Below are 72,089 nucleotides of genomic sequence, written 5' to 3' on the forward strand. Positions count from 1 at the left end.
GAGTCGGTTTAGTGCGAAACCACCCAAGAAATGTAACCTCTAAGCTATCTAGTTTCAAACCTAAAAACCCTTCATTTCCTTTACCCCCAAATGGATATTCTTTAAATTAATGCACCATTAGGATTACCCAGATTTACCCAGGAATTTCCCAGTTTTATGAACGTCTTATTTCTAAAACATTTTTGGATTCGCCCATCGAACCTAAGTCAAGACCTATTCTCTAAGAACATTTAGAAGTAGCCTAACAGTAACTATAATGAATGTTGCGAATGAACGTGGTGAAGAACAAAAATTCCATTGAAAAATAGGAAAAAAAAACTCTTCAAACCAAAGAATGAGATACTTACAATGTGTTCTTCGACGGTAAGATGTAGACTAGGCGACGAGAAGCTCCTAGAAGGCTTCTGAGTGACTAGGTAAGATGAACAGTCTTTGGGATTTCTGGGAAAGAAGAAAGGCTTGGAAGAGTAGAAAAGGAAAAAATTTAGATGAAAGGTGGTGAAGTTTGAACTCTGGCCATCCTATTTATACGTAAATTGTGTAAATTAATATGGGCCATCCAATTGGATTAGTTCAAGATCCAAGGGCCAAGGTTAAATAGACCAAACGGTGACAAAAAGGTGACAAGAAAGTTATTGCAGTCCTCAAAACCCAATCAGACGCCAATTGCGGTACACCATGTGTCCAGTACTCAAGTAGTGGGCAGGCGTGGTTTTGTGTAACGGAAGTCTAAAAGCCCCTACTGTGTAGGTCAGAAAGTGACGATGTCATACACAAGCAGGAGCTTGGGGGGAGATGTTTTACCCTAATTTTAGCCCGAGTACATTCACTCAGCTCAGGTACAGCTGGCAAATAAATATATGAAGAAATAACCAAGGAAATGATATTTGCTTATTATTCACGTAGACAACTCCAGTTTCATGTGGTCACGCACGGTGTTAGGCGTCCTGGGTTTAACCCGAGCTACGGACATGAAGGTTGTGAAATGCAAGCTCAGAATATTAAAACAACTGCTGAAGCACGAGCTTGGAGAGGACATCTAACTCATGGTAGTTCTAGTATATTGCATATCCGCGGATCCCCAGAGACTTGGGATCCTTTTATACGTATATTTATGACCAAGTTGTCATATTTAATGTCCCAGATATTAGGAGTACATTTACCTTGTGATCAGATCATATCCCAATATAAATGGGATTATTTGTATTAAATGTAATACATATGTAAATGTGTGATTGACTCACGCGGTTACCCAAACCTGTCTATGAAATTCCCTTATAAATACTGGAATATTGGACAGGAAAGGAGGCCATTATTTTGTAATACCAAAACTCAGCCAAAATAGAGAGAGAAATAGCAATAATATAGACTCGTGGACTAGGAGGTTTTTAACCACTGAACCACGTAAAAGTTCTGTGTTCTTGAGTGAAATCATTTATTTTTCATTACGGTTTATTAAGCACTATTCTATCTTATTATTTCTTAATACACCATTGGCGAAAAAATGTGTCAACAATAACAACGATACTTATTTATCAATCAATAATAAATATCGGTCCTAGTCCGATGTAACCAAATACATCTAATCTTATCTACTTGGTCAATACCTTGGACAAGACATCACAACCCGAATGTGTACGTAGATCACATCGTAGATTGCCTAATCAATGAAATTCCAATGCACTGATCTAATCTTAGGACTCATTCTTTTGAACATATAATTACAATTATAATCCACTGTGACCTAGTTACTATAATTGTAACTATTCATATGTTTGGGATTTTATAATTGTTTGTATTATTTCAATAATCATGTAATAAAACAAGCGAACAACATGGTTTTCAAACTAAATTATTTCTACTCCTTTTAGTGACAATATGAAATCGTGTTACATGTCCGACATGGTTTTATAAGGGCATAAAACCCAACAAGTACCAACTAAAGCAGTTGCAAAAACACCTTATGAGCTTTTGATAGGTCGAAAGCCTAGTCTAAAGCACTTTCGCATTTGGGGATGTCCATCTGAGGCAAGGCCTTATAAGCCACATGAAAAGAAATTGGACTCCAAAATAGTGAGCTACTTTATTGGTTATTCTGAGTGATCTGGGGGCTATAAGTTTTATGATCCCACAATTAGAAACATTTTTTAGACGAGAACTGCAACATATTTTGAGGATGTTGAGTTTTGGGGGGGGGGGGGGGGGGGGGGGGGGGGGGGAAGGTTGGAGACATTTCTTTTAAGGAGGAATTGAATTCAAACTCGATTTCTACTATCACTTTTGACAATATTCAGGTTCCTACACCTATTATTCATCAAGAAGTGAAGCCATAACCTCAACAAGACAATGTTGAACAACCCCTAATCAAAATGAGGCAATTGTTCCAAAAGAACAAACTCAACAACCTCAAGAGCCAATGTTATTAAGGAGGTCCACGAGAGAAAGGAGAAGTGATATTTCAGATGATTATATTGTATTTCTCCAAGAACATGAGGATGACAATGGAATGGTGGAAGATGACCCAATAAACTTTCATCTGGCCATGAAAAGTCCTAAGTCTCAAAAGTGGATGGATGCCATGAATAAGGAGTACAAGTCCACGCAAGACAATAAAGTTTGGGAACATGTCCCATTACTAGAAGGTGCAAAACCAATTGGTTGTAAATGGATATTTAAAACCAAAAGGGATGCAAAGGGGAATGTGGAGAGGTATAAAGCGCGTCTTGTAGCTTATGGCTATACCAGAAGGAAGTCATTGATTATACAGAGACTTTCTTTCAGTTTCATCGAAAGACTCATTTAGGACAATAATGGCACTTGTTGCTCACCTTGATCTTGAGCTACATCAGATGGATGTTGAAACAGCGTTTCTCAATGGAAACATTGACAAGACAATTTATACGGTTCAACCAGAAAACTGTGTCAGGAGACCCAAAGAATATGGTTTTGACAAAATCCATCTATGGACTCAAGCAAGCTTCTCGTCAATGGTATCACAAGTTTCATCAAGTAATTATCTCGTTTGGTTTTGAGATGAATTTCGTTGATGATTATGTATATCATAAGTTTAGTGGGAGTAAGTATAAACTCCTGGTTCTATATGTTGATGACATATTACTTGCCACTAATGATATAGGCTTATTGCACGAAACCAAGAGATTTCTATCTAAGCATTATGAGATGAAAGATATTGGGGATGCCTCTTTGTATTGGGAATTCAGATACATCGAGATCCTTCTCGGGGTATTCTTGGATTATCACAAAAGGGCTATATCGATAAAGAGCTCAAAATATTTGGCATGCAAGATTGTAGACCAGAAGATACCCCTGTTGCTAACGGAGATAAATTTAGTCTTAGTCAGTGCCCTAAAAGTAACCTTGAAATTCAAGAAATGCAAAAGATTTTCTTTGCATCAGCTGTTGGGAGTCTAATGTATGCTCAAGTATGTACGTGTAATGACTCAAATTTCCTAATAAGGCTTAGGACCTTGATTAGGAGGCCGGGAGGGCCATAATTGATTTATTATGCCATTAAATGATTATATGCATGATTATGTGAGTTATATTATTATATGATGATAAATGCATGCACATGGGTCCACTTTTCATTATAAGGGCATTTTGGTAATTTGGCCCGTAGAGGGCATATTTGTATATTTTCATGCATGTTGGTGAATTATGAATGAGGCCACATTATAATGTGGATTTTTTCGAGCTATTTTGCATGAGACAATTTTTGAATGCAAGTTAGCGGTTTGGTCATAACGGGATTATTTACTGGGCTCGAGGTGAGTCTCGGGGTAATTTCATGATTAGTACATTACTAGGAATTAAAAGGGTAATGGGATATGATTTATTAATTATTTGATAATATTGAGAATAACGGGAATAACGGGAATTGGAGGACGTTAATTATAATTAGCGGGATAAGTGGGAAATGACTATTTTGCCATTGGGTGGCTTAAAAGGGATTAAATGGACATAGGGGCATTTTGTTCATTTGACCTTAGGACATATTTAAACTAAATATATGGTTGTAGAAGAATAAGGCTGAAGCAAAAATAGAGTGGTCTTCTTCCTCTTCCCGGATCCTTCCTTTTCTCTCTTTTCCTTTGGATTTTGAAGCTTAGATTGAGGGTTCAAGCTTGGGAATTAAGGCTGGAGGTTCTAGGCTTTTGTTCAACCATTGAAGGGGATGCAAACCTGTGTTTTAGGTAAGAATTCAGCCATTAATTTGTTGGTTTTTACTCTGTTTTAAATTAGTTCTTGAGCGAGAAGTTTTGATTATAGAAGTGGTTGTTTGAGGTGATTTTAATTGGGTTAAAGCTTGAGTTTTGTGGTTAAACTAGTGGACATGTTGCGTTGATGGTTGGTTTTGATTTTGAGTTGGTGTAATGGAAGTTTGATTGAGGTTCTTGGCTGGTTTTAATGAAGAAATTGGCAAGGGGGCTCTATTCGTGGGGTCAAGTCGCGACTTGGCCAGGCAAGTCGCGACCCACCCTAGTGCCCAGGCTGAGTGTGCTCTCTAACTTGTGGCGTGATGTGACTTTCCCCTTCCTTTTGTGCCAGGGAGGAGTTTTTAAGGGCTTAAGCTTGTGGGTTCAATTCCTAAGGCTCAAGATCGAATATACTAACCGTCTTAGTACGATTCGAGGTCTCGGAAGCGAGGATTTAGATTATAAACCTTTTATTGTTGATTTTATTGATGGGATTCCATATTTGGTTATGACTAGGTGACCACTAAGGGACCAAAGGATTGATCATTCTCAAAGGTTTTTCTTTTATCATTTCACGCTCGAACCAGAGGTAAGAAAACTACACCCAGTATGTGACATGCGTGGTTATTGATGAGGCATGTTGAGTGCTCTATAATGCTTAGCAGTCTTGCTTATTTGTCAATGGTACCGGCTTACTTGTCAGAATCGACAATGGTGTCAGTATTGATTGTGAAGTTGTGACTTAGTAGTCAAGTTCGGCAATAGTACTGAGCATTGGTCGTATGGTATTGACTTATGAGTCAAGAACAATATTAGTGTGTTTAACACAAGCCGAAAAGATTAGATCTAATCAACATAAGCATTATCAACAGAAGCAAGAAATGCATGATCGACCTTAAGTTCAATGAAAAACAAAAGCGCTTGTCTAGTCTAAAGGCTAGTTATTTAGAGCCAGAGCCTAAAGGCTAAGGTGACCTACCCGTCACATGGCTAGGAGGGTATAGGACTACACAGAGATAGACTTATCAGTCTTCTATACAAAAATAGACTTATCAGTCATCTATACAGAGATAGACTTATCAGTCATCTACACAGAGATAGACTTATCAGTCATCTACACAGAGATAGAATTATTAGTATTCTACACAGAGATAGACTTAACAGTCATCTACACAGAGATGGACTTATCAGTCATCTACACAGAGATAGACTTAGCAGTCATCTATACAAAGAGACTTATTAGTCATCTACCTCAGAGCGAGAGACTTATTAGTCATCTACTCAGAGCGCAGGACTCCACAAACATTTATTTGTACCTGCTTGCATGCATGAGTAGCATTATTACTACTAGGCATGCCTATTATAATTCAGCGACATGTTATTACTTGTTCATGAGCATATTGAGTTTTCTTGCTGAGCCTCGGCTTACGGGTGCTATGTGGTGCAGGTCATTTGACCTTATGATATATTTAAACTAAATAGATGGCTGTAGAAGAATAAGGCTGAAGCAAAAGCAGAGTGGTCTTCTTCCTCTTCCCCGATCCTTCCTTTTCTCTCTTTTCCTTTGGATTTTGAAGCTTAGATTGAGGGTTCAAGCTTGGCAATTAAGGCTAGAGGTTCTAGGCTTTTGTTCAGCCATTGAAGGGGATGCAAACCTGGGTTTTAGGTAAAAATTCAGCCATAATTTGCTTGTTTTTGCTCTGTTCTAAATTAGATTTTGAGCTAGAAGTTCTGATTATAGAAGTGGTTGTTTGAGGTGCTTTTAATTGGTTTAAAGCTTGGGTTTTGTGGTTACACTAGTGGAAATGATGTGTTGATGGTTGGTTTTGATTTTGGGTTTGTTTAATGGAAGTTTAATTGAGATTCTTGGCTGGTTTTAATGGAGAAAATGGCAAGGGGGCTCTGTTCGTGGGGTCAAGTCGCGACCCGCCTTGGTGCCCAAGCTGAGTGTGCTCTCTGACTTAGGGCGCGTCGTGACTTGCCCCTTCCTTTTATGCCAAGGAGGAGATTTTAAGGGCTTAAGCTTGGGGGTTCAATTCCTAAGGCTCGAGATCGAATCTACTAATTGTTTTAGTACGATTCAAGGTCCCGGAAGCGAGGTTTTAGATTATAAACCTTTTATTATTGATTTTGTTGATGGGATTCATATTTGGTTATGACTAGGTGACCACTAAGGGACCAAAAGATTGATCGTTCTCAAAGGTTTTTCTTTTATTATTTCATGCTCGAACTAGAGGTAAGAAAACTGCACCCAGTATGTGACATGCGTAGTTATTGATGAGGCATGTTGAGTGCTCTATATGTGGACATTGATTGCATTGTAAATGCTTAGCAGTCTTGCATATTTGTGAATGGTATTTACTTATTAGTCAGAACCGGCAATGGTGTCAATATTGATTGTGAAGTTGTGACTTATTAGTCAAATTCAGCAGTAGTACTGAGCATTGGTCGTATGTTATTGACTAATAAGTCACAACTTCACAATCAATACTGACTAGTACTGAGCATTGGTCGTATGTTATTGACTTATGAGTCAAGAACAGTATTAGCGTGTTTAACGCAAGCCGAAAATATTAGATCTAATCGACATAAGCATTATCAACAGAAGCATAAAATGCTTTACCGACCTTAAGTTCGATGAAAAACAAAAGCGCATGTCTAGTCTAAAGGCTAGTTATTTAAAGCCAGAGCCAAAAGGCTAAGGTGACCTACACGTCACATGGCTAGGAGGGTATGGGACTACACAGAGATAGACTTATCTTCATCTACACCGAGATAAACTTATTAGTCATCTACACAGAGATAGACTTATCAGTCATCTATACAGAGATAGACTTATCAGTTATCTACACAGAGATAGACTTAACAGCCATCTACACAGAGATAGACTTATCAATCATCTACACAAAGATAGACTTATCAGTCATCTACACAGAGAGACTTATTAGTCATCTACCTCAAAGCGAGAGACTTATTAGTCATCTACTCAGAGCACAGGACTCCACAAACATTTATTTGTACCTACTTGCATGCATGAGTAGGGTTATTACTGCTAGGCATGCCTATTATAATTCAGCGACATGTTATTACTTGTTCATGAGCATATTGAGTTTTCTTGCTGAGCCTCGACTCACGGGTGCTATGTGGTGCAGGTAAAGGGAAAAGAAAGCTAGACCATCCTTGAGTTGGAGAGCTTAGGTGACGAAGTGTACATATGTGGCTGCTCGACCGCCACGGCCGAGGGTTTAAAGAGGAACTAGGGTTAAACCTTATTTTGCCGCTTAGGTCGGCTGGTTGTATCTTAACCAAAAATTCTAAATCGTTAATCACGTGTTTTATTTCAGCGACGATATTCATATACTGTCATCGCTATAGAGTCTGTCGATATAACCTCTAACCCGAGTCTTCTTTCTCATTTCTGCAAAAAAAATCTCAGGGGACAACGACAGAAAACCATCCCCCATCGCCATCTGATGTCTTCCAGGCTAATTTGTGACCATTTCTTCCTTGTTTTGGTAATCTAAACCAATTTTCTTTGTATTTTATGGTTTAATTTGTATTTTTTTGTTAATATATGTGTGTATTTCATATTTGTTATAAATGAGTTTATGAAATTTTTTGTGGGTTTTTTTTTTTTTTTTTTGCAGATTACTTGTGCCTAGCCCGGGCCTTGAGATTAGATTATTGGTGTTGGATAACACTTTAGCAACTTTTGGGTATTGTTTTTAAGTTTTTTATTATTGATTAATTGTTAAATTAAGTTTTTGATTGTGTAATTGGTTATTTTATAGAGTGTTGAATTTTGTATTTTTTAGGTTTTTTTTGTTAATTTAATTATATTTGTATTTTTTAGGGTTAGATTGTAAATACATTTATTAATTTGATTTAATTAAATATTATGTTATAAAAAAAATGCATATTATAGGTTTAGATTTTAGATGATATGATTTTATTTATTTATATATATGTTTATTTTTTTATGTGTTCATGAATGTATGTATAAAAAATGTGAATATATTTATATGATTTAATGTGGATGTGAATATTAGAATTTAAATGATAATTAGATTATTATGTTAGATAAATATAATTAAATGTTTTTAATATGATTTATGTTGTTGATATGAGATATAAATCTTTGAAATCAATTATATGTATGTTCTAGGACTGGTTTTGTAGTTTTTATGCAGGTTTTAAATTTTGGGTTATGTTAGAACATAGTTGTTATGCTGCCGAAATTTTAGTAATTTTAGAAATATTAAAAATTACAATTTAATTTTTAATTAATTTTTAAATAATTAATTATAAAAATAATAAAGTATAAATTATAATAAAAATTTTACAAATATAAAACTTTATTAATATTTTTTTATAAAATAAGTAGAAATTAAAATAGTAATCGTTAATGGTAAATAAATAAATATAATATATTTATAAAATACAATAATATATATAGATTGAATAAGTAATTAAGTTAACTTTACTCTAATTTAAAATTAAAATAATAAAACTTTATTGGTAATTTAAAAAAATGAAAATTATAAAAAGAATTTGATAATTATTATATAATTTAATAATAAGTATAATTAAATATTATTTGTTTATATAATGAATCTTTATATTGCATTCATAACTAACAATAATATATGTTCATAAAATTTGATAAGATATTCATAAAATTTAATAATTTATTCATCATAAGATTAAATAAGATATCATAAATTACTTAAAAAAAAATTAGTGCTTTGATGATACAAAATTTATTACCAAATAAATGTAGTTTTTATGATTATCATATTGTGATAAAAAAAATTTCCACTTGAATCAGTTATGACGATTGACAAGAGTTGGATAACCAATAGGTGTCGTAACTCTGATGAGTTTTGGAATGGTCTTCAAGCATTTATACAAATGACCAAGAATCATGTGAATGCTTCGGGAGAATTCAGGTGCCCATGCATTCAGTGTGTCAATATGCTGAATCAGAAACTGGATGTGGTAGAGGCTTACATACACAAATATGGGTTTTTGCAAAGATACGTGAAGTGGACCTACCACGGTGAAGTTGATATACCTCCAGTAGTGTAAAACGCCTTATTCTAGTGCTTTATAAAACATTCATATATTCATAGGTTCATAAGAGAAAAGTCACTTATTATAAAAATCCCAGTGAGGTCTTACTAAAAACATGCAAGTTGGGTCCAATAGTTTAAAAAGAAAAATAGAAGTTTTCATGCAAAGTTCTTAAAACAACCAAAGTTCAAGTCCCACTGATAAGTTTAGAAAGTCCAATTTAACATAACATTATTAAAAGAAAATGGCGTTTAAACTGATCGTTTCTCGTCCATAGGATGCCCCCACGCCATACACACCACGACGATAGAACTCCCTACATCACCACGCGTGCCATAGAGAAACTTATTTTCTACCTGAAAGGGAAAGTGAGTGAGCTAAAAGCCCAATAAGGAAGTACAAACAACACATAAGTAAATCAAACAAATCATAATCGCATCATACATCGTCACACATTATAGCATCATTATCGTAATAGCATCAACATCAAAAACATAAATATAATCATAACAACATTGGTATCATATGCAAAATCATCATCATCATAACATCATCACATAAACATCATATCCTTGTGAACATGGCCCGCTAACTTGTCCATGTCACCCTTTGAGGTAAACAGGATATATGGTCCTTGAATAACGTCGCGCGTCCGCCCTTTGAGCTACGTCTTCATATCCTTAGTAACTCAGGTTATGTCTTCATAACCTTAGCAATCCATTTTTCATGTGTCGCGTTTATCACGCTAACATCCATTCATATCATACAACATTCAAAATGACATACAGTCCAGTCACATCATTATAACAAAGCATTTCATAATTCATAACACGTAAATCATTACATCCTCATTCCTACCAATGATCTTACCATTCATAGCATAAACAAATAAAATTCTATCTAACTTCCTTACCTCGGGTCCAATCAAGGTAAAATGACAACTTCACAACGAGCCTATACCCATGTGTGCATGGGCCATGCACACATGGTGAAAGTTATTCACAACATCCAAACAAGGCATATTTCCACATAAGGGATCATAAAATAATAATGCATATTCTACCTATATTGCATGCATGGTCTTGCTATAAAAATTATATGGTTGCAAAATAGACATATTTTTTAACATAAAAGTGAAATTGCATGTGACATACATACGTGGGAACGTTGTTTAAAAGCGGCGTTAAAAACGATAATTCCTACACGCTTATTTCTATCTGTTGACTGTGATTTTAGCCAACGACGTAAGAACGTCAACTACGACAAGCCTTGAAGAGAATAATAAACGACAGCAGACAGTTTTTATCAACGAAAGTAAATAACACGAGATTTTATAGTGGTTCAGCCCCGATAATTTGTAATAGCCTAATCCACTTAGAGATTTTATTACTGTATTCACACTCAAGATCAGATGAACAATGTCAACTGAGTTTCTTCAGTGCAAAATATTCCAGAATACAAAAAGGGGTTCTCTCAGGGAAAACACTTTCTCTCTCTAGAACACAGGTTAACTCTTAATTTTGCCAAAAAAGTCCTTTTACGATCCTCCCAACTCTTTATTTATAGACCTGGGATTCTCAACTGATATCCCCTTTAGATAGGGATATTTCATTATTTACCTTATATTTATATTACAAAATAAATGTTTAAAATACAACTGATCCCTAAATTCGAGTGAGGAGTGAGAGATTCCCGGATGCTTAGACCAATTCTCACTGAAGTAGTTTCGGGCAGTTTGACGTAGTCTCTCATGCATGTTGATTACTCTTCAAGCTTTTCGTGGGTCAAAGGTGGTATGTGCATGGCTCTCCTCGGACCAAAGGTCATGTACATTTGGCTCTCCTCGGACCAAGGTGGTCCGAGGATACTTACTTTGCTTCTTACTTCGGGCAAATTCGAGGTATCCCCCTTCATTGTGTCCGATCGGACACAATAGTTTTCTTCTTTGGCTTAAGGTGGTTCAAACCACCCTCTTTGGCTCCTTCAGTCAAGGTCCGATCGGACCTTGCACTCTCCTCCTCGGACCAAGGTGGTCCGAGCCATCTCTTCTTGCCATCTCCTCGGACCAAAATGGTCCAAGGCACCCCCATAGGCATCATGTCCGATCAGACACAATGCTCTTCCCCTCGGACCAAAATGGTCCGAGCCTTCTTTGTTCAACCAAGGTCCGATCGGGCCTTGCACTCTTCTTCTCGGACCAAGGTGGTCCGAGCCACCTTTTACATATCATCTCCTTGGACCAAAATGGTCCAAGGTACCTCTCCTATGGGTATGTCCGATCGGACATAGTGCCCTTCTCCTCGGACCAAAATGGTCCGAGCCTCTCCTTTTCAACCACAGTCCGATCGGACCTCAAAATCTTCTCCTCGGACCAAGGTGGTCCGAGGTATACTTTCCTCCCCCTTCTCACCTCGTTCAAGCCCAAGCCTGCCTCTTCCATGGCATACCCGATCGGCCATTATGTGGATTTCTCCTTGACTAAAACTTAAGCCTTAGTCATTCTTTTGGACACGTTCGAGCCAAACTATCAAGAGGTCCCCTAAGCTTAGGTCCGATCGGACCTATTGCTTTTATCTCTTGAACCAAAATCCAAAACTCCCCTTCAATCTTCTTGGACTTGGCTTTAGGGTCTTCAAACTGGGGTCTGAGCCAAGCAACCCCCAGCCCCAATATTCTCTTCGGTCGGGTGTATTTGACTTGACTATCTGTCCAATTCCTTAACTGATGTATTGGACCATTACTAAGCCAGATCACCCCACTAACTCATGCCATGGCCAATTTTACTGCCACGTCATTTTTTTCAAATTTTTTGGATAACATTTGCCCCCCAAATTTATTATATGATTCATTCACGTAATAAACTTTTTCTCCAGCTGACGTCATTATAAAAAATAATAATTGTTCATCTTCATGCAGCAGACCCACAATCACTGCGAAAATCCACCCATGATCGTGGAGAGAAAAATAGTCCCAGAATGCCAAAGGTCCAAAAGTAAATAAAAACCCACTTTTTTCCCTTTAAATATCCCCACTTTACACTCTCTTCTTTACACATACAAAAATTACTCTCAAAAAACCTTCCATCTTCTCTTTTGGCCGAAATCCCCAAGGACCTCTTCTTCTTGCCGATTTCACAAGCTTCAAGGGGGAGCTCTTCATCTTCAAGCAACCTTCAAGCAAACCCAAAGTTTTCCAACCTTGGGTAAGTCTTCTTTTCCATGCCTCTTAGATTGCTATATTTTTTTTTTTCAGAAATTCTCTAAAAAAAAAAATGCCATGGCCGAACCCCTTTGCTTTGAATGTTCTTGAAGTTCTTGTGAATGTTTTGTACAATGTGTTTGCTTGTTGTTTTGATGAGGTTTGTGGCATGGGTAACCCGAATTTACCCCTAATTTCATAGGAATTTCAAGACAATTTGGCTATTTTGACATGAATATGAATATGGGTTTTGAGGGTTTTGATAGTGTAATGGGTTTCTAAGAACATGAAGGAAAACCTTTCATTTTTATGCTTTGATCTTGTTTTTTGTATGTGTGAATGATTGAATGTGTTTAAACTAGGGATTTTTAGGGCTTTTCCCATTTGATTTGGATTTTGGGGTAGGCAAAGTATGCAATTAGGGACTATTTTTATACGGTTTTTGCCCAGAAATTCTGGGCATACGTGCATCTTTTGAGGCATGCAAAACCCATCAGGTCTGATCGGAGCTCACGTCCGATCGGAGACGGTGAGCTAAGGCTGGAGCTCGAGGCGTGATCTCAGACCACTTCCGATCGAGCATTGAACGTTTTTTAGGCAAGTGTGTGGTCCGATCGGACCACACTTGCCTCCCTTTGCATCGAAGTGCCCAACCCATCTCGACAGCGACTTTTGAACTCCCCCAGACACCTATGCCCGATCGGACATAAAGTGTTGCTACTGCTGGCTAGGAGTTTTGGAGGCACGAGGCACACCAGGCGGATACTTGGACCGTGGGTGCGAATCTTCTCCTCGGGCGTGCTACGTCCGATCAGACGTTTGGGGACTTCACGTTGGGCTCGTGTGGTGGCAAGGCAAGACGTCTTCTTGGCTAGATTGTGTCCAACACACCTTGACATTCGACCGAATGCAATAGGCTAGATCACCCCCTAGAGCAAGCACACGGTCCGATCGAACCATCTCCAAATTCATGGGGCTCGAACGCCTTTTTGGTCATGCCTCGTCCGATCAGGCGTATCACGGGCGATTTGGTATTAGGCTCGCACGAAGGTAGGGTCGAACGTCTTCCTGGCTAGGCTATGTCCGATCGGATGCATTTAGACGACCATTTCCTTGAGCCCAAAATGTGGTCCGATCGGACCACACCTAATCTCTTCGGCCTTGGCCTTCTCAATGCATACTCAACTCCTTAGCATGTTTATCTTACACACATAAGGAACTTAACCTTATAGGAAAACCTCAAAAATGCCCCATTCTATAAACTTTAATAAGTTCAACACTCCAAGTACTTTTTAGGCACTTTTGAGCATTAAAATTATTTTTTCCATATGCGTTATATTTTTATAACTTAGACAAAATTTTCCAAGTATAAAAATAACTCTTATTTTTGATGAATTTCTTCTGTATGGTTACTCACCTCCCCATTTTTTATTCATTTTTGTAGATGAATCACTCCGACTATAGGGGAGGTGACAATCATACGGACTCCGAAGCATCTGCCCCGCAAACAATCGAGACTCCCTTAAATAGCGATTCCTCACCAGACTCGTCTACTGGTTACACTCCAGAGGACCGTCTTCGCCGCTTCAAGCAGATCCTCCCTCGCTCAGCCTTATATCTTCTCCACGAGAAACAGTTCCTTCGACAAGCTTCTCAGTCGACGATGAGGGTGAAGCAATCTAACAGGCTCCCTCAGGAACATGATCCGCAAGTTGCCCGCAGAGCAGTACAGAAGGTGGTAAAGCGCAATCAAACCCGCACTACCACAGCTTCAAGAAAACCTTCTCAGAAATTTTCTACCGCGATCCAGGGCTTAGCCGTTCAGAAGCCACGTGATGAGGGAGAAGAAGAACCCTCTTGGTTCATTGCTGAAGCTTCAAAACTTAATCCCGCGCTGTTCCAAAAACACATTGAAGCTTTAGGCTTGAGCGGGGCGAACGTGACATGTCCGGGCTCGCATCAAAGAGCCAATAGGCCCGGTGGAAGATACTGTGCCTGGTCCAGGCATCATGTGCATGCTGGAGCAACACTCCCGCTGCACATCTATTTCCGGCCTGTAGCAGATTACTTCAACGTCTCCCCATTTCAGATCACACCGAATGGGATCCAGGCACTCTCTGCGTTGTACATCCTTTACTTCCTGAATGGTTGGGACGAGCCCACCCCTCATGAGGTGCATTACCTATTTGATCTTCGGACCAATCCTTCCCACAACAACTCAGGCTTCTTCCACTTCTATCATAGGCATAGGGGGATTACATATCTCAACGGCATCTCTCACAAATCGAACGTCGGGAAGTATCATAAAGAATACTTCCTCACGTCGGATATTGAGGCCAACAACTTGGCCTTTACACGCTCGGGTCCATTCGAGCGACCATTGCCTACTGAAGGGATGTTTAAGCGGGCCAAGAAGTTGGCTAACATGAGTCTTAAGGAGAAGGATGTGAAAAGGTTGGTCACGTTGGACCTCCTTCAGATGGTGGGTCTGGTGCCATGTGACCAGGATCTGGCGGGGGAAAGTACCACCGGGGAGAACGACACGCCTGATCAGTCTAATGAGGGCACGGAGCTAGTGACTGATCGACTCTCTCCTGGGCCTTCTCCGCTTTCTCGCAGACCTGGCGACTTAGTCATTAGAGAACCCACACCTCAGCACAGATCTACTGTTTCCGCTCAGCCTGGGAAAGGAAAGGCTATCCAGGTTGAGAGGGAACTTAGCTCGTCTTCAGACGACGAGGATGAGTTCCTAGACCGGATCCTCAACGCAGGTAACACGTGTCTAGTGAAAATAGGAATATTTTTGATAGCTCGGTAATTATAGAATAACAAAATTGTAGCATACCCTTGTACACGTTTCACTATGTTTAAATTTCTAACTACTTTGTGTTTTCTTCCTTTGCAGATTCAGACATGTTCAGAGAGTGCGTTGCTTCAAAGAGGAAAACTGGTGATGGAAGTGGCTCTATGCCTCCACAGAAGATTCAGAAGGTAGCACCGCCCAGTCAAGGGAGGCAAACTGAGGGATCGACTATACTCCCACCATTGGCTCCCTCTTCCCTTCCTCCTTCTGCGAGCCTAACTCCTACTCACCAGGGTAGTTCGAGCGAGCTTTTTCGTACTGTTAGCAACCTGGGCAAGGGACTTCTTGAGGATATTGGCCATGATGCATCGACGCTTCAAAGCCTAGACTCCTACCCTCGACTTAGTGTCGAAGTTGTCTTGAAGAGAGGACTCACTCAATTGATGAAGGTAAGTATTTTTTCTTGAGACAATTTGTTATTGGTATTTTTACTTGTAATAACCTTTTGTCTTCCATGCAGTCACTTGTCACCATTGGTCACGCTTAGCTCCGAGCCGTAGACTACAAGGAGTTGATCAAGGTGTAGAACGATCAACTGGTGGAGGCCAAATCCAAGCTAGAGCAAGCAGAGAGAACTGTAGCTGAACGGGACGAGTCTCTCAAGAAGCTTTCTGACGAGAACCAGAAGCAGGCTCAGAGCAACGCTTCCTTGACAACTCAATTGGAGAAGCATTCCCTTGAGATTAAGGAGTTAGTTCGAGACAATGAGAGGCTAATCAGCGAAAACGAAGAGTTGAAACAAGAAAAAGAGCTTGACTTGATTCACTTTGAGGAGGCCAGTTTCGATTGCATTTATAAGGTCTGGAAGCTGAACAAACCTCTTAATCTTGATTGTTTCTCCAAGGAGGCTCAGGCAGAGGAGCTTGTCAGATGCAAAGCAAGGGCCGCTGAAGAAGCTGCCAATCCTCCCGCAGTCACCCCCGCCTCCTCTGCTTTATCATTCCGAGCGAGAGGAGCAGCTGATGCCGAGGAGGGAGTCGATCAACCCACTAGAGGAGCTCACCTGTGACTCCCTCTCGTAGTTCATCATAGTATACTTTACTTTGTATTTTGTTGCTCGAACTAGTGAGCTATTTTGACACTTAGCACTTTACTCTTTCCTTGTCGACAACTTTAAACTTTTAAGTTTTTATTGTACATAGCAAAGTTCTTAGATGCATTTAGTTTCACATGAGTATTTAGTTTTTTAACTTAGAAATTTTTACCATTCCATAAGTCTATACTAAATATACCTCCTCATGCTCTTATTGCTCTAACTTTTTATGAGCATAAATTTTTTATTACACGAGTATCCGTTTCTAACTTAAAATTTGAAAAATTCTAAGTTACTCAAGCTTTGTAAAACAAGTTAGCTTAATGGCTTTTTTTAGACTTCCAAGCTTACAAGTCAGCCCAAAAACAAATATATTTGCTCGTGCTCTTATTGCCTGTGTTGAAATACAGACTAGTATACCCTATGTGCCCCCCAAGTGATTGAGGGTTGATAAATCCTTGATCACTTGCTACTTGATCGAATTTGTTCGAGTAGTTACTACTCGTAAAGCACATAAAATATACAAACATATCTCAGTAGTTGATCACTACAAAAATATTATTTAAACGTTGGTCCTTCATATCATGATACCGACCAGTTGAACACTGCCCGGTATATATTTACACTTAGTTTTTAGAAGATCTGTTTTGTTTAAATCATTATGACAGTTGAACACTGCCAAGCAAAAATAATCAACACATATGCAAAATTTGTAGCAAGATGCAACCACGCTGCGCGTGGTCTCTTTTATTATTTGTAATAATAAATGACAAAACGTGTCTAACAACGAGTTTCAAACAAAATAACATTGTTCAAAATAGTGTGACTGGGTAGCAAATAACCAGTTCACAAACAAAAACTTAAATAACAAGTTAAGCACTTGATACAAAGTTACTATTCTGCAAGCAGTATTTATTGATAATATTTTCTCAAGTGCTCGCCATTCCAGTAGTTCCTGATCAGCTCCCCATTCAACCGAGCAAGCTTGTAAGTGCCGGGCGGCAAGACTTGTTCAATTTGATACGGTCCTTCCCAGTTTGGACCTAGCACACCAGCTGCTGGGTCTCTAACAAACACCTTCCTTAGGACCAAATCTCCGACCTGGAACTTTCGATCTCGCACTCTGGAATTGAAGTAGCGTGCCACTTTTTGCTGATGAGCTGCTACTCTGAGGCTTTCCTCCTCTCTCCTCTCTTTGAGGAAGTCCAATGATTCTGCCGACAACTGATGGTTCTCCTCTTGGTTGTAAACGGTCCTTCTATGAGAGGGTGGATCTATCTCTACAGGTAACATGGCTTCATACCCATATGCTAAAGAGAACAGGGTATGGCCAGTTGTCGTCCGAGCGGTAGTCCTATATGACCAAAGGACCTCTGGTAACTCTTCTGCCCAAGCACCCTTAGCTTGCTCCAGGCGCTTCTTTAAAGTGTCCTTCAACGTTTTGTTCACCGCTTCAACCTGCCCATTGGCTTGAGGATGGGCAACCGAGGAGAAACTTTTGGTGATGCCATGCCGAGTGCAAAAATCGGTAAATATGTCGCTGTCAAACTGGGTGCCATTGTCGGACACTATCTTTTTAGGTAGACCATAGCGACATATTATGTTTTTAACCACAAAGTCTAATACTTTCTTCGATGTGATGATGGCTAATGGTTCGGCCTCAGTCCACTTAGTAAAATAATCTACTGCGACCACCGCAAACTGCACTCCTCCTTTTCCCTTGGGCAACTTCCCAATTAGATCAATACCCCACACTGCAAAAGGCCACGGACTTTGCATTTGCTTCAAAACATTTGGGGGCGCTCTGGGCACTTTAGAAAATCTTTGGCATTTGTCACACCTTTTCACATACTCCATAGAGTCCTCGTTCATAGTAGGCCAGAAAAATCCTTGCCTCAAGATCTTTTTAGATAGGCTCTGCCCCCCAGCATGATCTCCACAAAACCCCTCATGCACCTCAGCTAATAAGTTCTTTGACTGGTCGGGAGTGATGCACCTTAGTAGAGGTAAGGAGTATCCTCTCCTATACAACACTCCATCCACCATGGTGTATCTAGCAGCTTGCCTCATAACCTTCCTTGCTTCATTACGACCATTTGGGAGGGTCCCTTGCCCAAGGTAAGCAATGATGGGAGTCATCCAGGTGTCGGCTATCATAATCGGCATGACTTCTTGTCTATCAATGCTCGGCTCCGCCAAGTATTCTACTGGTACTATATTCAGGGTTTTGGCATCCTTTGCACTAGCAAGTTTTGCTAGAGCATCGGCGTTGGAATTCTGCTCCCTTGGTACTAACTTGATGGTATATTCCTCGAACTGGGCTAGTATATCTTTGGTTTTGTTTAAGTATGCCACCATGCGTAGGCCCCTTGCCTGGTACTCCCCCAATACTTGATAAACCACCAATTGGGAATCACTATTTATCTCCACCGACCGGGCACGTACATCTCTAGCCAGTTGCAAGCCTGCTAAGAGGGCCTCATACTCCGCTTCGTTATTAGAAGCATTAAATCTGAATCTTAGTGCACAATGAATTCGGTGCTTCTCTGGTGTGACTAGTATAATCCCAGCTCCTGAATGGTGCTCATTCGACGATCCATCAATGAAAAGTTGCCAAGTAGGAATTTCTTCTTTTAACCAAGTAACATTCTCCTGCTAGTCTGGAACCTCAACGATTCCGGTACACTCAGCGATGAAATCTGCCAAAGCTTGACCTTTAATAGCAGTCCTTGGTTGGTACTTGATTTCAAATTGGCCTAGCTCAACTGCCCATTTAAGTAGCCGACGAGACGACTCCGGCTTATGTAAAACTTGGCGAAGAGGCTGGTCAGTGAGGACCTTGATGGGGTGTGCTTGGAAAATATGGCCTCAACTTTCGTGATGCAAGTACCAAGCAATAAGCAAACTTCTCAATCATGGGGTATCGGGACTCCGCTCCTACCAAACGCTTGCTAACGTAATACACTGGGTTCTGCACCTTATCCTCCTCACGTACTAAGGTAGCACTAACAGCGTGTTCCGTGACTGCTAGATACATAAATAGGTCCTCTCCATCAACTGGCTTAGAAAGAACAGGAGGTTGAGCCAAATGCCCCTTTATCGCCTAGAAAGCTTGTTCACACTATGCGGTCCACTCGAACTTCTTGCCTCCTTTAAGCAGGTTAAAAAACGGGACGCACTTGTCCGTTGATTTTGAGATGAACCTGCTTAGAGCCGTAATCCGCCCAGTCAAGCTTTGCACATCCTTTATTCTTGTCGGAGACTTCATCTCCATGAGAGCCTTGATCTTCTCTGGGTTTGCTTCTATTCCTCGGGAGTTAACAATAAACCCAAGGAATTTCCCAGAACCCACTCCAAATGAACACTTGAGGGGGTTTAACTTCATGTTATACCTCCTTAAGATTGCAAATCACTCCTCTAAGTCTCCCACGTGCCCCCCAGCTTCCTTTGACTTCACCAGCATATCATCTACGTATACCTCCATGCTCTTGCCGATTAAGTCACGAAACATACCATTCACCAAGCGCTGGTAGGTAGCTCCTGCATTCTTTAATCCGAAGGGCATCACTCTATAGCAATACAACCCTATATCCGTTCGGAAGCTGGTATGCTCTTCATCAGGAGGATGCATGCTGATCTGGTTGTATCCCGAATATGCGTCCATGAAGGACAAGGTCTCGTGACCAGAGGTTGCATCCACCAACTGGTCTATTCTCGGTAAAGGAAAACAATCCTTCGGGCACGCTTTGTTTAGATCAGTAAAATCTACACAAGTCCTCCACTTTCCATTGGGTTTAGGCACCAAGACTGGGTTTGAAACCCAAGCTGGGTAGTATGCTTCTCTAATAAACCCATTCTCCTTCAATCGCTCTACCTCCTCCTTAAGAGCCTTTGCTCGATCCTTGTCAAGCAACCTCCTCTTCTGGTGTACCGCTGGATATCTTTCATCCACGTTGAGCACGTGGCTGATCACAGTTGGTGAGATACCCACCATATCCTTGTGAGACCAGGCGAAGACATCTTGATTCCTTCGCAAGAACTCTATCAGTTGTACTCTTACTTCAGCTTTCAACTTCTTTCCAATTTTGACCCGTCTTGTTGGGTCATTCTCATCTATAAGGACCTCCTCTAACTCCTCGGACGGTCCCACATCACTCTCATAATCCCCAAAGCGAGGATCAATATCTCTTCCCTCGCTTTGGGCAACGCCCTATTTGGTGACTTCATCACCTGATGGGGTCTTCTGCTCTTTTAAACTAGGAGTGCTCTCCTGGCTACACTCCTCCAACATCTCTTCATCGTTCACTACTACAAGACTTTGGTCTACATCCATCTCATCCACCTCCTCTTTTTCAACACTCACAATCATATTGTTCTCCTTGGCACCTTTCTTTGCCTTAGCTATGGAGGCATTATAACACTCTCTAGCTTCCCTTTGGTCTCCTTGGACGCAGCCTATGCCAGCGCTGGTCGGGAACTTCATAGAGAGGTGCCAAATTGAAACTACTGCATGCAAGTTGGTGAGTAGTGGTCGACCAATAACCACATTGTAGGCAGACGGGCAGTCAACAATCAAAAACTCAGTCATCACGGTTTCATGCTTGGGGGCTTCCCCCGTGGTGACTGGTAACTTTATTGTCCCAGCTGGTGATAGTCCCTCTCCAGTAAACCCATAAATGACGTGAGAACATGGCTTCAAGTCATTGATGGATAGCTTAATTTTTTCAAAAGAGGACTTATAAATAATGTTTACGGAGCTTCCCGTATCAACCAGACACCTTTTCACCTTCATATTAGCTATTTGAACTGTCACAACAAGAGGGTCATTGTGAGGATACCTCACATGTTTAGCATCTTTCTCAGTGAAAGTGAGGGACTCACTTTCATACCTTGGGTTCTTTGATGGTCTCTCCTCCACCGTCATAACCTCGGAAGTGGACGCCGCCCCCAACTCATGACGAAGGGTGCGAGCATACCTCTCCCTCGCCTTGTTGCTATCCCCAGCAAGATGCGGTCCTCCACATATTGTATCTAGTGTGAAGTCCACAGGTTCAGGTTGTAAAGGTGGGGACCGTTGCCGCTTGAACCCGGGATTATTGCTGCTACCCTCTCCCTGGGTCTTCTCTGCCTTATACTTTTTTAACTTCCCCGACCGGAGGAGAAACTCTATCTCATTCTTAAGGTGATTACACTCATTCGTGTCGTGACCATAGTCTCCATGGAAACGACAGAACTTGTTCTTATCCCTCTTACTCATTTCCTTCTTGATTGGTGGGGGTCTCCGGTAAGGGACCTCCTGATGGCTGGCTAGATAGATCTTCGCTCGGGTCGCCGAAAGGGTGGTGTAGTTGGTGAATCGAGGTTCATACTTTGTAGGCTTGTCATTGGATCCTGACTTAGCTTTCTTCTCATTGCGGCAGTCAGATCCGTTATTCCCACGTTTCTTACTACCGCCTTGATCATTTCCGCTATCCTTCGGAGTTTCATCTAATCCACTTGGGTTGTTCAACTCGTTCTCTCCTTTCTCAATGGCATCATCCAACTTCATGTATTTATCTGCCCGGTCCAAAAACTGTTGTAAAGTTGAAATTGGATGGCGGTGGATGCTGTCCCACAAAGGACTTCGATAAATAATACCGGAGGAGATTGCAACCATTTTCCCTTCATCTCCAACCGCGGTAGCCCGATTGGCTTCTCTCATAAACCTTTGAATGTAGTTCTTGAGAGACTCATCTTTGCCCTGCCTAATGTCCACCAAGTGGTTGGCATAAACAGGAGGGGTTCGGGCAGTACTGAACTGCCTGCAGAACTCCTTCCTAAAGCTCTCCCAAGAGGTGATGGAGTTGGGTTTGAACTTCCAGTACCACTCCTGGGCAGTGTCTGACAAGGTGGTGGGGAAGACTCTGCAGTGGTAGTCATCACTCACCCCAAGTAGCTCCATCTGATCTTCGAACTTTCCAACGTGTCTCACCGGGTCTGCCTTTTCTGTATAAACTGGCAATACCGGCGCTTTGTATTTCATGGGTGGTTGGGCTGCTCTTATTCTAGCACAAAAAGGGCTACCACTTCTGTGGTCTACCGGATCTATAACTGGTTGTTTTGACAAACTTTGTATTGCCGCCATCAAAGCATCAAGCTGGGCTTGGATGCCCGGGGCTACTGCTGGGGACACACCCTCGGGACCGTTTGGTCGGGCACTCCTATCCGGCGTATCAACATCGAGTATTTCTACTCGACTGGTAGGACGGATTGGCTCCTGCCCTTCGACTGGAATGGTCCTCCTTCTGTCATCAATGACGTCCCTTGAGTCCTTCTGAGCAGTGTTCTTTCCCAACCGGTCGAACACCGTACTCCGAGTCTTCTCGGAAGGTCTACTAGGTGGAGCGTGCTCCTTGCCATTACGCTGGTTGGGATGCCATGGTGGCTTCCCCGTTTGAGCCGGTTAATCATCTCCTCCTCGTCGATTATTATTCTTCTCCTTCGACTGGTTGGTGTGGTGACTGTCAGCTTCATCACGCCCATGTCCATCTTTGAAGTGGGAAGTCTCCTTGCCACGAGGAGCTTTGTTGTGCCCCTGCTCAGAAGGTGTTTTCTTACTGCCAGACTTATGACTCCCTGACCTGGAAGTCTCTGATCTGTGGCTCCTTGAGGGGGTCTTAGAATTCCCCCTTTGGGTAGAGGCAGTGCGCGATCGTACTCCCTCCTCCTCATGACCAGGTGGGTTACCACCACCCCTGCCTGGTCTATCAGTTTTCTTATGACCAGCTTCTGTGGTCCTTGCCTCTGGGGTGGGTGTCACCCCAGGTGCAGCTTGAGCATTGGCTCGGGTCAATTGCGTAGCTGCCTCTAGAGCAAGCGCAGCTTCGCGATGTCGCTTGTCGGCCTCCTCCTGTTGTCGACGGATCTCCTCGCTCTTATCGTCCATATCTCGTCTTTGCTTGGCCATTTCCTCAGCAAAGGCCTCCTGCCGCGCTCATAGTCTCCTGGAGCTCCTCAACTTCTGGAACTACATCCTCGAGCACAACTCTAGGCTCATTCTCACGATCTTGAACGCTGGGACCCTCTGATCTAGCATGCTCCCTGGAGGTACTTGCCCTCTTGGAGGCCGCGGTGGTGTTCTTAGGCGCCATATTGCTTCAGGGACTGTCTGTCTTCTCTTTAGGCTCTCAATGAAAGCACCAAAATGTTGACTGTGATTTTAGCCAACGACGTAAGAACGTCAACTACGACAAGCCTTCAAGAGAATAATAAACGACAGCAGACAGTTTTTATCAACGAAAGTAAATAACATGAGATTTTATAGTGGTTCAGCCCCGATAATCTGTAATAGCCTAATCCACTTAGAGATTTTATTACTGTATTCACACTCAAGATCAGATGAACAGTGTCAACTGAGTTTCTTCAATGCAAAATATTCCGGAATACAAAAAGGGGTTCTCTCAGGGAAAACACTTTCTCTCTCTAGAACACAGGTTAACTCTTAATTTTGCCAAAAAAGTCCTTTTACGATCCTCCCAACTCTCTATTTATAGACCTGGGATTCTCAACTGATATACCCTTTAGATAGGGATATTTCATTATTTACCTTATATTTATATTACAAGATAAATGTTTAAAATACAACTGATCCCTAAATTCGAGTGAGGAGTGAGAGATTCCCGGATGCTTAGACCAATTCTCACTGAAGTAGTTTCGGGCAGTTTGACGTAGTCTCTCATGCATGTTGATTACTCTTCAAGCTTTTCGTGGGTCAAAGGTGGTATGTGCATGGCTCTCCTCGGACCAAAGGTCATGTACATTTGGCTCTCCTCGGACCAAGGTGGTCCGAGGATACTTACTTTGCTTCTTACTTCGGGCAAATTCGAGGTATCCCCCTTCATTGTGTCCGATCGGACACAATAGTTTTCTTCTTTGGCTTAAGGTGGTTCAAACCACCCTCTTTGGCTCCTTTAGTCAAGGTCCGATCGGACCTTGCACTCTCCTCCTCGGACCAAGGTGGTCCGAGCCATCTCTTCTTGCCATCTCCTCGGACCAAAATGGTCCAAGGCACCCCCATAGGCATCATGTCCGATCGGACACAATGCTCTTCCCCTCGGACCAAAATGGTCCGAGCCTTCTTTGTTCAACCAAGGTCCGATCGGGCCTTGCACTCTTCTCCTCGGACCAAGGTGGTCCGAGCCACCTTTTACATATCATCTCCTTGGACCAAAATGGTCCAAGGTACCTCTCCTATGGGTATGTCCGATCGGACATAGTGCCCTTCTCCTCGGACCAAAATGGTCCGAGCCTCTCCTTTTCAACCACAGTCCGATCGGACCTCAAAATCTTCTCCTCGGACCAAGGTGGTCCAAGGTATACTTTCCTCCCCCTTCTCACCTCGTTCAAACCCAAGCCTGCCTCTTCCATGGCATACCCGATCGGCCATTATGTGGCTTTCTCCTTGACTAAAACTTAAGCCTTAGTCATTCTTTTGGACACGTTCGAGCCAAACTATCAAGAGGTCCCCTAAGCTTAGGTCCGGTCGGACCTATTGCTTTTATCTCTTGAACCAAAATCCAAAACTCCCCTTCAATCTTCTTGGACTTGGCTTTAGGGTCTTCAAACTGGGGTCTGAGCCAAGCAACCCCCAGCCCCAATATTCTCTTCGGTCGGGTGTATTTGACTTGACTATCTGTCCAATTCCTTAACTGATGTATTGGGCCATTACTAAGCCAGATCACCCCACTAACTCATGTCATGGCCAATTTTACTGCCACGTCATTCTTTTCAAATTTTTGGGATAACACTATCGTTTTTTAAAATAATGAAATTGTAACATACTTGATTACCATTGTTTTTCCTCTTAAAATTACTAGGTTGATTAAATCTCTCAAGACATTATTTTATTTCATAAAATAATTTATTTAATCATTTAAAATATATTTACTCCATTACTTACTTTTAAATTCCATAAAATCACCAAGACTAAAAATTATGAAAAATACTCATAATTTAACATGTTTATTTAGAAAAATAACATTATAATCCAATTAACAAATTTATAAATTTAATATGAGAAAAATCTAATTTAGATGTGGAAAAATATATTTTTACTTGTGTTATTTTTAAGATCAAATTTTTAAAATAAAATAAATTCATATGTGAAAATCAAATGATTATTTTTATAAATATTTAACTAAACTTTCAGCCATGATTTAATTTATTTAAATATCACAAGAAAAATAAATTCACCATTTTTCTTAATTAAAAATAAAGAAAATCATAACTTTTAATATAAAGTCATAATAGAAATAACATCTTTAATATTTTCATGGGTTAGGGTGTTGATTTATTTCACCATATACACAAAACTCCTTTTATTTTAAAACACAACTTCACGTTATTATTAAAATTTCAGCAACTAACTATATATTCAAAATCATCATTTTTATGTTTAAAACTCACATTTTCTCAAAAATAAAGAAAAAATATGTAGGTAATTAATTATGCAAAATATTATTTCAAGGCATCTTAAAATCCTCCATTTAATTTCTTGAAACATCAAAACACTTGCAAAAATTTATTTAAACATTCAAAAACATTTTTCATCACATACAATATTATTTCTACACAAAACCAGCAAGTACAACAATTCATAAAATTCTCCCTTTTCATAATATTTCACAAAATTCATACATGTTTATTTAACAATATACCAACACAAACCCTAGCATATTTCTGTTAGGAAAAATATGTATTTGCCTCAATGGAAATAGTAAGATAACATAACTCTATGCAATAATATTACAAATAAATATTGATTGATTGAATAAGGTTACAACTCTATAACTGAAAATACAAATAAACTAAAGAACAAGAAGAAGAGAAGAATAATAGAATAGTGAAAAATACAACTCAAAGCAAAATATTACAAGTAAAGTAAAAGAGTTTGAAATAAAGACAAGACGATTACAACTCAAAACAAGAAATACAAATAAACAAAAGAGAAGAATATGAAGATGAAGAGAAATAGAATAGAAAGAAAGAACAAACAAACTAAATAGAAACAACTCTCACTCACACTACCAAAGTGAAGAGTGTTGGGGATCACCAACTTGAACAAGGTTTGAAACCTTTGTCCAAAAGCTTATTTCCCCCTAACTCAAGCACTAAGGGATGTCTCACAGATTATAGGAAATGCTTTCTGGAATTATCAAGCCTCAAGGTGTTTCTAGCCAAGTGCTCTAATGGATAGAAATGTTGTGTCTTTCAAGTGAGCTATAGGCTCTTATTGATAGAGTTTAGAGACACCCTTTGAATTTGAAATTCCACCAACCCCTATGGCTGTTACCAATGTTTAATTGGATTAATATGGAATTAAAAATGAGATTTGGGAGTTATTTGGATTTTTGGAACCGTTCAATACTTTTGGAAAAAAACTGAAAAAATTGCTTGAAATGCACCTGTGGCCGGGGCAAGGGACATCAGTGGCCACAACCATTGCTTTCTTTCCCCCAGGCCACGGCCACCATCATTCAATGGCCGCGGCCACAGCCCAGTTTCAGCACTTGAAAATGTGTTGTTTTTCCAAACGGTTTCAAACCCTCCCAAATGATTTTGTAACCCCCAAAACACATTATTGGGGTTAAAATCATATCTCTAACAGCCATTTCTCAAATGGCTTTATGAAATTCATCTCAATATTGTGTAACACCAAATTTACACAATAAATGGTAATATTTGGAAGTTACAAATTTGTAACGCCAAATATGTTACATTATTTGGATATGTCTTATATATCTAAATATTGTAACTCTCTATTATACGTTACAACATGTGACATTCTTTGTCACATTTATTTAATCTAAAACATTATATTATAATATAATATTACATTATATTATAAAATAATATAACAATTTCTACACCTCTTTACTCATTTTAATGTTACCATTAGCATATAATAATTCATCAAACACCTTGAAACATTCTCACAAGTCATAAATAAATAATCATTTTTGATCTTATCTTAAATATACTCTTGACATATTATTATCATGCAAGTATTCCAAAAGAAACAAAACCAACATATATCCATTTAAGATCTTACAACAACCTATCATGTTTCTAAGATTTAAATTGACATAAAATATAAAAAATTAAAAAAAAAAGTATAACCATTATGCTTTGTTTATCACCATTAGACCAAAATCCACTTAGCCCACAATACTCAAATCTTTTCATGTTATAAAAAAATATTCATCAACACTTGTATAGATCACAATCTTAAAACCTTTGCATAACTTCACATAGAGTCTTTAAGCCAAGCATACCCATCATCAAATCATAGAAAATTATAAACATCATATTATCAACACCACATAATAATAAGCTTCATGGACATACTATGACTATACCTATAAGAATTTCAATCATAAGATTCAAACCAAAACAACATGAACACCCATGCCCATGCCTAGGTTAACTCCCTCATGCATCAACATAAAAAAAAAAAATAACCATCAATCCATTACCCAAGAAACACAACAAACACTAGGGTTAGAGATCCATTATCTCTCTTAATTGTAAAATCAAGAACACACAAGATGACCAATACCCACAACTATAATCACCCCTTGCTCAAGCCTAGGGTTTTCGAAACCCCATGAAGAGAGGAAAAACAACAACCATCCAAGAGAAGAAAACAAGGTTTTAGTCATCAAGACAAGAAAACAAGAAGAGGTAAAGAATCAAATTACAAAGAGGATCAAGAACACAAGCCTAGAGTTTTCTCAAGATCTTCTTCTTTCTCTTCTTCTTCCTTCTCTCTCCCTTGCTCACGCCACTTCCTCTCTCTCTCTCTAGAATTCGGCAGCCCAAGAGCATATTTATCTCTTCTCCAATTTCCTTCCCCCTTTATCCTAATTCTCTCATAATGATCTAATAAAATAAAAGGGTAAGTTTTCTATTTTCTATTTATTTTCTCTTAATTTTTATTTATTTTGATTTTTCTTAATTGGAGGAAAATAAAGATGATAGCATCCTTGCCTATTTTATCTAAAATCTCTCAATAAAGAAAATGGTAAATTCTCTCCTCCTTTCCCACTATGCTACACGTCCAAGACTCTCTTTCCCTTTTCTTTTTATTTATTTATTTTTTAAATAATTAAATCTAATCAAAGGAAACCACAAGTGTGTAGAAAATTCTACACATGTACACCATGCTACCATGCACTTGCACACACTCAATAACTAGGGTGCATCACTACCTACCATGCACCTTAGTGCATTCAACCAAAACTCACATAATCACATTTTTAAAATAAATTAATAAATAACATTTAACAAATAAATTCACAAAATTCTACCAAACAATTCTAACAATTAATTTAAACAAACAAACAATTAAATAAAATAATTCACAACACTTAACAATTAAATAAAATAAAACACAAAAATTTTAATAACTAAAAAAATTTTTGGTGCACTACAAGTAGTGGACGACGAGGCTCCAGTGACTAAATAGATGATTAACATCATCAATGATGTTATTGGTGAACAAGACACTAACGAAGAAGGCATACATGAAGGAATTTCAGATGGTGGTGACAATAGTGCGGAGAATCAATTTGATGACCTTAATCGAGAGGTTGAAGCTGAGTTATACCATGGTTGTACATGGTTGTCTTCCTTGAACTTCTTGGCGAAGATGATGCACATGAAGGCTATGAATAAATGGACAAATAGTTCTTTTGATGAACTTTTGAAGTTTATGAAATTTGCATTCCCGAAGAAGAATAAGATTTCGACTTCATTCTATGAGTCTAAGAAAAAAATGATGAAGTTAGGGTTAGGTTATCAATCAATCCATGCTTGCAAGTATGACTGTTGCTTGTTCTGGAAGGAGAATTCCCAAAAATAGAGTTGTCCTGTATGTGGTGAGAGCCGATGGGTTGACAGACACAAAGGGGAAAAAATTCACCCACAAAGTGTTGCGGTACTTCCCTTTGACTCCTAGGCTGAAGCGTCTTTATAGTTCAAGGCATACAGCAAATGATATGACCTAGCATAGTATAGAACCCAGAAGATGGTGTGATGCACCATCTTCTTGATGGGGGTGCTTGGAAACAATTTGATTCCAGATATTCTGATTTTTCCAAAGAACCCAGAAACGTTCGATTGGGTTTGGCTGCTGATGGTTTTAATCCCACTAGGACACTTTTTTAGGGCACTCACCTAGATGCGAGTCCTAAAAACAACTCCTGGACTTTTTAGGACTCGCAAGAATTTCTTTTAGGGCTCGTGGAGCGAGTCCTAAAAACTTATGTGTGTCCTAAAAATTTGAATTTTAAAAAATTTCTAATTCCCTCCAATTTTTTATAACTAAAATTGTGAGTCCTAAAATAATGTTTTTAGGACTCGCATTGCGAAATCACCTAGGACACATGTCTTCGCTGTAGAAGTTTTTGAAATTCAAATTTTCAAATTTTGCAACCACCAACAGCGACGACATGTCATCGCAATATCCCAGTCCAATCGAAAAAAAAAGGATTTCCTATTGCGACGACTGTGTTTTGTTGTTGCCGTAGATTGCTACACATACTATAGCGACGTCGTTTTGGCGACGATATGTCGTCGCTGTAGGTATACAGGGACGATTTCTTTATCTACAGTGACGACAAAAGTCATCGCTATAGGCTCTTTTTCTTGTGGTGATACCAAGTAACTCTCAAATCTTCATTTTAACTTCATAAACATCTAATTAAACATTGGTAACAGCCATGGGGGTTGGTGGAATTTCAAATTCAAAGGGTGTCTCAAAACTCTATAAATAGGAGTCTAAAGCTCACTTGTAAGACACTATTTCCTATCCACAAAGCACTTGGCTGGAAAATACACCAAAGAGACTTGATAATTCCAGAGAGGTATTTCCTTGTGAGATCCCTTAGTGCTTAGAGAATAGGGGGAATAAGCTTTGGACAAAGGTCTTGAACATTGTTCAAGTTGGTGATCCCCACTACTCTACACTTTTTTTTTTATCAAGAAGAAATTGAACTTCATTGAACAAATGAACAATACAAATGAGAGTCAAAACAATTGAGAGTCAAAGACTCAAACACCAACAGGAAACCTGCCAACTACAAACCAGAACAGAAAACTACTAATTACATTGTAGTTGTCGAATATACAATTGGTCCTTAACTGAGATATGACTTTTGGACACTATATTTAGCCTATATTTAGTAGTATATATAATTTCCTGAGTTAGTTTTAATACTGTTGAGGAATAACCATCATGAAAACATTTATTCCTCTTTCTCCATATACTGTAAGTGACTGCAGCACAAACCATATTCACAATATCAGCTTTAACTCCATTTTGTGCTCTAGCCAACCACACCAACCAGTTTTGAAAATCGAGAGGCCAAGCAACAAACCCCAACCAGTCAAAAATTCTATTTACCAAATGATTAGAGAGACTACAATCAAAGAAAAGATGAGAATGGCTCTCCTGAAATCTATCACAAACTGGGCACATCTCTGAAGCCATTTGAATATGCAACCTGCTAAGATTGTCCCTAGTTAATAGCTGAGAATTAACCACTTGCCAGAGCATAAACCTGTGATTTGGAAGGATGATTCTACTCCAAACAGTTCTGTAGTACTCGACCCTTTGCTGAACTAAGAGGTTGTTATACAATCTAGAAGACTTAAACTTCCCTTGCGCACCAGTAGAAAGTATATCAGTAGGCCTAAAATGAACCCTGAGATGACATAGCTTCCGCCAATACCAACTGCAATCAGCTATTAAATCATAGTTCCAGAAGTTGACACCTTTCAAATAAATGGAATGGATCCATTTAACCCAAAGCAAATCAGGTTTAGCTGATAAAGCCCAAACATATTTTGCTAACACAGCTCGGTTCCAAATTGCTCCTTCTCTGAATCCCAAGCCTCCATAGGCTTTAGGGAGACAAACCTTCTGCCAAGAGGGAATGTGTAACTTGCTTCTCTGTCCAGAAGAGCCCCACAGAAATCCCCGACAGATCTTTTCAATTTCCTTGACTATGCTTTTAAGCAAAACAAAGATAGACATCCAATAGTTTCGAAGCCCAAGCAAAACTGAATTAATAAGCTGAATCCGGCCAGCAAATGACAGGTGTCTACTCGCCCAATTCTGAATCTTGAAGGGAAATTTCTAAATGATAACTTCACAATCTTCATGTTTCCATTTAGTATGCCTCATGGGAACCCCAAGGTAATTTAAAGGAAAAGATCCTTCTGTCAAATTTAACTCAAGGGCAATTCTGGTTCTGTCAATGTTTGAAACTCCACCAAAAAAGACATGAGACTTATCAGAGTTAATGGATAGACCTGTGGCAGAAGCAAAATCATCAAGAACCTCCTTGACAGCTCTAAAAGCAGGGAGAGAGCCCTTACAGAATAACAATAAGTCATCTGCAAAACAGAGATTTATGAGCTTGAGACTTTTACACATTGGGTGATATCTAAAGGGTGAACTAAGAGCAGCTAGTTGCAAGCTTCTTGTCAGATATTCCATAATAAGGACAAACAACAAAGGTGACATGGGGTCACTTTGTCTCAGCCCTTTCCCACCTTTAAATTTGCCATTCATCAGAAGAAAATAAGAAGTATTCCTAACACAAGCCATGACCCAACCAATGAATTTCATAGGAAATCTAAGAGCTTTTAACAGGTCCTCAAGAAAATCCCAATCTACCGTGTCATAGGCCTTTCTAAGATCTATCTTGATAGCACATCTCGAAGAAGTAGAAGTCCTCCCATAGTTTTTTATGAGATCTTGAAAAATCATAATATTATGGGCAATAGAGTGACCCTTGACAAATGCTCCCTGATTAGGTTGTACTAGATCATGGAGAATATCGGTCATTCTTTTACAAATCAGTTTCGCCATACACTTGTACAATGTATAGCAACAAGCTATGGGTCTATTGTCAACAGCCCGTGAGGGGTTAACAACCTTAGGAATCAAAGATAAGGTTGTTTCATGGAGCTCAGTAGGGAAATTACCAGTTTCAAAACACTGAGTAATAGCAGCACACACCTCATCCCCTATGTCCTGCCAAACCTCTTTAAAATATCCTGAACCAAATCCATCAGGACCCGGAGATTTGGTTATAGGAATGCTGAATAAAGACTCCTGAATCTCCTTCCTAGAAAAAGGTTTAAGAAGCTTCATTTGCCGTTCAACTGAAAGCTGAGGCCCCATCTCTACAATCTGAACTTTTAATCTTCCTGTGGCCGAGCTGGAACTTCCCAAAAAATCTCTTAAATGCCCCACAAAATGATAAACCACTTTTGAGAATTTATCCACCATTTTGCCATCTTCTGTAATGAACGAGACAATACCATTCTCCGCTTTAGGCTTCTTTAAAAAAGCATAAAAAAAGGAAGTATTCAAATTTCCCTGTCTCAGCCAAGTAACCTTACTCCTCTGAACTAAGAAACTTTGATAAAGCCTTTCCTGAATAGAAAAAGCTTCAGCTGCTTTCCTCTCAGCTTCCTGATAACTAAGAGCATGGGGGTAATCTTGAGCTTGCATTTGAGCTTCTTGATAAGTCTCTTTAGCCTTGAAGTAGTTAACCTTCAGATCTCCAATTTTGTCTATATTAAAGGCTTTCAAACAATGTTTTAGTCTCAGCAATTTAAGATAAATGGCCTTAATACCAGCAACATTAATCGACAGCTTCCAGCTCCTTAAGACCTGAGCATGAAAATCATGATGTTCTGTCCAATAGTTGTAGAACCGAAACACTCTAGTCCCCATCTTCTCTGGAACCTGAGTTTTAACAAGACAAGAGCAGTGATCAGATATAGCTTCCCATCTGAACATAGCAGTAGATTGAGGAAACAAATCAATCCATTTCTCATTTATGGGCACATGATCAATTTTAGTGTAAATTCTAGCATCACCATTTTGGTTATTGGTCCAAGTAAAATAAGAACCAACACTTTTTAAAGGCTCTACATAAGCTTCTGCAAGCCACCGAATGGGGTCAACCAGCTCCAAGTCTAAAATAGGCTTCCCTCCCGATCTGTCTTTGCCTGAAAAAGGGGCATTAAAGTCCCCTAAAAATAACCAAGCTTTGTCCTTAAGAAACGGCCTTCGAAGCCCTTCCCAAAGACTTCTCCTTCCCTCTATCGAATTCAAACCATAGACGAAAGTTACACCAAAATCCTGCTGCACACCAGTCAACTTAACCAAACAATGAACAAATTGGTTAGATTCCTCTAAGACAGTGATCTTAACAAATGACTTCCTCCAAACTATCAAAAGACGACCTTCAATAACTGAACTAGTATAGTAATCCCAATTCGGAAAATGAAGATCTATAAACCTACTTATTTTGCTGCCCTTCATTTTAGTCTCTAAAAGGCCACCAACACCTATTCTGTTACTTTTACAAATGTCACTAACAGAGCTATGCTTATTAACTCCATTAAGCCCTCTAACATTCCAACTCAAAATATTACTACTATCCATTGGAGGAAACTGATAAGGAATTTCCATCTTTACCGCTTACCAGGTCCTCTTGAAGCACCACAAACTTGTTTAATCTCTTGTTCTTTTGACCTAAGTTCTTAGCAATTGTAACTGACCTCTGTCCCTCCTTTGATTGAACAGCAACTTTTTTCGGAGTATGCCACTATTGGTTAGTCTGATCACTTTTTTCACTCCTAGCTGAATCCCCCTTATTTGGTAAAAGAGTCTCATCTAATTCGGCCTGAACCTTATCCTCTTCTGAACTTGCCTGAACCGTAACCTCTTTTGTACCTGCCTGAGTCTCAGCAAGCTCCAACTCTACATCCTTATTTCCATCTGAATCCTGTTCCTTTTCCTCCTTATTTGATTTGGACTCCTTCATAACCCACTGAGCATTCTTATTCTTCCTACAATCTGTAGTTGAATGACCAAAACCAATACAATTCTTACACTTAATTGGTAACCATTCATATTCAATCCCTTGCTCCATGATTTGGCCATGTTCATTGATATACTGTATACTTTTCAGTGGGTTATCTGTAACTTCCATATCTACTAGAACCCGAGCAAACTGAATACGTGAGCATTCTCTTGTGTATTTGTCTACCATTATTAGCTTGCCTAGTGTACTTACAAGGGCACTGAGACATTTACTACCCCAATATTGAAGACCCAAATCTTGTAGATGAATCCAAAGAGGAACAGAGCGAACTAGTCGAACAGCACTCAGATCTGTCGTCCATGGTCGAATTATTACAGGTTCCTATCAAAGTGAATAATGCCATTCTCTAGAACATGGTCCCTTGTTGCATCATCATTGAACTTGACCATTGTTAAACCCATAGTCATTCTTGCTATCTGAGCTATCCCAAGATGACCCCAAATCCTTTTAATGAACCCTTCAAAAACTGCCATAGGTGGGTTTGCTCCTAGCACCATGCAAATGACTGCTGAGCTCCAATTTGCAGATTGGAATTTGACCTCCTCAACATCAATTCTAGCAAATTTTCGTCCCTCCCTGAATTCCAGTTCTGTAAACTCAAGCTTCTGGTCTGAAAAGGACAAGTTACTAGCCGTGAAAGATTGCCATTGTCTCTGAGCTGAGGCTTGAAAGTCGTCCTCAACTACCTTATCTGCCCACGAGGTCTTTAGATCACCCGATTCTTCCGATCCAATCCTTACAGTAGTAAAGCACTGGGTTCCTTTACCTCCCAACCCAATGACCTCATCAATTTGACGATTCAACTCCTCAATAGTATCCACATCTTCTTCACCATTCGCAGCAAACTCGGAACCTTCAAACCCACGATCGTGATCCAAATCAAGAACTGGAGACTTCTCTTCTGAACTTTGCTGTAGAACTTGCTCTCCTACCTGATGAACTGGCTTAGTTATTGGTTTCTTCTTCTTCGCCATGGGAGAAAACGAACCAACACTCAGCTTGAAATAAAATTAATACTCTACACTTTGGTTGTGTGAAAGTTTATGTTCTTTCTATTGTTCTTATTTCATTCTTTTGTTCTTCTTGTTCTTATTGTTTTGAGTTTGTAATCTTCTTCTTCAACATCTTTCTATTTATTTGTATTTTTAGCAATTGAGTTTTAACATTTATCAAACACCATCTCTATTGTATTTTGCATAGAGTTGTATTTTGGTTTTCCCTATTTCCATTGAATAATATATATTCTCTAACATTATTTATTTATTTAAGTTATTTTTTAAAGTCACAATTAAAATGTAATGTTAGAGACTTTTGTCGTAAAAAATAAGATTGCAATAAATTGAAATTAATAGGAATTTTACTGGAAATATCCGTAGAAGATAACAGCTGTACTAAAACATAAAGTCAAAGACTTTAGTCGTCAAGAGGAAAAGATTGAGGATAAAAGTACAATAAATTGAAAACATCAAGAATTTTATTGCATATATCATTAGAAGATAATCGTTAGAGAATAACGATGGCACTAAAACGTAGCGTTAGATATTTGTTGTAAAAATAAAACAAAAAGAAAATATTGTGAACATAAATGCAACAAATTAAAAATATTAGAGAAATATATCGCAAGTATCTCTTATCATTATAATGATATTTTATATAAAAAAAATCTTTATACATTTTTTAATATCCTTTTGATAAATGTTGGATATATATATTTATAATAATAATATAAAACATACCTCAAAATCGAAAATATTTGTATTTATATTAATTTCATACAACAAATATTTTCCTTTTAATTGTTTCAGCAACAATGTTCAAACAAAAATGAAATAAACCAATACAATTAATATTACATAATTATGCCCACGACCCATAGCGAACAAAAACAATCCGCCCATTTTCAAATTTAAATTTTTTTCCAGAAACGTTAACATCAACGTAAGGTTATTAAGAAATAAACAAAAGTGTTTATTAAAAAACACTTGTATGTTTGTAAACATTTTTGTTTATAATGTTGGAATGCAACATGACAACCAAACCCGTTAAAAAATGTTTATGAACGATTTTTAAAAATAAACATAATGAAAAACGAATTGGTTAGGTTATATATAATGAACAAAAAAAAATTGTGGTTGTTAAAAAAACAAAATAAAACATGAACGCATCTTATATAAACATAAAAGTTTATTTTAGTGATCATTCAACTTAAATTCAACCATATTGTTTATTTACTTGTTTAATGGAACAATAAAATCATATAATAAACTAATTGGTTATGTTTTATTTATAACCAATTAGTTTCATACACAAATAACACTATAAAATAAACTAATTAGTTATATTTGATGCCTAAATTAAACTTGTTTGTTTTTTTAATTGTTTAATTCGTTTTGTTTAAAAAAAATATGAAATATACTTGATGGTTATGTTTGATATAATATCTTCAAGGACAGGATATTTCAATTGTAGTCTGTAATGTGTTCAAAATAACTAATGATATATTTTATTTTATTTACAATTAATCATATGAAAATAACGATACACTTAATATAACATAAACATGATGATTTACCCAAATGAGTATATATAGAAAAATTTAAACAACATGGAAAAGTATATGATTTGATTTATTTTATTTAATTGTGCTAAGAAATAAATTTATTCTGCATAGTTTAAAGCACTGGAATTAAATAATTACTAAAATAAACTAACTGGTTTTGATGTATTTGTTGAAGTTAATCATATTTATATGAAACTAAATAGATTATTAAATACTAAATATATTTTTTAATTTCATTAGGTATTCATAATTTAAGAATTTTAATTGTTAAAGATTAGAATGAAAGAAAGAGAGTGAGAGAATGATAGATGTTAAAGAGAGACTTCGGACTGAGAGAGAAAATAAGTGTTTGAATATTATGGATATTTTTGTCTAAAAATTTAAAATTATCATATATATATATATATATAGGATAATAACTTATGTTACCTATTAAAAAAAAATTAACTAAATTATCAGCATATAACTTGAAATTTCCCATTCCAAAAGATAAAACCTGGCCACATTTCCCTTAAATAAATGGTCCACACCATAATTTTCTCCTCGAATTGAAAGACCTAAACACGTAAACGAGCATATCAAATCAAGGGCCACTAAATATGTCTTTGTGAATTTTTTTTTTGGACGGGACTCTTTTTAATAGTTTATCAAAAATACAAAATTGTAGGGTATAAAATTAGGGGAGCTCATTTGTTCCGATCCAACATTTTTGTCTCTAACCAATCTAATTCAATTAAAAGATGAAAATAAGCATTCAATACATTCTAATTTGGCTTCAAAATCCATTCTATTTCAAAATTATAATTGGATTCTAATTGGATTGGATCGGATTTTTTAATCATGTTTTTTTTCTCTCAACTTAAATTTTAATATTAAAAAAATATAAAAAAAAATCATACAAAAAACTAACGATTTTTAGTAATAATACTACATTTAGACTTTAAAATTATCACATTAAGTCATTAACATGATACATTTACAAGTGAAATATTAAGTTTACACCACAACTTTTAAAATTCAAAACTAATAAGTCTCAAACTAATAACTAAAGTATTAATATAGCATGAAAACAACAACAATAATATAACTAAAGTACTAACATAGTATCAAAACAACAATATTAACATCTACTAAATGACAACCAGATCGAATCAATTCCTAATTGAATTTTCAGAATGTCATCCAACAAACGATTTAATCCAATGGAGAATTTGGGAATAGTTATGGCCCCTTACTTTTTTTTTTTCCATATCTTTATATAAAATTATTTTTGTAAAATTATTATGATTTTAGTGTAGGATGTTATACACCTAATTAATTACGGTTCTCATTGACATTAATTATGTTTTAATTCATTAATAGAGGTCAAATTCATGAGATTGATTTGATTAAATCTTGTCCTTATATTGGAGTTATTATTCTCTTTGAAATTAAAGACAGCTGCTTGCGTCGATTATAATTATTCAACGTTTGATTCTTTCCATGGACCTAGCCAGACGGTAATTAGATGAAAGTTATGAAACTACGGCCATACATGGAAGCTATCAAACCCAACTAAAAGAGAAAATTCTATTGAATGTGACCAACATTTTAGACTTCCTTTTGGTAACACAATGAAAGACTCATTTAATTTAATTTTTATTCTTTTTTTTTTAAAATGTCAAATATGACGAGAGCACAGTAGATGAAAAATTTAGAAAACTAAAAATCTTTGTTGATTTTTCCAGAAAACGTTTTGCCTTCTAGTTCGCTCTTTGATTACAAGAGTTGTAAAAAATTAAATAGATGGAGATTAATAAAATATAAAATTGACACAGAATCTTTCTTACACCAAATCCAAAAGCTTGGAATTTTCCTAGATCATCAAAAGGAGACGTAAAAGAAATAGTAGAGTGGAGGGTATAGATTTAATGGGATGATATAGTCTGCAGCAAAATAATAAATAAGACTCTAAATAATAATAAACACTTCCTAAGATTTTAATTCTCAAAAAAATGAATACCATCACCAACAACAATGCAAGATACATATGAAAAGAAAAAAAAACATAGGTGCACAACAACATTTGAAGTATACTATTTGCCTAAAGGATCACAAATCATATGAGATTTTCCATGAGATAACACAACATTTGAACATAGGATCACAAATCTAGTACCGCTCCAGTCGTGGCTGGAACATAAGCTTTAAATGTCATCTTTTTTCAATCAAGTCCTAAGAAAGCATACCCTCCTAAATCGTAAAAAGGCCACCGATATATCTTTACTGACATCTTTCATCAATGATGATGATGATGTTGTCACAAGTAACAAGCATTTACAGTAATCTACCACCTATGTGTCTTATTGTTGCTAATTATTATGAACTGAAACTGGGATTTAAGGTCTCATGCGCTACCTATTACAACCTGAATTAATTAAAGAGTCTCACCGAAAAAAAAAAAACAAAAAATATTATGAGATATCTTATCAAACTATCCATTTTTGTAACAGCAAATAATCACCCAACAACAATGCAAGACATCATAAAACTTTAGACGTGCGAATATAGAGATATATATATATAGTGATCCACAACAACATTCGAAACTGCTATACAAACATTCCTAAAAGATCCAACAGTAGTAGTACTATAGTTCAGTTCTATTTGGAACAAAAACCTAAAAAATAACTACTTCAAATCCCAAATGGCCATGTTTCCAATTCACCCTAGAACCATACTTGGCATTAAGAACCAAGCTCCAACCAGGGGGAGAATGAAAACACACACTAGTACTTTCACAGCAAACAAAACCCCACCATATCTACTAATGGTCTCCAAAGACAAAATCAAACAGATCATCACAAAAGAATTTACCATGATCATCATCAAGCAATACGTACTACGTACTAACTAGTTCTTAGCCCTGCTTGAACATTACTATACCTAACCCAAGTTATACCACCAAAAGTTACATGTAACATGAACTCAACCTTTCTGCACTGGTGCTGGTGTAGTGGACCTCATGGGGTGGCGAGGCCAGGCTTCCACCTTCCTCCCAATATTAATTCTTCGGCCTGAAAACGATGGTCCGGCACGGGCTGGTTCGAACATTATCGGGAGGAAATCTTTAGATTTACAGTAGAAATTCTTTGTCACGAAGGATGCCCTCAAACAGTCAAGCCCCTGAAATTAGTACTAAAATCATTAAGTTTCTTTCAGAATAGACTTATACTTCAAGATCAACAGTACGTAGTAAAAATATACTCTTGAAACGAATTAAGGTCAATACGTACTAACCTGGATTTTAGCCAATGTCACTTCACAAACTTTTTTGCTTCCATAAAATGACCAGCTAAAGTGGTTGAAAGCTTCAAAAAATCTCCATGCTCCCTCAGTAGAGGTGAAGTTCACAAAACCATAACCTAGATTAGCAATTTTCTTGCCGTACCAGCATTTGCTACGAAGTCATCGCCCCAAATTAAATAAATAAAACTCTATGCAACCACCGAAAAAATAAAAAACAATAGACAAATAGACCCAAAATATATTATGATGAAATAATGAATTCATTACCTAAAATCCATCGGCAAATATACAAAATTGTATTTGGAGCAAGACGATTGACAGTGCATGTCCAGTATGTGAATCAAATCACGCCGTCTGTTAACATTTAAGCAAAACAACTTTATAAATGTGCTCAGGTGTGTGTGTGTGTATATAAACACATGCATACATATATATGAACAAGGAGAGCAGTTCTCACCTGAAATGATTCGGAATATTTCTTACCATCACCGTCGTATTGTTAGACCTTTGAAGATCAGAAAAATCTTCAGGAAAAGGTATGATCGAGCTCCGAGTCCTCTCATCCGAAGCTACCACCGCCGCCGTTGTAGCGGCCGGCTCAGAACCCTTCCTGACCCAAACGGCCTTTTCTGCCCGTCGGGGACTAGGGCTACGGATTTTCCCTATCTCCAACGGCTGAAGAGTTGGGTATAGATTCACGGGTAGGGGAGGAAGCACCACCGGAGACGGTGGATTGAGATGATGAAAATAACCATGGGGAGTAATATAATTACAGTAGAAATTGTTGGTGAGTATGGTCGTGTTAGAGATAAAAGGGGGAGCTTTTGGATTCAAAGGCTTGTCCATTGTTGCGGGGATAATGATCAGAAGAGAGGGAAGAGGGTAGAAAACACAGGAGAAGGAGTTGCAGAAAGGACAGTAGAAGAGAACCATTGTCTTATGATGGGTTTTGGTAATAATGAGATATTGGCTTGGTGGCGGCTTATAGGTGATATGATATGACTCTTTAGTGCGTGTGTGAGAGAGAGAATGACACAGATTTCAGACTTCACTTTACTGTAGTCAGACTCCAGTCTCCACTCTCCATTCTATGCATGCTATATAGATATGGTACGTAATTTTAATAGATATTGAAATTGTAAGAATTTCTTTTGATAATTTGTTATTTATATTTTATTAATGGTGGATTATGGTGCAGTGTTTTCACAAAAAGTCTTGTTGTGATGGGTCTCTCTCTTTTGTGTTATTCACTAGGTGATTTTTTTTAATAACAGAGTATACTAAGCTTTATATAAATTTTTTAAAAAATTTATATAATTTACAATGTTAAAAATTAAATTTAAATTATTTTTCAAACGCATAAAAAGTTACTCACGCATATAATGACTTTATTTGAATCTAGTTTTCGATACTATAAATTATTCAAAATTTTCTAAAAATTTGTAGCATTCTTTAAATAACTACAATATACACAGAAAAAAAATAAATTATACTAAAAACTATTCACAATAGAAAATATACAAAAGCTCCATTAATGAAACTCTTTTTGATGCCGCTAGAATAAATTTTTCCCATAATAATATACAAAACTATATTAATTTAGGTTTTATTTACATGGTGATGTGTAAAATTAATTAAATATGTCATCCAAGTTCTTGGTCTTCTTCGTGTATATTTCTCCCATATAACTCCTCCTCAAGAAATAATATAAATCTATTGTTAGTAAATTTTTGATATATTTAATATATGAATTTTATATTAATTCATTTATTATATTTTATTAAAAGTTTTTATCTAATTTATATTCATCGAACAAGTAATTACTTTTATTTTCTTATTGAACTTTATTCGTTTTGCTCGAATCTTAAACACTATTTTATATTTTATAGTTGTTATAGATGTTATTTTCACACTCAATAAGTGTTTGGAGATTACAAAATTGCATGGTCGAAAATTTGGAACGTTTTGCCTGTTTAGAACTATAGTTGTTAGTTAGAGTTATAAATCAGTAACTTGACAGTTTCGATTTTAAAGTATCTTTTTTATGCGTTGAACGTTGCAACATGCAAGTAACTCTCAAACCATCCTTATAATTATATAAACACTTAAGTTATCCTTGGTAACACCTAAGGGTTAGGGAAATTTGAAAATTAATTGGTGATCTCAAACCCTAAAAAATAAATATTATTTTGCTTACTTGAAACACACTTGTGATAACATATTTATCTTTAAATTAGTATGCTGAGTATGAGAAAATATTTGATAAATTGTTAGAAGCATTTTCATAAAGTATTCCCAAAATATTCTTATAAATAATAAAATATAATTTTTATGATAAAAGTTTCAAATCTCCTTTAAGCCTTAAGGTTTCTATCTTTTACTTCCTATTTTTATAATAATTTACATAAATTATATAATATTTTCTCTTTTTTTTTTTTCTTTACTTATGTAATATTATTAGTTAATATTATATATATTATGCTAATTTAGATTGTAATATAATCTAGGGGTGTGCACAGTGTGGTTTGGGCGGTTTGAACACTTTTTAATACACCACGCCATAAGTGCGGTGTAGTAGCTAGAATACACCGTGCGATGTGATTTCGTTGCACCAAACCGACCAAACCAAACAATTTTTTGCGGTGTGGTTTGGGTGGTTTTTCACGGTGTAAGTGTGTTAAAAAATATGTGTAAGATAGAGAGGTGATAGGGAGAAGGCGCAAATGAGATGAAAGAGGAAGGAGTTGTTATCGCGTATGATATGTAAGAGAATAAGGTTATATCCTAATTTAAGTAGACTCCTAATTTAAGTGAGCTCCTAGTTTTAGATTGGGTTACTAAAAAATAGTATATATGTAAAAAAAAAAAATTTTTAACATATTTGTAAGTATACGGTGCAGTGTGGTGCAAACCAAAATTTCATACCGCCAAACCGCGCACCGCACCGCACCGCGCAGTTTAGCTAAGATACAAACCATACCAAATCATTCGACTTTTGACACTGCAATTTACGGTGTATTGTGGTGCGGTACGGTCGGTCGCTGCAGATTGCCGGCTTAAATGCTCACCCCTAATATAATCTCTATAGTTATATTTTTCTAATATATAAATACATAAAAAAATATACATATGTGTGTATACATTTTTTTATTGTCGAGAAAATCTTTGCCTTAATTTAAATCGAGAAAAGAAAAATAGAAGAAGTCGGTGCTTATTAAATCAATGGAGCAGACTTTTATATTACAACTATCGAGAGTACAGTAAACGACTAGTGCTTAATTTAAGGGTAGCAATTTCTCATGTCTAAAAACTTTTTTCATTTTTAATCGCTAAAGTAATTTCGAATGATTATATTAATATGTTTGTTTTTGAGATAAAAATTATCTATAATATTTATTTTCTGAGTTTTGATCGAAAATAAAAAACAGAGATGTCAGTTAATAAGACAAATATATAAAACTCTAGTACGAATAAAACAAGTAAACAACTTAGCAACTTTTATCGCAATTTCTCCATACTTCTATAAATATTACATGTCTCTACTTTTCTGCTAAAAGTAAAAACTGTAGGTCAATTCGGAAACCTCTAGTCAAGCATTGTTAATTAATTGTTTTTTATTGTACAAATATCTAGAAATAATTACAATACCAAAAGTATCATATATTCATGTGCATGGGTAACATTTTTCTTAAAAAATAAATGGTAATTAAAGATAAATACGCCTACTTTTTTATTACTTTTTCACAATTATTTTAAATTGATATTTTAATATTTTTCTAAAATAAAATTGTTGCTACCACTACGTATTAATATTGAACTTTCAAGTCAATCACTTCTAGCTAAAAGAATATATATATAATCTCACACACTGTACAATGCATGGGTGCACTGAAAATCTCACGAACTATTAGTAGGTGTGGACATGTTATACAAAGATAGCCAATAAACTACTTTCAGCTACTGTTTACTTCCCAGTTAGGATTTTTAAAAAGTTACATTATTGCTGCTCATTTACAGCCAATTTATACCCAAAAGTATCCCTCAAAGGGTGACAAAGTCATGCCCACCCAACCTCATATATGTCTGTAATTAGATTTTATTTTACTAATTTTTGTATTTAATTATGTAGTTTAAAACTAAATTTATGTTTTTAATTTTTTTAATCAACTACACTAATTAAAAAGCCACTGTGAGCATTATTAACAAAGTCATTCCCAACCTTAAAAAATTATATATAAATTAATCATAATTCTCTCAATAATCTTAATCAATCAATCCATCTGTCCAGCACCTCATCTCACCTTCTTATCTCTCCTACCAAACTTAACGTGCTCTTCTTGGTTTTATTTTTATCAAATAATAATTTTAAAAATTTATGAGTTGAAAATATTGTTTGGAAGTTAAAATGATATGTTTTTAAAATTTAAAAATTAAACTTTACAAATGATTAAGTATTTTTTTTAAAACAAGAAAAAATAGATAATTATTCAAAATTTTCTATTTAAATTGCAAATGTTAATTTATTTTGGATAAGAGCTTTAAATGTGGGCGGCCCGGCTCATATTTTTCGTGCCTCCGAATAATTCGGGCTGGGCCTGTATTTCAATTCATGTCAGGCCAGGCCCGTATTAAGCCCAGCATGGCCCATGGGCCCAACCCATGTCACGCCGTGCTCTTGCTGTGTTGGGCCAGCCCACTTTTCTTATTTGGGCTCATTTTATTATTGCCAAAAAATGTAAGGATGGAGAATTGAACCCTTGACTCACACACCAATCCAAATACATTTATTTGTTTAAATTATAGTTTTATATATTTTTATATACTTTTTAACAATACTTTACACAAAATTATATCAAAGATATTTATTAGAATTTGAATACTTAATAATAAATACTAAAAATTTTAACTCACAAATCTTAAAATAATTATAAAAATATAAAATTGAGAAAAATAATAGGCTTTTATTATCATTTTAATTTATAGATAATTAATAAATAAAAATTTATTATCATTATTAATGTCAAAATATCGAGTTTTTTATCGTGTCGTGTTTTTGGGCTAGTTTGTTCGTGTTTTTGTGTCGTGTCGTGCCGTACCGTGCTCAGGCCCATGTCGTGTCGTACCATGCCGTGTCAATTTTCAATTTGTATCGTGTCTGGCCCAAGCCTATATTTTTTCGTGCCATATTATACTCGTGTCTCCTAGACTTGTACCGATTTTGTGTCGTACTAGAAAGTTCAGTCCGTATTTAATGCTCTATTTTAGACGTGTAAAAGTTATTTGGAGAGGGAAATTTGAGTTTTAATGCAATAAGTGACACTACATTTGAAAAATACCCTATCCTTATAAGACTCTCGTTTTGGTGCTACTAATGATGTTACTACCCAAAATACCCCTGACATAATTTTCTCAAACTCTCCGTATTCTCTCCCAAAATACCCGAACCAAGCAAACTTTGAAATCGATAGGCCTCGATTGAATCCGTAGAACCCAACCTTCATTGTCTTCCACGACCACAAACAAGGGCTCCCAAAGGGTCGGACTTGACGATCGGAGAAGGGGAAGGAGAAAACGTCGAGCAAGCCAACCAAATTTTTAGGAAACAACCTCAAAGAAAGCGAAGGTGAGGGATTTCGTTTTTAATCTGCAATATGTGTATGTGCCTGGTTTTTTTTTTGTTGATTTTTGTTCATAGGATAGATCGAGGTTGGGAATCTGGGTTTTTTTCGATATTTTTCATGCAACTCGATAGGACTCGATAGTATAGGATAGGGACTGGATTAGACTATGCCTCGATAGGCCTCGATAGGAATCGATAGGACTCGATGATACAAGGCTTTGGGAATTTTTAGAACCTACCTCGATAGGACTCGATGATACACGACTTTGGGATTTTTAGGACCTACCTCGATAGGAATCAATAGGACTCGATGATACACGGCTTTGGGATTTTTCGGACCCACCTAGATAGGAATCGATAGGCCTCGATAGGACTCGATGATACAAGACTCTGGGATTTTTTAGGACGTACCTCGATAGGAATCGATAGGCCTCGATAGTAACCCGATGATATTATTCTTTGTGATTTTTGGAACCCACCTCGATAGGCATCGATAAGACTCGATAGAACTCGATAGTTTCTGCCTCGATAGTAACTGCCTTACTAGATTGTTTTACATTTTTAACATTTTTTTTAACATTTTTAACATTTTTTTGTTTTTTTTTTTCAGATGCCTGACCTTATTATGCCATTGGAGAAACACTTTCCTGGCCGTGTCACTTATAGGGGTAGTGCCTACTTGGATACCCTTATAGAGCAGTTTAAGAGACATGGTCTTATTGAAAGGGCACAGGCATGCTCGTTGGGACAGTTCTTTAAGGCGAAGCCATTTAGTTTTTCTAGGGTTCTGCTGCATCAGCTAATGTTGCGTAAGGTAGAAAGTAAGAAGCCTGAAGAGGGTCAGTTCTACCTGGGCAACACTTTTGTGTAGATTTGGTATTGTAGAGTTTGCCCTAGTTACCGGGCTAAATTTTGGGAAATCACCATCCCCAAATGAATTGAAAGAGCATCTTTCAAGTGATCGAATCATCTAGGAATATTTTAATGGTGATTCGAAGGTTAGTTTTGGTCAGTTGGAAAATGCATTGAAGGCCTCCATAAACCCAGAAGATGCATTTAAGCTGGGTTTGTGTTATTTGATAGAGGGGGTACTGAATGCCCCAGAGAAGACAACAACGATATGGGGAGATTCCCTGAGGATGGTTGAGGATATTGATTACTTTTTCAAGCATCCTTGGGGGAAGTTGTCATTTAAGAAGGTTAGCAAAGGAGTTCAAAATGACGTGAAGAAGTAATTGAAACACTACGAGGATAAGAAGAAAGAGGGGTCAAGCAAAAAACAGAAGGAGGCGAAGTATAGTTTCAATTGCTATGCACCCGCGCTTCTTTATTGGGCTTTTGAGGTCATGCCTTCTCTCGGGAGTAAGTTCGGTGAGAACAGTGGGAATCAGATTTCGAGGATGCTTAGCTGGGCTACGAAGACTGATATCACTATTTCGACAGCTCTGTTGGTTCCTATATTCGCCAATCGTCGAGTAAGTTCCATTTTATCTTGTTAAATGTCACAAATTAATTGATTAACGATTTATTTTATTAAAGTTTTTCTAACACATGTTATTCAACCATGCAGTTAGTAGTATTTTCCATGCTGAAGCCACATGACGATGAGGTAGTCTACTACAATAGCCTCCCAGAAGTTGATTCCAGGTTATTCCCTAAGTTGGAATCAACTGTGGGGGAGGCTGGGACTGCAATGGATGAAGTAGTGGTACCTGAGAAGGAGGCAGAGAAGCTAGCAAAAGTTGCAAAGGAAGCCTCCATTTTTTATGAGGATGTCCAGAGGGTTGAGGAGGGCACTTCACAGGCCTGTGCAACTTCATCTAGTCAGGTTGCCCAGCCTGATTATGAGCAATTGATGCAGAGGCTCGAGAGGGTTGAGGAGGGCCAGGCAACCTTACTACAGAATCAGACTACAATCATGGCTCAGTTGGCGCAGCTGCTTTCACTGGTCTCAGGTCGATCCACCGACGTAAAATCAGATACAGAGTCTGATATCTTGCCTGTAGACTACGATCTCGATGATCAACCCTCCACTCCACTAGCCCAGATATATGTAGCTGCCAGTGATGCTGACAGTCCCAGTGTACGAGTACTGCAGCCCGAGGAGGCAGCTGGGCTTGAAGTTGTCAGGAAGAAACGCAGTCCCAAGCGTTTTGATGACTTCACAGACCCAACAAAGAAGATCAGACTAGATAAACAGGGGCTAGTTGCTGAACCAGTGATGCTTACAGTAGCACACAGTCCAGACTTGGCTTTGGGATTCGGTATGTAAATTACATTCATGTTTTCAATTTAATCTTAAAATATATTGATGGTACTAACGAATTTTTATGTTTTTTTAGCATATTGATGCCGCTTTGCACATGCTACGCCGCCGACGCCACTTTTACCATGCTACATTTTGGCAGGATTCTACGATCATGAACACCACCTTCCCCCAGGTGTGCTTAGGTCGTTGGAATCATTTCAGAGAGACTGTCACTATGTATACATGGGACGACGATGTGCTGAGAATGTTGAAGGGCGATGATAATCAATTCCTTGTATCATGGAAAAATGTGAGTGAAGTATATTTTGCCTTGCACGTCGAGAAAGCCGCACATTGGATCGCCATTGAAGTCTCCATTCCAACGTGGTGCATCAACATTTATGATTCCAACCATAGCGTACTCAGTCCCACTCTGATGGAGGAAGCGATCAAGCCTTGGTGCTTATTGTTGCCTTCGTTGTTATGGTGTTCTGGCATGTTTGACGACCATGAGGATCTCCAGGTATATCCTGAGCAGAATGCAAAGCCTTTTTCTTATTTTCGTATTCCTCCAGAGGAGTGTCCGCAGACTAAGACAAGGTATTCCCCTATTTAATTAGTGTATTTTGAAATCTGAAAATTAAAGTTATTTTTATCTTCTATTGACACAAAATCGATTATATGCAGTGGGGATTGTGGTATGTTTGCCATCAAACATATCAAGCATCTGGGTGCCAGGCTACCACTCGATACTGTTATCGATGAGAACATCCAGCATTTCAGGACCAAGTGGTGTGTGGACCTGTTTTATCAGAATTTGGCCCCATGATGCTCTTTACATTTTTGTCTTACACATCTTGTATAGTATAACATATAGTTAGTTTTGTATATTATTTTTTATCAAACAATATTTTTTTAAAAAGTTATTAGATAAAAAAGTACTAAATTCACATAATGTGTCTGCCTCGACATCCAAACCAACAAAGTATTAGAAGAAGTATTCCATATAATAAATGCAGCAAAATCAATTAAATAATTACATAACACAATATTTTAAATCCTAGCCTTACATGACTTCCTATTGTGTCCACTACCACCACATCTACTACACTTATGTGGCTTGACAATCTTTTCCCCGCGTGAAGCATAGCGATTTGTCTTTCGCCTACCCACTTTCTGTTTCCTGGGCCTTCCTACAGGGGTTTTCTCAACGGGGACGTCGACAACCGTATCTCTGATGTGATCAGGGATTACCCATTCATCCTCGTTCCCAACAGGGTAAATAGTATCTTTATAAGTGTCCTTCAATGCCTCGATTCTATAGTAAGGGGAACACAATGAGTAAATGTTTATGCTTCTTTTTCTGGCTGCAGCAAAAGCATGTACACAGGGTATCCCAATGGTTTGGAACATGCCACAAGAGCATGATTTTGTGGCCAAGTTCACCTCACCATCACCATTACCATCGACCACAAGAAATTCGTGATAAGCAAGGACTTGGACATCTAAAAAAATTACTTTATCACCTATTTGCTTCAAATCCTTTTCCATCTCAGGTGATAACACAGTTGTTGCTTTTGCAGCTCTTTCACGTCTATCTGCAAACCAAGACTGAAGAGTGAATCTTATGAATTTAAGAAAAGTGGCGACTGGAAAGCTCATTGCCTCCTTGGTCTTATTGTTAAAGCTTTATGCGTAGTTACTCGTCATGATATTGTATCGGTTACCAGGAAAATAAGCACTACTCCACCTTTCAAAGCCAATTCCCTCTAGATATTGAGCAATGGGCGGATCAATTACCTTAATCTTGTCAAAGAACTTGTGAAATTTCGTTCTTCGAAATGCGTACGCTGCACACCCCATGATGTCTTGCACGTGGTCAGTTTTGAATTTTGCCACAACATTCATACAGATATGATGGTAACATGCACCGTGATATGCATCTGGGAACACAAGCTCCAAAGCATGATTAATGCTTTTATGCCTGTCTGATACAAAAGCAAGGTTCTCAACGTCCCCTATAGCTTCCTTCAATTTTCTCATGAAATAAGTCCAAAAGTTATGGTTCTCACTGTCCACCAATGCAAACGCAATTGGAAACAACTGGTTGTTTGCATCCAACGCAACAGCACAGAGCATGTGGCCACCATACTTATTCTTCAAGAATGTGTCATCCACACAAATTACAGGACGACAGTACTGGAAACCACACCTAGAAACATTGAGGGAAAAGAAGCAATACAAGAAACGACCATCTTCTGCTACAAAATCAGTAATTGTACCTGGGTTATTATGCTCTAACTGACACAGGTATCCAAGTAACTTGGAGTATGATTCCTTAGGTGTCCTTCTGACATACATAAGAGCATTTTCTCTGCATCTCCACGCCTTCTCATAGCTCATTTCGACCCCAAAATGGTGCTTCATGTCCTCCCTTATGTTGTTTGCCATGTACCGAGTACCATCGGTAGCAAATTTCCTCTTGATTAGGTGCCCAACAACCCATGGTGATGCTTGATGATGGTCCTTATATCTTATTTCTTGTGAGCAAGTGTGTACTTTGTTGTATACAGTAATCTCGAACATTTCAGATCGCATTTTTTTCTTACCCCTCAGTCTCCAACCACAATCAGGATTCTTGCAGGTAATGTACCACACATCAGTCCCAGATTTCTTCACCATAAACTCAAAATTATTCTTCATTGCAAATATGGATGCTTTGGTTTTCAATTCAAGCTTGTTCTGAAAGAACTTCCCAAGGTGAAATTCTCCTGAAGCTTTGTTGGTTGAGGAATGATGTTGATGTGAGGCCTCTATATCCTCTTTGGTGAACATGGGAGCACTCCATGTTCTATGATCTTCACCTAAGTCCAATGGAGAACTCCATCTAAAACTATCATCGGTTCTACTTGGACCTGGACGACTACTGCTGGTCCCAGGTGTTTGCCGGTCTTCTATTCTGCACTCCTCATCTACCATAACATCTGAACTCTGTGTTGGAAAATCTGCCCTAACATCTGGCCCACCAAGATCTGTTGCATCAGCAACAGGATCGTTGTTGACATAAGGTTCGTAGCCATAGGGATCGTACTCCGCTGTGTCATGCACATATGACGGATCTCTAACCGGGATATCATCATGGACTATGACATCTGGATTTGTCTCAGGAACACATGTTCCAACGTCACCTTGAGTTCCTTTGAAACCATGACATGGAGGAGAAATGTTCTCTTCAAATCAAACTTCTTTATTAACGCTGACAAAAGCCGATGCATTTCTTACACCTCCCTTCTTAATCAATGTCACACATAGAGGAATGAGCTTCTCTACAGATTTCGATGCTAACCCAATGAATGCACGCACATTCCTATCATTTTTTATAACGGTAGGTTTGACGGATTGTGATAGGCATGTGTACGGGACCTCAATTTTCAAGTCATGCACACATTTATCTACTTCAAGCTCATCGTACAGAATGTCAAGCAGTTGCTCATATGTCACACCCTTTTCCACGGGCAGAACTTGATTTTTAGCATCTCTGAAAATCCAATCCCTATTTTCGAGTTCCCAAACACCATTGAATTCAACAAATACGGAAACAATCGAATTTGCAACAAAAAAACAAAAAAAAAGGTCAAAAAGTTAAACTACAACATAAAACAAAAAATATCGATTTCTATCGATATATGTCGAGTCCTATCGAGGTCACACATATCGAGTTTTATGGAGTACAGTCGAGGACTATCGAGGCAAACAATCCAATAAAATTCTTATACATCTATCGAGTACAATCGAGGACTATCGAGATAAACAATCTAATTAAACTCTTATACACCTATCGAGTTTTATTGAGTACAATCGAGTTATTAAATCCAATTAAACTCTTATACACCTATCGAGTTTTATCGAGTACAATCAAGGACCATCGAGGTATTAACATCCTAACACTATCGAGGCACGTCGAGGTCCATCGAGGACCATCGAGCCAACATGCATGCAACACATCGAGACCTATCGAGTTTCATCGAAACTCATTGAGGCAGGAAAAAAATCCAAAAAAAAATGCACGAAGTATTCAAAATTCATTCTGACGGTGAAAAATTGCAATAAAACATGAAGGCATACAAAGATCTGTTCGAAATAAGACAAGTAATGTAACCAGGCAAGTTTCCTTACTACATATAGCAAATATATACTTACCCATATGATTTTTTCCCCTAGATCCGAAATCCAAAATGAAGTTTCTTGACTTGAAATGACTCACAACTTGCCCCTAGATCCGAAATGCAAATTAATTGTGGCTGACTTTTTTTGTGTGTACGAGAGTTTGAGAGATAGAGAGGGAAAACATAAGAGATAGAGAGTGAATACTATGAGAAAAAGAGAGGAAAAATTATGCCAGTGGTATTTTGGGTAGTAACGTCATTAGTAGTACCAAAACAAAAATTATATAATGATAGAATATTTTTTAAATATAGGGTTACATTAAAACTCAAATTTTCCTTTGGAAAACATGACTTTTGTTTTTGTTATTAGAAAACAAAATGAAGGTAGTGGCTAGCCTAGCTAAGAGATAGGATTTGACTGACAATACATATGTGAATGTGATCGAATGTGTTGATTTCACTTTTTAAGATCATCACAAAGCCCAAGATATAATATCCGGTCCAGTTAATGATTGTATCCTTTTTAATCATAAAAAAAAAAAAAAAAAAATCTAACATTACATTTCTCATTTCATCAATCTTTTTGGATACATTTGTAGGACTGAAAATTCTACCTTGGAATTGAAAGACTCAGACGCCTCATTCGTCTTGCTTTATTTGAAATAATAAAAAAAAGGGGAAGAGTCTGGGTATTCTTCCTTGTATATATATTTATATTTTTTTCTTTATAGGAAAACGAAATGTAACTTGGTAAGCACCTCCGACCCATAACATTAAATACAGTGTTCCACCAACATTAAAATTAATATTATATTTTTTTTCATTCACAATTTTAAAATTTACACTAAAATTTATATCAAAAAATATATTATTTTATTATTATATTATTTTTTAAACACATATAATTATAATATATATACATTTAACAAGTTTTATTAGTATTATATTTAAAATGTAAAAAAAATATACTAAATAATTTTTTGTCATCACATCTATAGTGCTATTTTAAATTTGAGAGGCTACTATATATATTAATATATCGTGTATAATATGCTGCCTAATTGGAATTATATTTAGTGTAAAATCACCTCAAATTTGGTGTTATTCAATTCAGTTGGGGTTGACCTCAAGATGTATTTTATTTTTATACTTTAATATCATTCAAATACTCTTTTTAAAAATTGAAATTATACTAGATTAGAATGACAAATTATTTGTGAAAAGCTTCAAATTTTCATTTTCATTTTGTAAGTTACGTAGGTGTATGTTTCAGAGTGAGACTATATTAAAAGTGGATCGGAAAAATCTAAAATGATGAAGAAAATAGGAGAGTTATAATGGTTCGACTCATAAAAGTAACATACGTCCATGATGAATTTTATGTACCATTTCAATTAAAATTTTAGTGGCATTTTTCTGCATGTGAAACTTGACGTATAGAATATGTTGCACAATTTCCTTCTTTATTTATAGAATGGTCAGAGCAATTATATTTCTTTAAATCAAGGAATCAGTTGCACAATTTGTTAGAGCAAATATTTAAATTTAGGAAACTAATTAAATTACAAATCAAATGTCATTAACTAATTTCTCTTATTTAAACGATTGGCTAATCAACATTAATTAAGGACTTTATGGCCAATTGACTCATTCTAATTTGATTACTTGTTGTTGGTTGTGCTTTGGATCAACTTTTTGTTCTTTTTAATTTTACATTTTTTCACTAGGAAATTAAAACATCAACTGTTTCTTGAGACAATGGAAACATTAACGATTTTGAAGAGCAAGTTGTTATTATTAATTTTTTTTAAAATAATTAACTTAGTAAATATATATATTTTTAAAAAGAATAGATTTTTTTACCGTCAAACATTATTTTTTTATAATTTTGTCTACTTAATTTTGTTAAAAATATTACATCTTTATGGTCAATTTTTTTTTTTCAATTTTAAGATTTCAGAATTTTTTTTATAATTTTACAGTTTTGTTTTTTTTTTCTTTCTTTGTCTTGTTATCACAATTTTTAGGTTTATTTTGAGTTGTTGTTTTGTTTTTATGTTTATTTTAGATTGATACAATGAGTTATTTTGAAGTTTTTTTTTTTTAGTTATTTTCAATTTGAGTATGTATTTTTTAAGGGAAAACATTAAGAAAAAATCTCAAAAAAACATCAACAACGAAAAAAGTTTTTTTTTTGTATTATTATAGGTAGATTTGGAAAAGAAAAATCTTTTTAATAAATGGAACAATTGAATTATTTATTTATTTATTTAAAACTCATGTTCAATAGTTGTTGTGGATTTATTGAATATTATTGAGCTTTTATTATTTGTACTTCTGAATAACATTGAATATGATACTTTTGAGCTGTGCACTATAATACTAAATACCATGTGTATTTTTTTATTTTAAATTTAGCATAAATAGTCGCATTTATATATTCGGAGATAGGTTAATAAATGTTCATTCTTTTCTTATTTTTAGTTTTTTCTTTTCTTTTTCAATGTAATGGTATATTTTCATAACTAATATTAATTTAACTGTTTGTTAAGTTTCGGAAAATGGAATTGTTAGAGAATATATTATATTGTACTCAATCAAAATGGTAAAACAAAAATACAATTCTAAGCAAAATAATATAAAAGATAAGATGATAGATAAACAAGTGTTTACAATTCTATTACTCAAAATATAAGTAAATAAAAAGATGTAGAAGAAGAAGATTACAAACTTAAAACAAAGATAATACATGTAAAACAAGAACAAAAGAATGAAAAGAACAATAATAAGAACACATACTCTCACACAACCCAAAGTGTAGAGTAGTGGAGATCACCAACTTAAACAAATTTCAAAACCATTGTCCAAAAGCTTATTCCCCTTATTAAATCAGCACTAAGGGATCTATCAGGGAAATAACTCTCTGGAATTATCATGCATCTACGGTGTATTTTCCAGCCAAGTGCTTTGTGGATGGAAAATAGTGTTTGATACAAGTGAGCACTAAGCTCCTTGTTGACGCGGTTCTTCGGCAACAGGTAATTAAGAGAAGAAGAGAAAGAGATTAGTACTTAAAAGTAGAACCGCCGCAGATATGAAATCTTTGTGAGAAGAACTAGGTGACCCTAAACACGTTTTTTAAGTGGTTCGAAGGTTAAAATCCTTCTACTCCACTAGTCAATATTATTGATCTTTTCTGGGTAATTGGTTTACAAAATATATAGTTCTTACAAGACTATTTTTTCCAACCCCTATCAATTCCCAGGGTCTCCATATTTATAGGAGAAGGCACCTGGAAATTGGTAGGGAGGTCATCCTGTGACCTTACCATTTGTCATATCAAGTCTGTGATATTCATGATTACTTCCTAAACCTGACACACAAGTGTGGTCTAATCAGTATGGAAGGAGATAATGGGCCGCACGGCCCAACCCATCCGTGGGTGTCTGAATACGCACGTTCCTGCGGCGTGTCCGAGAAGTCAGGGGGATATCGGACACGTGATGGCAGGATTATGCACGTTTATCTTGCGTGTTGACCTCCCATAGGGTCAGAGCTTCCTGAGAAGCTCGCTACCGGAGCAATCCATAACCCGAGCTGATCCTTCAGTGGTCGTCGGATGTTGTTCCCAGCTCCTGGAACAACAAGAAGGAGCAGGAAACTCCATCCCCTCGAGCTAGAAAGGGCCCGTCCTGAAGATAAAGCCTCTGGCCTGTGGGAGCCTCGGGCTAAATCATGTTTAGTCCGAGGATCGTCCTGCTAAACAGCCCGTGGGAAATCCAGGGCGTACATCTGCCCCCCAAGCTCCTGCTCGTGGTCCATGACGTCAGACATGGGAGACCACAGTTGGAGCTTTTAGACTTCTCCCACAACCCTTCGCATTCCATGCTTTTCGCATGCGTCTGATACGTGGAACGCCGCGGGTGGCGACGGTACATTCTACGAGAACCGCATTAAATGGCCTAGCCTACTGTCCAGCCGTCGTTTCACATTTCGAGTGGAGGGTCTCCCAGGAGCCTTTTACACGTGATCCCCCCTTGTATAAAAAGGGGGTGGTCATCCCACGCACGGACCATCTTACCATTCAGAACCTCTCAAATTTCCTTCTTTTCTCTCTGACCTTCCGAAGAGCAAAACCCTCATTTCCATTGCTCTCATCTTCTCCGTTCACGAAGCTTAAGCGTGCGAGTTCCTTCAAGGCCTTGGAGACTACTGTGCCAACGAAGCCCCTACCCGCGCAGCAACCTCGCTCACCATCCAACCCTATACTGTAAGTCTTCTGTCCCCATTTATTTTTGAAAGCATGCCACTGTAGCCTAGGTAAAATTTTTTACTGTAGCCACATGCAGAGGTTTTCTGGGTCGCGCGGATATGGAGGGTGATGGCCCTTCTTTGATTAGGGCACATTTGCCATGGGACATCGCCTTAGAACATGGGTTCCATGATTCTTTCTTAGGAACAATTTCTGGTAGGATCCGTAGGAACTTTGGGTGCAAAAACCGGGTAGCTTAGGGAATACGCCTTAAAAGCGGTTTTGCCACGCCTTGCCTGTTGAAACTTTCCCCCCAAGGCAAAAAAAATTTTCTTACTCTGAGCCATCTGACACACGAATTCCAAGTAATCTGGGATCTGTTGAGGGCATAGGCGCGTGTTCCTTGGAACGCGTGGCACCACTCTCCACGGGCTGGGCTTACCCCAGCTCGTGTACTTAATGCTTGCCTCACTCTCCTGCTTGGGTCGCCTTTTCTAAAGTGTTTTCTTTTGTTCGATAGGCGACCAGATGGCTCCAAAGAGAAATCTGCCACAGAAGAATGTGGGAAGTTTGGCCTCCCAGAAGGATAAAGGAAAGGCGGTGGTGACCAGCTTGCCAATTCCTCACTTTGGACCGGCGGTGGAGAAGCAGGCCGAGGTGGCTCCTGACGCGTTTTTCGAGGCGGAGAGAATCGTCTTGAAGATAACCAGCCAGGCAAAGATCACCAAAATCTTCCTTAACCACAACATTCCTCTGGGGAAGACCTCCGTGATCGCCCGACCTGCTGCGGATGGGGAGAGGAGCTGCACGCCGCTCGACGAGTCGTTCGCGGCCTGGAGCGGGGAACACTTCAAGGCAGGGGCCTTCCTCCCCCTGGATCAGTATTTTGCTGATTTTCTGAACTACGTGGGGTTGGCCCCATTTCAGCTCCCCCCCAATTCCTACCGTCTGCTGGCGGGACTGAGGTATTTGTTCCAAAAGCATGAGTGGGAGGTCCCCACTCCTGCTGATATCTTGTATTTCTTCTGCCTCAAAGCCAGCCCGGACCAGCGGGGGCGAGGCGACGGGTTCTATTACTTAACCCGCTTCCCTAACACAGCAGCAGTGATCGAGCTGCCGAGCCATCCAAACGACTTCAAAGACCAGTTTTTTATGTCTACTGGGTTCCGAAACTGCGATCATCATTATTTCAACCGCCCTCGTAAGTAATCCTCCATTTAGCTCGCCTTTTAACGGTTATCTTATTTTAGCCCGTCCCTTATTCCAATTCTGATTTCGACCAACCTTGCAGCCATCTACTCGAGGACCGAAAAGTCCGTGACCCTCGGGGGTCAATACGACACACTGGCGAACCTGCCTCCCAGTGAGAAAGACTACCGCGTGCTCGTGACGGACGAGACGATGGTATTCTGCAAGCTGATTTTCCCAAATCAGACTTTGAATTTGAAAAGGCCCCGGGGGCCTCCCCCAGCCCGCGACAACAGGCCGATCGTCGCGGAGGAGGTCGCAGATGACGAAGGCGAGGAAGAAGGTGAGGAAGTTCCTCTGGTGAGGAACAGGAAGCGGAGCTTGGAGGTCGCCCAGGGGATGATCGAGGAGAGGGCCCAATCCGAAGCAGCCGCGGGTCCTTCCGGTCAAGGTAACTTTTACTTATTTAAGAACGTAGATAGGGCCACTGCAGACCCCCGGCTGGTTAGGTTCAACCCTAGGCAGCTCGTCCATCGTCACCCAAGGAATCCGGACCTGGACACGCTTCTGCTCCACTGCGTTGACCAGCTCGTGCTGGACAACCAAGAGAGTCGGCCCAAGGGTACCGTAGTAGTAGATAATACCCTAGCCTTTAGGTCGGCCATTTTTGAGGAGTACGGGACCAATTTACGCACGTGGCCTGCGCTCCAGAGGGGCGTCTATGCTCCGGGGATTAGGCAGTACGTAGAAGAGTCCAGCCCCGATTCAGAACCGGACCTAGAACCTTCGCCAGTTCGTGAGATAATCGTCCTAGGCTCTTCCAGCTCGGGGGGTAGGGCTCCCTTAGTATTTGCTTTCTTATTGCCTTTATTTCTGTATGATTGCTGATAACCGTGTTTTTTGCTCTTTGGCAGAAGAGATGTCTCAGCCCGGGAATAGTCTGCGGGGCGTTGTGTTTGGTGGGAATCCCCCAGCGGGGCCGAGGTTAAAGAGGCTTCGCGAGTCCAAGAGCTCGACCGGGGTCTCCACCAAATCCCCAGCTACGGAGAAGGGGAGAGACCCGTCATCCCAGGTCGCGGGGGCGAACCTCCCTGTCGCCAGGACAGGACTCATGCATCCGCCACCCCAACGATCTCCACTGGCCGCCCAGGACGGGGTAATAGAGGTCGGGAATCTGGCCGCGGTAGCCCCGGACGTGCGTATCCCGGTCGACCCCCGGGCTCTGGAGAAGATGCCCGAAGCATTCCGGGGTACGGTGTACGAGTCGGCCAGCTACGCCGTCAGCCACTATTACAATATCAGGGAGAAGGAGCTCCGGGCCATCGAAACAACGAGCCCGGTCCGAGTTATAGAGTCCGCTATGGACATGACTTTAACGGTAAAGTGCCCCCTTCTTTGAAGGCTTTGACACTCACACGCCGCCTTTCTCCTTCCAGTTTGCTAATTTATCACTCTTTTCTTGCAGGGCATGGCTGCCGCCTATAGAGGCATCGTTAGGACCAAGGCCCAGCTCGAGGGTTTGGAAGCAGATCGCCAGACTGCCCTCCAGGAGTCTCAGGAGGCGAGAGACGCCTTGGCGGCCTCAAAAGCCGAGCTAGAGAAGGTCCGCTCGGAGAACCAAGAGCTTAAACGCTCCCTGGCCGCATCCGAGCTAGAGAAGCTTCGCTCCGAGAACCTAGAGCTTAAAAACTCCCTGGCCGCATCGCGGGCAGACCTTGAGGTGGCGAAGGCCGAAGTCCAGACCTCCCAGACCGCCCTGAAAGACGAGCGGGTCGTGTCGGAGCAGTCCTTACAGGACCTATTCTATCACTGCTGGTCCCACAATCCGGACGCGGACTTCTCCTTCATGCCGCCGGACCTCTGGGCATTCCTGTTGCCGCGGCTTCAAGCCCGCCTGAATAAGGAGGCTCCTCCTTCGGAGACTGGAGAGGCCTCTGCCGCGGCGGAGCAGGGTGAGACCGCGACCTCCAAAGGGCCAGCTGATGGGGCTTAGGATGCTTCTTGTTTTCGTATTTTGAACTCTTTTTTTTTTTTTTATTGTAATTCTCTTTTTTATGTGAGGCGTTTCCGCCTCGAGACAATTTGCTCAACCAGTTTTACATATATATTTTCATGTATTTGGTCATAATTTATCTCTTTATTTTTATGAACGTAGTTCGAGTTAACTTTATCCGTATCCCGGGCTCTTTAAATAAGATCCGCGTTCAACAATTTTCTGGTTCACTCCTAAGTTTTCTGACCTGGTTAAGACCAGGAGCTTATTTTGAAAAAACTCAGATCGCGTCAACTTTTATCCGTATCCCGGGATCTTTAAAGAAGAACCTCGGTCAACAAATTTTAGCTAACTTCTAAGTTTTATGACCTGGTTAAGACCAGGAACTTATTTTGAAAAAACTTAGTTCGTGTCAACTTTTATCCGTATCCCGGGCTCTTTAAAGAAGAACCTCGGTCAACAAATTTTAGCTAACTTCTAAGTTTTATGACCTGGTTAAGACCAGGAACTTATTTTGAAAAAACTTAGTTCGTGTCAACTTTTATCCGTATCCCGGGCTCTTTAAAGAAGAACCTCGGTCAACAAATTTTAGCTAACTTCTAAGTTTTATGACCTGGTTAAGACCAGGAACTTATTTTGAAAAAACTTAGTTCGTGTCAACTTTTATCCGTATCCCGGGCTCTTTAAAGAAGAACCTCGGTCAACAAATTTTAGCTAACTTCTAAGTTTTATGACCTGGTTAAGACCAGGAACTTATTTTGAAAAAACTTAGTTCGTGTCAACTTTTATCCGTATCCCGGGCTCTTTAAAGAAGAACCTCGGTCAACAAATTTTAGCTAACTTCTAAGTTTTATGACCTGGTTAAGACCAGGATAGGACTTAGTTTGTGATAACTCTTATCCATAGATAAAAATTAACACCTAAGTCGTTAAGGAGACCTGGATATATCCGGGTACCATATGCCCCCCAAGTAACTGGGAAAGGGTCTTTCGTTGTTACTTTAAAATTACCCTTGCATATAACGAGAAACATTTGATTTTTATTTATACATGGGAGGTGACCTTCTAGGTCTTACACATGTTTATTGATAATATTTCTTTAGGTGGATTGCATTCCAAGTCCGCGGGACCGCCCCTCCACCAAGTCGAGCTAATTTATACGTCCCTTCTTTGATGACTTCGATGACCTGGTATGGTCCTTCCCAGCTTGGTCCCAGAACCCCATCTTTGGGATCTTTCCCGGCCAGGAAAACTCTCCTCAAGACCAAATCGCCGACGCTAAAGGCACGTCTTTTGACCTTAGCGTTGAAGTAGCGAGTGATTTTCTGTTGATAATGGGCGATCTGGAGTTGTGAATCCTCTCGCCTCTCATCCATCAAGTCTAAGGAGTGGCATAGGAGCTCGTGGTTCTTGTTCTGTTCGTAGGACCGGACCCTGTGCGATAGGACCTTTACCTCCACGGGGAGGACCGCTTCACTTCCAAAGGTTAGGGAGAAAGGAGTGTGACCCGTGGGAGTCCGATGTGAGGTCCTATAGGCCCACAGAACTTGGGGGAGCTGTTCTGGCCAGATCCCCTTTGCCTCATCTAGCCTCTTCTTGAGGCTTGCCTTCAGAGTTTTATTGACAGCTTCGACCTGGCCGTTCGCCTGGGGATAGGCCACGGATGAGAAACTTTTCACAATTCCGTTCTTTTCGCAAAATTCGGTGAACAGGTCGCTGTCAAATTGAGTGCCATTGTCGGAAACGATCTTTTTGGGTAGGCCGAAGCGACAAACGATGCTTTTAACCACGAAGTCTAGCACCTTTTTCGATGTTATTGTCGCCAACGGCTCTGCTTCGTCCCACTTTGTGAAGTAGTCAATGGCTACCACGGCGTAACGGACCCCGCCCTTTCCGGTGGGCAGGGCGCCTATTAGATCTATGCCCCAAATGGCGAAGGGCCAGGGAGACGATATCATTTTTAGCTCGGTCGGGGGTGCTCGTGCAACCGCGGCGAACCGCTGACATTTGTCGCACTTTTTTACGTATGAGATCGAGTCTTTGGACAGAGTCGGCCAGTAAAAACCCTGCCGAAGGATCTTCAAGGCCAGGCTTTGCCCCCCAGTGTGATCTCCGCAGAATCCGTCATGAACTTCCTGCAGGATGGCCTTCGCCTCACTTGGAAGAACACACCGGAGGAGAGGTAATGAATGCCCACGTCGGTACAACACCCCCTCGACTAGCGTATATCTCGGAGCTTGATAAAGGACTCGCCGTACGTCGTTGCGCCCTTCGGGTAACTTGCCCTCGACGAGGTACTCAACAATGGGAGTCATCCAGGTCGGCCTGATGTCAATCATCTCAATATCCGCTCGATCTCCGTCTATGCTTGGTTTGTCCAAGAACTCAATTGGCACCAACCCCAGGGTCTCTGCCTCCCCTGAGGTGGCGAGCTTGGCGAGAGCATCTGCATTGGCGTTCTGCTCCCGAGGTATCTGCTCGATCGACCCTTGCCCAAACGTAGATAATTCGGATTTTACCTTAGCCAAATAAGAGGCCATCTTGGGACCCCGCGCCTGATACTCGCCTAAGACCTGATTCACCACGAGCTGGGAGTCGCTGAAGCACTGGACAGAACTTGCCTTTAGCTCGCTAGCTATCCTAAGTCCGGCTAACAAGGCCTCGTACTCTGCCTCGTTGTTGGACGCCTTGAACCCGAATCTCAGCGCCGAATGGAATCTATGTCCTTCTGGGGATATCAGAATAATTCCGGCCCCGGAGCCGTTCTCGTTAGACGAGCCATCAACGAAGATCCTCCACGATGAGCCTGAGGATGTGAGCTGCTGTGAATCTTCTGATGGGATCTCACGGAATCCCGCGCATTCTGCCACGAAGTCGGCCAAGGCTTGACTTTTTATGGTAGTTCGGGGAGTATAGAAAATCTCGAACTGACTGAGTTCGACCGCCCACTTTAGCAAGCGTCCCGAGGCTTCAGGCTTTTGCAAAACCTGCCTTAGAGGCTGATCGGTCATGACGTGTACAGAGTGGGACTGGAAGTATGGCCTGAGTTTTCGCGAGGCCGTGATTAGGCAGAATGCCAACTTTTCCATCAACGGGTACCTTGACTCAGCTCCGAGGAGTCTCTTGCTGATGTAATAAACCGGTTTCTGAGCCCGGTCCTCTTCTCGCACCAGAACGGCACTAGCTGCGTCCTCAGTCACGGCCATGTAGAGGAAAAGAGGTTCTCCTACCCTGGGCTTTGATAGCACAGGTGGCTCAGCCAGGTGCGTTTTTAGGTCGAGGAATGCGCCCTCGCACTCTACTGTCCATTCGAACTTCTTGTTTCCGCGGAGCAGGTTGTAGAAAGGCAGGCACTTGTCGGTCGATTTGGAAATGAACCGGTTCAGTGCCGCCACCCTTCCTGTGAGTCCTTGGACATCTTTCCGCGACCTGGGGGATGGAAGCTCGAGCAGTGACCTGATCTTGTCGGGATTTGCCTCGATTCCTCGGGTATTGACTATGAAACCCAAGAACTTCCCCGATGCGACACCGAAAGTGCATTTCTGAGGATTGAGCCTCATGCCATATTCTCGCAGTATGTTAAAACATTCTTCCAGGTCGGCAACGTGGTTGGTGGCAGTCTTTGACTTGACAAGTATATCATCGACGTACACTTCCATGTTCTTCCCGATCTGATCCGCGAACATTCTATTTACCAGCCTTTGGTAGGTAGCTCCGGCGTTCTTTAGACCGAACGGCATGACCTTATAGCAATAGACATTAGTCGGGGTCATGAAGCTGGTGTGATCCTGGTCTGCTGGATTCATCGCGATCTGATTGTAGCCCGAGTACGCGTCCATGAAGGACATGAGCTCGTGCCCCGCCGTGGCATCCACCAGTTGATCGATCCTCGGCAACGGAAAGCAATCCTTGGGGCAGGCTTTATTCAGGTCGGAAAAATCAATACAGGTCCGCCACTTGCCATTGGGCTTTGGAACTAACACGGGATTGGCAACCAAAATGGGAAATCTGGCTTCGCGGATAAAGCCACATTTCTTGAGCCGGGCCACTTCTTCTTCAAGGGCCTCAGCTCGGGTTGTCCCTAAACGCCTCTGCTTTTGAGACTTTGCAGGGACGCTTTTGTCTAGGTGGAGCGTGTGCATGATTACGCTCGGACTGATCCCTATCATGTCCTCGTGCGACCATGCGAATACGTCTAGGTTCTTTTTCAGAAACGCGGTCAGATCCGCCTTTCTTCTATCGCAGAGGTTCTTTCCGAGCTTCACCGTCCGTGAAGGGTTTTGTTCATCGATGCCTACCTCCTCGAGATCTTCAATAGCTTGGAGCTCGGACCTGTCCTCGCCTACTCGGGGGTCAATGTCCTCGCTTAAGGCGAGCTTTTCGTCTTCGGAAACCCGAGGTTTTTCAATCTCAGGGGCCGCCTTGGGTCCCTGCGATTCCTCTTCATCCTGAATGGCCATCGCCACCTGCCCGGGTTTAGATTTTCCCTTCATGGAAATGCTGTAGCATTCCCTGGCAGCGAGCTGATCGCCCTTGATAGTGCAGACCCCTGTCGAAGTAGGGAACTTCATGGCGAGGTGCCGGACGGATGTGATGGCTTCGAAAGCAACGAGCGTTGGTCGGCCCAAAATTGCATTGTAGGCAGCGGAGCAGTCAATGACTACGAATTCGAGCAGTTTGGACACTGTTCGGGACTCGTCGCCTAGGGTGATCACCAGCTCGATCGTTCCTATCGCTGCTGACCCTTCGCCTGAAAAACCATATAGCATCATCGAGGTTGCCTTTAGCTCGGAGACGGTCAGACCCATTTTTTCTAAGGTTGAACGGAATAGGAGATTCACAGAGCTCCCATTGTCCACTAACACCCTCCTTACTCTCCGGTTGGCGAGCTGGACTGCTACGACCAAGGGATCGTTATGAGGGAATTGGACATGGCCCGCGTCCTCCTCCGTGAAGGTGACTGGTTGTTTCTCTAACCTTTGTTGTTTTGATTGACGCTGTTCCGGGACGAACTCCCCTCCATTGTGGGCCTTCAACTCATTTATGTACCTCTTCTGGGCGCCTCTGCTCGTGCCAGCCATGTGTGGCCCTCCAGAGATGGTGGAAATCTCTCCCTTGACCACGGGGGGAGGGACGTCCTGATCTACTCGAGGTCCAGGTTGACTGGCTGGGATCTCCGGAGCGGGTCGACCTGTGGGGACCCTGTTCCGCGAGTATTGCGCCAACGGACCTGCTCGGATGAGAGTCTCGATTTCATCTTTGAGGTGCCTGCAGTCGTCGGTATTGTCTCCGACGTCGTTATGAAAACGGCAGAATTTGGAAGCGTCTCTCTTTCCCTTAGGGTGCTTTATTGGCTCCGGTCTTTTCCAGGGGACTCGCGTAGCGTTGGCCAGGAAAATATTCTCTCTGGTTTGGGTGAGCTCGGTATACGCTGTGAACACGGGCTTGAATTTATCCACGGACTTATTCTTCTTTTGACCGTGCTGGACATTTTCACCATTTCCTTTTCTTTTGCCGCCACCGGGCTGGTTGCTCTGCGTGACGTCGGGAGTCGCTACTACGGTCTCTGTTCCCGCCCCAGCGGGCTTCTCGAGGACCTGGCTGGTCCCCGCGGCTGAAGCTTCAGCTTCCTCCAAGTTTATCCATTCTTGGGCTCTGTTAAGGAATTCACTAACTGAGCTGACCCCCCTCCTTTGAATATCCTTCCACAGATCTCCGCCTACTAGGATCCCGGTCCTCATAGCCATGAGTTTGGAGCTGTCGTCGGCATCTCTGGCTCGAGCAGCGACATTTGCAAATCTGCTCAAGTAGGCTTTTAGCGTTTCTCCAGGTTGCTGTCTCACGTTAGCTAGGGAGTCGGCCTGGACCCTGGCGGCCTGAGAGGCGCGGAATGCCCTCTTGAAGTCAGCCGAAAAGGTCTTCCAGGAGCTGATTGACTGCCTTTTACTTTGTTTGAACCACTGCCTGGCAGGTCCAGTTAGGGTGGAAGGAAAGATCAAGCAACGAAGCTCTGGCCCGATGTTATGAGCCATCATTAGGGTGTTGAACATCCCTAAGTGGTCAGATGGGTCTCCATCCCCGCTGAACTTTGACAAGTGAGGCATACGAAAGCCAGAAGGGTACGCCGTTGCTGCTATGTTGGGGGCGAAGAGCTCCATCTCATCCCCTGAATCATATTCGTCTTTTTCTTTCTCTGACAGGAGCTTCTTCATCAGCTCCTCCATTTGAGTTAAGCGCTCTAAGGTTTTGTCCTGAGATCCTGGGTTATTCCGGGGCTGTTCAACAGCTCCGGACCCGTTGTACATATTAGGCGGGTTATTGCCCCTCCTATCTGGAGATAGGTCGTTTGGGGCATTCCCGCCATTACGTACTTCGGATCGGACCCCAACTGAGTGGGCCTGGCTACCATCCCTAACTCGATCCTCTCTGTGAGAGTTGAGGCGATCTCGAAGGTCGCCTCCCTGGGTATTATGGTGACTTTGTGCTGAACTTAGTCGCTGTCGCAGGTCTCCTCCCGAAAGATCACTCCGTGCACTACCGGTCCAGTGACTCCTGCTGGACAGGCTCGATGTGCGTCTTTGGCGGCTCCGACCTGCTCCTCCTCCCGGCGCCCTGCTGCGGCGGGAAGGCCCGGCCGATGGCGGGTCTCTCCTACTATTTCCGTAGGTCGGGATGTCTCGGACGGTCTGAGGAGACGGATATCTGATGGGAGAAGGAGGATGCCTGACCGGAGAGGCGATCCTAGTGCCGTCTGGACGGACTAAATTTGGTGGGGGCCTCTCGGCCCTGCCAGCTTGATGGTTTCGCGCTGGGCGATTCGGACGAGGAACTGGACGTTCTTCGGGGACGGGCTGACGTCTCCGGATCTCCTCGGCCCTCCTTTGGGAATTTCCCCTATCTCTTCTGGGCGTCCTCGAGGATGGCTGAGAGCTAGGGGTTGATGTCCTAACCGAACGGCTGTACTGCTGTGGTTCGGTCTGAGGCATTTCCCTGAAGTTCGCCTCTTGATGGCGTGATGAAGGGGTGGAGTTGGCTGCAGGGAGTCTACCCGAACGGCTATACCTGGATCGATTACTCCGGCGAGACTTAGGAGCCTCGCCTTGCCTCTCTCCAACGTTACCGTTGGTTGTGAGAGGGGGTAGTCGACTCAGAATATCCTGGATTTGCTGACCAGCTGCTGCTAGCTGGCTCCTCAGTTGAGCATTCTCAATCTCCACCGCAGTATAATAACCTGGATTCGGATTAGGCGGCCGGGGCGTCGAACTACCAGTATCGTCTTGGCCGGCCGGCTGCTTTCCTGGCCTTTGCTGGACTTCAGGAACTTGCTCCTCGGGGAGGGCAACATGGCGGGCCTCCTGCCCATCATGCTGTTCTGTCTCGTTGCCATGTTTGGATCGAGTGGTCACCATAGTTGTATGTTTGTGGTAGTACTAATTAGATTCGCTCTCAATGAAAGCACCAAACTGTTGACGCGGTTCTTCGGCAACAGGTAATTAAGAGAAGAAGAGAAAGAGATTAGTACTTAAAAGTAGAACCGCCGCAGATATGAAATCTTTGTGAGAAGAACTAGGTGACCCTAAACACGTTTTTTAAGTGGTTCGAAGGTTAAAATCCTTCTACTCCACTAGTCAATATTATTGATCTTTTCTGGGTAATTGGTTTACAAAATATATAGTTCTTACAAGACTATTTTTTCCAACCCCTATCAATTCCCAGGGTCTCCATATTTATAGGAGAAGGCACCTGGAAATTGGTAGGGAGGTCATCCCGTGACCTTACCATTTGTCATATCAAGTCTGTGATATTCATGATTACTTCCTAAACCTGACACACAAGTGTGGTCTAATCAGTATGGAAGGAGATAATGGGCCGCACGGCCCAACCCATCCGTGGGTGTCTGAATACGCACGTTCCTGCGGCGTGTTCGAGAAGTCAGGGGGATATCGGACACGTGATGGCAGGATTATGCACGTTTATCTTGCGTGTTGACCTCCCATAGGGTCAGAGCTTCCTGAGAAGCTCGCTACCGGAGCAATCCATAACCCGAGCTGATCCTTCAGTGGTCGTCGGATGTTGTTCCCAGCTCCTGGAACAACAAGAAGGAGCAGGAAACTCCATCCCCTCGAGCTAGAAAGGGCCCGTCCTGAAGATAAAGCCTCTGGCCTATGGGAGCCTCGGGCTAAATCATGTTTAGTCCGAGGATCGTCCTGCTAAACAGCCCGTGGGAAATCCAGGGCGTACACTCCTATTATAGAGTTTTGAGACATCTCTTGAATTTCAAATTCTACCAACCCCATGGCTGTTACCAATGATTAATTGGATGTTTATGGAATTAACAATAAGTTTTGGGAGGTACTTAAGGTGTTAGAACTGTTCAAAGTGAAAAAAAAGGTTGAAAATTGGCTGCACACATCTCTGGTCACGACCACTAGCATGCCTGGCCGTGGCCGTGGCTCGCTGTCCACCAGGCCGGTGACTAGGGACATAGGTGGCCGCGGCCACCAGCCATTTTCAGCACAAAAATGCACTTTTCCAAAACATTTCAAATCTTTTCCCACATGATTTTGTAACTTTCAAATACCTAATGGGAGTTAAAAATATGTCTCCAACTGTCATATTTCATAATGCTTTATAAAATCCAATCTCAAATGTGTAACATACAATCTACACATTATTGGGTTGTAACTGATTTTGTAACTCCAAAATATGTCATATTTTGGCACACACATGTGTCCAATTTTGTGACTCTCAATAATATGTTACAAGGTATGACAAATGACATTTTGTCACATTATTTAATCTAATATTATATTAGATGAAATAATATAATATTCCCCCACTAGATTAAATAATAACATTTTGTAACACTTATTTAATCAATCAAATATTATATTAAAATAATATTCCCTCACTTGATTAAATAATCACTCTCTATAGAAACTTTTGCATTAGTGCATAATGTAAAATGTCTTTTGACTTGAATTTTACCTTAGTCTAATTATCACAAAGTTTGTTGAAATTTTGGTTGCCGAAGCATTGAACCACTATCACTTGATAACATACCGGTACTAACACACACACATTTGATATGTTCACTTGAGACATTAATGTCTTGCTTTTGCACCGTTAATAGTAGGGCTGGCAATTCGTGTAAACGTATCAGATTCGTGTCGACATGATTAAGGTAAACACGAACACGACACGATTATTAAACATGTCAAAAATACGAACACGACACGATTATTAAACGGGTCAACACGACACGAACACAATTAATCATAACTATACGAAAAAAATCATAAAACCTATGTAAATTATTCGTATTATCGTGTCTGACACGATTATGACACAACACGATTATTAAATGGGTCAACATGATGATGACACGAACACGACACGATTATTAAACGTGTCGTGTTCGTGTTTACCTTAATCGTGTCGTGTCATGTCATCGTGTCGTGACCCAAATTGCCACCCCTAGTTAATAGCCATGTGCATATTCCATTCATAGAATTTTCTTGAGAATGACTCCCAATTCTCACGAGGGACAGCACCACCCCTAGGTCTACATAGGTAGAATTCTTAGGGAGTGTTTGGTATGGGGTAAAGTAAAGGTGGGAATGAGAATCTAAAACCCTTCCTATGTTTAGTTCAAATTTTAAAGGGGTAAAGTTAATAATTTGTGTGGGCCCCACATGTATTTTAAAGGTAAAGTGAACATTTCTGTACACAAGAGTTTAATATTACCTCTATCCTAAGTCCCTCTACACTTTCCAAGGCAACTCAACTACTCAAAACAAACATCCCCTTATAGTACTTTGTTACCCTAAAATACTTGTCTTTTCAAGACAGAGTTCTATTAAAAAAACATTTTGGTTTTAACCCTCATTTTGGCAACACACTAGTACTCATATCTCAGATGGGACAAAATTTGAGTATTACTACTATTTACTTGATTGACTTGTTATTACCTATTGAACCTAATACTAATTTGATTAGTAGTATTAAGATAGGTTACCATCAATCGTGAATCTCTTTAGGGAGTCTAAGTCTCATCCCTTGAGATATAGAAATTATTTTATTTGAGTCATTTCTTATCTCATGTATGCATACTTAAACACTCTCATTGTTTTATTCAAACTTTGTTGCTAGCTATAGTTTGATTAAAATAGTTACCCCTTTTAAAATAGTGAGTTTGACCATAGTAAACACCCCACTATTTTATACTTCAACATCCAAGATAATTTTTTTTTCTTGAATATTAATTCTTGAAACCTCTTTGTTTCTAAAATTCTCCTTTATGTTTTAAATTGATTCATTCTTGAATCAAAATATTACAAACAATAACTTTAGACACCAAGCATGTCTAGATTTATCCATTCTATACACATATAGCCAAAGTGATTTAGAATGTGGAATTTCAAATCACCTATTTGATAGGATGACCAAATTAATCAACTATTATCAACAAAATAAATTGATTAATTTTGGAGCATCACCCCCACATTTCTCACACAGTGATAATAAAACATCACTTTAAAATAGAAATCTCTTCATTTCTATTAAGTCATTTATCTTCCAAGATAAATCTAGACTTATAATTCCCAAAGTTCATCATGAGTCCTCAAGCCATATAATAAGCTCTCAATAGATCAAAATAAACAAAACATCAATGTTAGTTTATTTTGACTCATTTACTTGCAAAAGCAAGACTCACTTATTTGAAAGTAACTTTCACTTGGTTGCTTTCTTTTATATATTTCACAAAATAAAATATGTGAACACAAATGTCATCTGAAAATTTCTCAATCAAATAATAACTAATTTTTACTTTTAGTTGTCTAAATAATCTCAAAATCACTTAAACAACTTTTGTGTATTTCTTAAGAGTCTCTTTGAGATTCTTTTGAAAACAACAATTTGACATCCATTGATTTTCTCATCGAAATCAAATTGAAGGTGTCAATTTTTAAACACTTTAAATCAAAGAAAATAAACCCTTATTAATTTATTTAAACACTTTGATTTCTTATGTTTTAGTTTAAAATTGTCTCCTCATTGAGATTAATTTAAACATATCATCATCTTTAACCAAAATGAATAAAGTTCACTTTAATCTATTCACAATTGGTGTAAAGATTCAAAATTGCTTCTCCAATTTTGCAATGTATCCTCATTGAGACATTGAATATTTAAGAATTATTGTCACTAAATAATTCTTAAATATATTTCATTTGACCAAACTCTAGACTCTAAGTCTATTGAGTCAATATGTCATCCCACAATTTTTTAATCCACCTTGATCCATTTTTCTTACAATAGCAAGACACAACCATTAAAATATATAACCTCCTTAGGTTCATCTTTTCTTATCTCATAAAATGAGATGCTCATCTTTTAAATGATAAATTTTTAATTCTCAAATAATTATTTTATTCACAATTCACATACTAACAATAATATAGGATAAAATATATTAACTTCTCACAAATGTTTGCATGATTATATTTCAATATAGTTTCACATAATTGTTACACACACATGGCTTATATCATACTAACATGACTCTTTATTAATATGTAAACATAAATTACAAATATCATATACATATGGTTTCACATTTCTATTGATTCACAAAATCAATATAATTATATATGTCATATAAAACTCATAAAATTGTCATTCTAATAATTTCCCATTATCACATAATAAGACAATTATATAACATGCTAGCATATTACCCAATAATCTACTAAATTATTTACACAATATGTTAATCAATCACATATAGCAAAAACTCAAGATGTTGAATTGTCTTCTAATCTAACCACTATATTTGCAAAAGCAAAGAAGATTAGAAAACAATGAACCTATTTTAAAAAAAAAAATCTTCTTGTCATTTCTATCACTATATGAAAGCCATTAGATATTCTAAGAAAATCAAAGAAGAACATTATCTTATCTTACCATCTTTTCAAAGTTGGATACTTAAAAGATCTCTATGGTTTCTCCTTCCATTGAAAAGGAAATTAAGCTTTTGATTGTTAGAGAATATATTATATTGTACTCAATGAAAATGGTAAAACAAAAGTACAACTCTAAGCAAAATAATACAAAAGACAAGATGATAGATAAACAAGTGTTTACAACTCTATTACTCAAAATACATGTAAATAAAAAGATGCAGAAGAAGAAGATTACAAACTCAAAACAATGATAATACATGTAAAATAAGAACAACAAGATCAAAAGAATGAAAAGAACAATAATAAGAACACAAACTCTAACACAACCCAAAGTGTAGAGTAGTGGGGATCACCAACTTAAACAAGGTTCAAAACCATTGTCCAAAAGTTTATTTCCCCTTATTCTCTAAGCAATAAGGGATCTCTCAGGGAAATAACTCTCTTGAATTATCATGCATCTACGGTGTATTTTCCAGC

At 39.3% G+C, this 72,089-nt stretch overlaps 2 protein-coding genes across 2 annotated transcripts; both read right to left on the minus strand.

Annotated features, from left to right (window-relative positions):
• Positions 1-31,562: 31,562 nt before the first annotated feature.
• LOC133805734 (uncharacterized) lies at positions 31,563-33,917 on the minus strand. Its single transcript, XM_062243895.1, has one exon. The coding sequence runs from the start codon at positions 33,915-33,917 to the stop codon at positions 31,563-31,565; it is 2,355 nt and encodes a 784-aa protein (XP_062099879.1).
• Positions 33,918-39,859: 5,942 nt separating this feature from the next.
• LOC133805735 (protein terminal ear1 homolog) lies at positions 39,860-41,026 on the minus strand. Its single transcript, XM_062243897.1, has 4 exons — positions 40,638-41,026; positions 40,448-40,534; positions 40,172-40,331; positions 39,860-40,057 (listed from the first exon to the last, which is right to left on the minus strand). Exons 1-4 carry the CDS (start codon positions 41,024-41,026, stop codon positions 39,860-39,862), a joined length of 834 nt encoding a protein of 277 aa, XP_062099881.1.
• Between the last annotated feature and the right edge of the window lie 31,063 nt (positions 41,027-72,089).

This window comes from Humulus lupulus, chromosome X (genome assembly GCF_963169125.1).
Source record: "Humulus lupulus chromosome X, drHumLupu1.1, whole genome shotgun sequence".
Lineage (NCBI taxonomy): Eukaryota > Viridiplantae > Streptophyta > Magnoliopsida > Rosales > Cannabaceae > Humulus > Humulus lupulus.

Excerpts from the sequence above, each read along its gene's own strand:
- LOC133805734 (XM_062243895.1), bottom strand. The coding sequence starts at position 33,917 with ATGGAAATTCCTTATCAGTTTCCTCCAATGGATAGTAGTAATATTTTG.
- LOC133805735 (XM_062243897.1), bottom strand. The coding sequence starts at position 41,026 with ATGGACAAGCCTTTGAATCCAAAAGCTCCCCCTTTTATCTCTAACACG. Across the intron at positions 40,535-40,637 it reads AATATTCCGAATCATTTCAG|ACGGCGTGATTTGATTCACA; the intron begins GTGAGAACTGCT and ends AAATGTTAACAG. Across the intron at positions 40,332-40,447 it reads TATTTGCCGATGGATTTTAG|CAAATGCTGGTACGGCAAGA; the intron begins GTAATGAATTCA and ends ATGACTTCGTAG.